Raw genomic sequence first — 68,263 nt, forward strand, 5'->3', positions numbered from 1 at the left:
TCCAACCCACCACCCTCCCAAGCAGCAGACCCTACATCAAGAAGGAAGGAAGGAGGGAGGGAGGGAGGAAGGAAGGAAGGAGGAAGGAAGGAAGGAAGGAAGGAAGGAAGGAAGGAAGGAAGGAAGGAAGGAAGGAAGGAAGGAAAGAGGGAGGAAGGGAGGAAGAAAGGAGGGAGGGAGGAAGGAAAGAAAGGAAAGGAAGGAAGGAAGGAAGGAAGGAAGGAAGGAAGGAAGGAAGGAAGGAAGGAAAGGAAGGAAGGAAGGAAGGAAGGAAGGAAGGATTAACGGATTAACAGAGTTGGAAGGGAGCTTGTAAGTCATCTAGTCCAACCCCCAAACGTCCCAAGCAGCAGACCCTACATCAAGAAGGAAGGAAGGAGGGAGGGAAGGAAGGAAGGAGGGAGGAAGGGAGGGAGGGAGGAAGGAAGGAAGAAAGGAGGGAGGGAGGGAGGAAGGAAAGAAAGAAAGCAAAGCAAAGCAAAGGAAAGGAAAAGAAGGAAGGAAGGAAGGAAGGAAGGAAGGACGGAAGGAAGGACAGATTAACAGAGTTGCAGGGGAACGTGTAGGTCATTTAGTCCAACCCCCCACCCTCCCAAGTAGCAGACCCTACATCAAGAAGGAAGGAAAGAAAGAAGGAAGGAAAGAAAGAAAGAAAGAAATAGGAACGGAGGAAGGAAGGAAGGAAGGAAGGAAGGAAGGAAGGAACAGATTAAGGGAGTTGGGGGGGAACTTGTCGGTCATCTAGTCCAACCCCCCACACACCCAAGCAGCAGACCCTACATCAAGAAGGAAAGAAAGAAAGAAAGAAAGAAAGAAAGAAAGAAAGAAAGAAAGAAAGAAAGAAAGAAAGAAAGAAGAAAGAAAGAAAAAAAGAAAGAAAGAGGAACGGAGGAAGGAAGGAAAGAAGGAAGGAAAGAGGGAGGGAGGGGGGAGGAAGGAAGGAATGAAAGAGGGAGCGGGGAGGAAGGAAAGAATAAATTAACAGAGTTGGAAGGGACCTTGTATGTCATCTAGTCCAACCCCCCGCCCTCAAATACTGGAAGGCTGCTCTTCTGCCTCCCCTGGTCCTTTTGTTCCTTAAAATCAGATTAACAGAGTTGGAAGGGACCTTGGAAGTCATCTAGTCCAACCCCCACCCTCAAATATTGGAAGCCTGCTCCCCTGGTTCTTAAAATCTGATTATGAGTTGGAAGGGGCCTTGTAGGTCATTAGTCCAACCCTCACCGTCAAATTTTGGAAGTCGGCTCTCCTGTCCTGTCCTTTTGTTCCTTAAAATCAGATTTTGAGTTGGAAGGGACCTTCTAGGTCATCTAGTCCAACCCCTCACCTTCAAATATTAGAAGTCAGCTCTCTTGACTCCCCTAATCCTTTTGTTCCTTAAAGTCAGATGAAAGTCAGATGAACAGAGTTGGAAGCGATGTTGGAGGTCATCTAGTCCAACCCCCTTCTGCCTTCAAATATTGGATGTGTTCAGTCTGGTCGGCGGGTCCCATAAAAACGAGGCTTGAGTAGTGAACAAACATCACTTTATTTAACAGGAAGAATTCGGAGAGGAAACCCCAGCCGGGGAAGCTCCTTTCATAGAGCCGGCCGCGGCTAGGCAGCCAATGACAGATTTTTGAGTTTGCCGCGCTTGCTTTTACCCAATCGCGGTCAAGCCCCAAACGAACCGATCACGCGCGTTGTACATCGTCCGATCACGGCCCGATTCGTCCGGACCAAGAGGAAGGCAGGTCTACAAGCCTGCTTAGGATGGATCACCCCTCCCCTCTTGGTCCCCCTCCAAGGGCAGTTGGCGTAGTCGCGCAAGTCGGTGGTCTTCGGACAGCGTATTGTACTTGCGCCCGTTCGTAATGTCTCTGGTCACTTAGTTCTTGGCGGCGTGTGCTTAATATTTAGCGCTTTATGGTCCGTCAGGAGAACCGTGAGAATAGGAACCGGAATCCACTTCCATGGTTGGTTTCGATGCCCGACCTGAATCACGAATCTTCCGCGTCTATGGGTGGCGTGGCCGATGATGACCGCTTGGTGCGTTTCTTCTCTTCAGCGGTGCATCGTTGAGCGTCTAGATTCGGCTGTCTCGGCTCCATCGACTGTCAGTCTGGCGGTCGGTTTTGGTGCGGTGCCATCAAGTCATCTCCGGGCTGTTTCCCAGCGCCGGGGCTGAAATTCCTTTAATGGCGGCATACTTTGCAGCGTGCCTCGCTTCGCACAAGCAACAAGCGGCGTCCAGGAACTCGCATTCGAGCGCGGATGATTCCCTCCGCAGCGGCACGCCGGTACCCGACTTACGACCTCGAGCCGGTCTCGGCGTTCAGCGGAAGTCCGTGGATTTCTTCCTCTCCGCTGTCAGAGAGGATCCGGCGTCGCCACGGTGGGTGGAGGCTGCGAAGTTTCTGCCGGCGGATCAGCGTCGGTTCCGCCGAACGCCGCGTACCGTGCTGCCGATTCGCGGGTCGCCCGGCAGCGGTAGCCAGCGATGGCGTCGGCGAGGAGATGTCACCCTTGGCGATCAACCTGATTTGGAGGGTAGCGGTCTTTGAGGCCGAGGACGAACCGGTCGCGCATAGCCTCGTCCAAATTCAGCGAATCCGCACAACCCGCCGGAGTCCCTCAGCTCGGCGCGAACTCCTGACGCTCTCGCCCTCGCGCTGATCCCGCTGGTAGAAATCGTACCTTCGGATGAGAGTCGGGAGTGCCGGCGGCGTGCAAGCGGTTCCGGAGAATGGGCGCCAGGGTGTCCCAATCCATCGTCTTAGCGTCTGCGCGAGCTTCGCATGAGCGCCTTAGCCACTTTACGAGCGGCGGGTCCGCATCGTCAAAAAGCGCGCTTTTGCTGCAGTTGCGTCTTTAGGCGGTTGGATTCAAAAACTTTTCGAAGCGATCGATGTAGGACTTCCAGTCTCGCTGGCGAGGGTTGAAAAGCGGCGAAGCGCGGCGGTGCTGGACATTGCCCGGTCGTCTCTGCGCTGTGCTGGTCAGCCCCGTTGTCTCAGAATCCCACCCTCGTCGCCAGGGGGGCTCTCCTGTCTGCCCTGGTCCTTTGGTTCCTTCAAATCAGAGGAAAGTCAGATGAGCAGAGTTGGAAAGGACCTTGTAGGTCATCTAGTCCAACCCCCCGCCCACCCGAGCAGCAGACCCTACATCAAGAAGGAAGGAAGGAAAGGAAGGAAGGAAGGAAGGAAGGAATTAAGGAAGGAAGGAAGGAAGGAAGGAAGAAAAGAAGGAAGGAAGGGAGGAAGGCAGAGAGAGACAGAGAGAGGGAAGGAAGGAAAGAGACAGAGAGATGGAAGGAAGGAAAGAGTGAAGAAAGGAAGGAGGAAGGAAGGAAGGCAAAGAGAGGGGGAAGGAAGTAAGGATTGATTAACGAATTAAGAGAGTTGGAAGGGACCTTGTAGGTCATCTAGTCCAACCCACCACCCTCCCAAGTAGCAAAACCTACATCAAGAAAGAAAGAAAAAAAGAAAGAAAGAAAGAAAGAAAGAAAGAAAGGAGGAACGGAGGAATGAAGGAAGGAAAGAGGGAGGGAGGAAGGAGGGAAGGAAGGAAGGACCAGATTAAGGGAGTTGGGGGGCACCTTGTCGATCATCTAGTCCAACCCCCCACCCACCCAAGCAGCAGACCCTACATCAAGAAGGAAGGAAGGAAGGAAGGAAGGACGGAGGGAGGGGAGGGAGGGAGGAAGAAGGAAGAAAGGAGGGAGGGAGGGAGGGAGGAAGGAAAGGAAGGAAAGGAAGGAAGGAAGGAAGGAGGGAGGAGGAGGAAGAGAAGAAGGAAGAAAGGAGGGAGGGAGGGAGGAAGGAAAAGGAAGAACAGAAGGAAGGAAGGAAGGAAGGAAGGAAGGAAGGAAGGAGGGAGGAAGGAGGGAGAGAAGAAGGAAGAAAGGAGGGGGAGGGAGGGAGGAGGGAGGAAAGGAAGGAAAGGAAGGAAGGAAGGAAGGAAGGAAGGAAAGAGGAGGAAGGGAGGGAGGGAGGAAGGAAGGAAGAAAGGAGGGAGGGAGGAAGGAAGGAGGAAGGAGGGAAGGAAGGAAGGAAGGAAGGAAGGAAGGAGGAAGGAAGGAAGGGAGGAAGGAGGAAGGAAGGAAGGAAGGAAGGAAGGAAGGAAGGAAGGAAGGAGGGAGGGGGAGGGAGGGAGGGAGGAGGAGGGAGGAAGGAAGGAAAGAAAGGAAAGGAAAGGAAAGGAAAGAAGGAAGGAAGGAAAGAAGGAAGGACAGATTAACAGAGTTGCAAGGGACCTTGTAGGTCATTTAGTCCAACCCAGCACCCTCCCAAGTAGCAAACCCTACATCAAGAAAGAAAGAAAGAAAGAAAGAAAGAAAGAAAGAAAGAAAGAAAGAAAGAAAGAAAGAGAAGAGACAGCGGAATGAAGGAAGGAAAGAGGAGGGAGGAAGGAAGTAAGGAAGAAAGGAAGGAAGGAAGAGATTAAGGGATTTGGGGGGAACCTGGTTGGTCATCTAGTCCAACCCCCCGCCTCAAATATTGGAACTCGGCTCTCTTGTCTCCCCTGGTCCTTTTCTTCCTTAAAATCAGATGAAAGTCAAATTAAGAGAAGTCGGAAGGGACCTTGTAGGTTATCTAGTCCAACCCCAACCCTCCCCAGCAGCAGACCCTACATCAAGAAGGAAGGAAGGAGGGAAGGAAGGAAGGAAGGAAGGAAGGGAGGGAGGGAGGAGGAAGGAGGAGGAGGGAGGGAGGGAGGGAAGGAAGGAAGGAAAGAAAGAAAGGAAGAGGAAGGAAGGAAGGATTGATTAACGGATTAACAGAGTTGGAAGGGACCTTGTAAGTCATCTAGTCCAACCCCAACCCTCCCAAGCAGCAGAACCTACATCAAGAAGGAAGGAGGGAGGGAGGAAGGAAGGGAAGGAAAGAGCGAGGAAGGGAGGGAGGGAGGAAGAAAGGAGGGAGGGAGGGAGGAAGGAAAGAAAGGAAAGGAAAGGAAGGAAGGAGGGACAGATTAACAGAGTTGCAAGGGACCTTGTAGGTCATTTAGTCAGCCCACCACCCTCCCAAGTAGCAGACCCTATATCAAGAAAGAAAGAAAGAAAGAAAGAAAGAAAGAAAGAAAGAAAGAAAGAAAGAAAGAAAGAAAAGAAAGAAAGAAGGGAGGAGTGATTAACAGGTTGGAAGGTACCTTGCAGGTCATCTGAGTCCAACCTTCTGCCGTCAAGTGATTGGATGTGTTCAGTCTGGTCAGGGGTCCCATAAAAACGAGGCTGGAGTGAGAGAACAAACATCACTTTATAAAGCAGGAAGAATTCGGAAAGGAAACCCGCAGCCGGAGCAGCTCCTTTTATAGAGTGGGCGGCGCCTGGGCAGCCAATGACAGGATTTGATTTTGCCGCCTTTGGTTTTGGCCAATCGCAGGCAAGCCCCAAACAGACCAATCACGAGTGTTATGCATGGTCCAATCACGGCCCGATTCCTCCTGACCAATAGGAAGGCACGTCTACAAGCCTGCTTAGTATGGAACAAGAGGAAGAAAGGATGGAAAAAGTAAAAAAAGAGATTTACAGAGTTTGAAGGGACCTTGTAGGTCATCTAGTCCAAAAACCCCCTTTCCTCAAATATTGGAAGTCGGCTCTCCTGTCTCCCTGAACTTTTTGTTCCTTAAAATCAATTTATCAGTTTGAAGGGACCTTGTGGGTCATCTAGTCCAACCTCCGCCCTCAAATATTGGAAGCGGCTCTGTCTCCACCTGATCCTTTTGTTCCTTAAAAATCAATTTATGAGAAAGAAGGGACCTTGTAGGTCATCTAGTCCAACCTCCCGCCCTCAAATATTGGAAGTCGGCTCTCCTGAACCTTTTGTTCCTTAAAATCAATTTATCAGTTTGAAGGGACCTTGTAGGTCATCTAGTCAACCTCCCGCCCTCAAATATTGGAAGTCGGCTCTCTTGTCTCTCCTGGTACTTTTGTTCCTTAAAACCATATTATGAGTTGAAAGGGACCTTGGCAGGTCATCTAGTCCAACCCCCTCTGCCTCAACTATTGGAAGGCTGCTCTTTTGTCTCCCCTGGTCCTTTTGTTCCTTCAAATCAGTTGAAAGTCAAATTAAGAGAGTTGGAAGGACCTTGTAGGTCATCTAGTCCAACCCCAACCCTCGAAGCAGCAGACCCTACATCAAGAAGGAAGGAAGGAGGGAGGAAGGAAGGAAGGAAGGAAGGAAGGAAGGAAGGAAGGAAGGAAGGGAGGGAGGGAGGGAGGGAGGGAGGAGGGAGGGAGGAAGGAAGGAGGGAGGGAGGGAGGAAGGAAGGAAGGAAAGAAAGGAAAGGAAAGGAAAGGAAAGAAGGAAGGAAGAAAGAAAGGAAGGAGGAGGAGGGAGGGAGGGAGGGAGGAAGGAAGGAAAGAAAGGAAAGGAAAGGAAAGGAAAGGAAAGGAAAGGAAAGGAAGGAAAGAAGGACAGATTAACAGAGTTGCAAGGGACCTTGTAGGTCATTTAATCCAACCCCAACCCTCCCAAGTAGCAAACCCTACATCAAGAAAGAAAGAAAGAAAGAAAGAAAGAAAGAAAGAAAGAAAGAAAGAAAGAAAGGAGGGAGGGAGCGAGGAGGGAGGGAGGGAGGGAGGGTGGGAGGGAGGGAGGAAGGAAGGAAGGAAGGAAGGAAGGAAGGAAGGAAGAGGAAGGAAGGAAGGAAGGAAGGAAGGAAGGAGAGCAGGTGGCAGGAGGAGGAAGAGGAAGAGAGGAAGAGGGGGAGGAAGAGCAGGAGGGGACCTTGGGGGACCTTGTCGGTCCATCTAGTCCAACCCCCACCCACCCAAGCAGCAGACCCTACATCAAGAAGGAAGGAAGGAAGGAAGGAAGGAAGGAAGGAAAAGAAAGAAAAAAAGAAAGAAAGAAAGAAAGAAAGAAAGAAAGAAAAGAAAGAAAGAAAGAAAGAAAGAAAGAAATAGGAACGGAAGAAGGAAGGAAGGAAAGAGGGAGCGGGAGGAAGGAAAGAATAAATTAACAGACTTGGAAGGGACCTTGTAGGTCATCTAGTCCACCCTCCCACCCTCAAATATTGGAAGTCGGCTCTCCTGTCTCCCCGAATCCTTTTGTTCCTTAAAATCAGATGAAAGTCAGATGAGCAGAGTCTCAAGGACCCTCGAGGTCATCTGAGTCCAACCCCCTTCTGCCTTCAAATATTGGATGTGTTCAGTCTGGTCGGTGGGTCCCATAAAAGCGAGGCTTGAGTAGTGAACAAACATCACTTTATTGCTAACAGGAAGAATTCTGAGAGAAACCCCAGCCGGAAGCTCCTTTTATAGAGCCGGCCGGCGCTGAAACGTGCGCAATAATGACAGACTTTTGAGTTTGCGTGCCCAGTTTTCTGTCCAGCGGTCAAGCCCCAAAACGAACCGATCACGCGTTGTACATCGTCCGATCACGGCCCGGTCCGTCCGGACCAAGAGGAAGAGCAGGTCTACAAGCCTGCTTAGGATGAATCACCCTCCTCTTGGTCCCCCTCCAAGGGCGAGTTGACGTAATCAGCGCAAGTCGGCGAGTCTTCGGACATACCTATTGGACTTGCGTTCGTAATGTCTCTGGTCGCTTAGTTCTTGGCGGCGTGTGCTTAATATTTACCGCTTTATGGCCCGTGAGGAGACCGTGGGAGATATAGAACCAGAATCCACTTCCATGGTTGGTTTTCGATACCCGACCTCAATACGAATCTTCGCGCGTCTATGGGTGAAGCGTGGCGATGATGACCGTTTGAGTGCGTTTCTTCTCTTCAGCGGTGCATCGTTGAAGCGTCTAGATTCGCTGTCTACGGCTCCATCGACTGTCAGTCTGGCGGTCCGGTTTTTGATGCGGTGCCATCAAGTCATCTCCGGACTTTTTCCCGGCGCGAGGCTGAAATTCCTTTTCTGGCGGCATACTTTGGCGGCGTGCCCTCGCTTCTCGCACCAACGACAAGCGGCGTCCAGGAACTTCTGCATTCGAGCGGATGATTCCCTCCGCGGCGGCACATCGGTACCCGACTTACGACCTCGACGATCTCGGCGTTCAGCGGAAGTCCGTGGATTTCTTCCTCTCCGCTGTCAGAAGAGGGATCCGGCGTCGCCACGGTGGGTGGAGGCTGCGAGTTTCGCGGCGGATCGGCGATCGGTTCCGCCGAAACGCCGCGTGCCGTGCTGCCGATTAAGCGAATTAAGCTTCGGCGCGGTGGCCGGCGATGGCGTCGGCGAGGAGATGTCACCCTTGGCGATCAACCTGATTTGGAGAAGGCAGCGGTCTTTGAGGCGAGGGCGACCCGGTGCGCATAGCCTCGTCCAAATTCGCGAATCCGCACAACCCGCCGAGGTCCCTCAGCTCGGCGGCGAACTCACCGACGCTCTCGCCCTCGCGCTGATCCCGCTGGTAGAAATCGTACCTTCGGATGAGAGTGGGAGTGCCGGCAGCGTGGCGGTTCCGGAGAATGGGCGCCAGGGTGTCCCAATCCATCGTCTTGGCGTCTGCGGGCCAGCGGCGCCTTAGCCACTTTAAAAGCGGCGGGTCCGCAATCGTCAAAAAGCGCGCTTTTTTGCTGCGATTCGTCTTTGAAGCGGTTGGATTCAAAAACTTTTGAAGCGATCGATGTGAGGACTTCCAGTCCTCGCTGGCGAGGTTGAAGGGGCGGGCGGCGCGGCGGTGCTGGACATTGCGCGGTCGTCTCTGCGCTGTGCTGGTCAGCCCCGTTGTCTCAGAATCCCACCCTCGTCGCCAGGGGGCTCTCCTGTCTGCCCTGGTCCTTTGGTTCCTTAAACTCAGAGGAAAGTCAGATGAGCCGAGTTGGAAGGGACCTTGGAGGTCATCTAGTCCAACCCCCCGCCCACCCAAGCAGCAGACCCTACATCAAGAAGGAAGGAAGGAAAGGAAGGAAGGAAGGAAGGAAGGAAGGGAGGGAGGGAGGAAGGAAGGAAGGAAGGAAGGAAAGGAAAGGAAAGGCAAAGAAAGAAAGGAAGGAAGGAAGGAAGGAAGGAAGGAAGGAAGGAGGGTGGGAGGAAGGAGAAGAAAGGAAGGAGGAAGGAAGGAAGGAAGGAAGGAAGGAAGGACAGATTAACAGAGAGTTGCAAGGGACCTTGTAGGTCATTTAGTCAACCCACCACACCTCCCAAGTAGCAGACCCTACATCAAGAAAGAAAGAAAGAAAGAAAGAAAGAAGAAAGAAAAAAAGCGGAGGAATGAAGGAAGGAAGGAAGTAAGACAGCATCATCTGGTAGCCCCCACCCACCCAAGCAGCAGACCCTACATCAAGAAGGAAGGAAGAAGGAAGGAAAGGCCCGGAAGGAGGGAGGAGAGGAAGAAGGAAGAAAGGAGGGAGGGAAGGAAGAAGGAAGGAAGGAAAGGAAAGGAAGGAAGGAAGGAAGGAGGAAGGGAAGGAAGGAGAGAAGAAGGAAGAAAGGAGGAAAGGAGGAGGGAGGAAGGAAAGGAAGGAAGCGAAAGGAAGGAAGGAAGGAAGGAAGGAAGGAAGGAAAGGAAGGAAGGAGGGAGAGAGAAGAGGAAAGAAAGGAGGAGGAGGGAGGGAGGGAGGGAGGAAAGGAAGGAAAGGAAGGAAGGAAGGAAGGAAGGAAGGAAAGAGGGAGAAGGGAGGAGGGAGGAAGGAAGGAAGGAAGAAGAAAGGAGGGAGGGAGGAAGGAAAGGAGGGAAGGAAGGAAGGAAGGAAGGAAGGAAGGAAGGAAAGAGAAGGGAAGGGAGGGAGGGACTCGGAAGGAAGGAAGGAAGGAAGGAAGAAAGGAAGGAAGGAGGAGGGGAGGGAGGGAGGGAGAAGAGTAGGAAGGAAGGAAAGAAAGGAAAGGAAAGGAAAGGAAAGGAAAAGAAGGAAGGAAGAAAGAAGGAAGGACAGATTAACAGAGTTGCAAGGGACCTTGTAGGTCATTTAGTCCAACCCCAGCACCCTCCCAAGTAGCAAACCCTACATCAAGAAAGAAAGAAAGAAAGAAAGAAAGAAAGAAAGAAAGAAAGAAAGAAAGAAAGAAAGAGGAACAGCGGAATGAAGGAAGGAAAGAGGGAGGGAGGAAGGAAGTAAGGAAGAAAGGAAGGAAGGAAGAAGATTAAGGGATTTGGGGGAACCTGGTTGGTCATCTAGTCCAACCCCCCGCCTCAAATAGTGGAACTCCGGCTCTCTTGTCTCCCCTGGTCCTTTTCTTCCTTAAAATCAGATGAAAGTCAAATTAAGAGAGTCGGAAGGGACCTTGTAGGTTATCTAGTCCAACCCCCAACCCTCCCCAGCAGCAGACCCTACATCAAGAAGGAAGGAAGGAAGGAGGAAGGGAAGGAAGGAAGGAAGGAAGGGAGGGAGGGAGGGAGGAAGGGAGGAGGGAGGGAGGAGGGAAGGAAGGAAGGAAGGAAAGAAGAAAGGAAGGAGGAAGGAAGGAAGGATTGATTAACGGATTAACAGAGTTGGAAGGGACCTTGTAAGTCATCTAGTCCAACCCCCAACCCTCCCAAGCAGCAGAACCTACATCAAGAAGGAAGGAGGGAGGGAGGGAAGGAAGGAAGGAAAGAGCGAGGAAGGGAGGGAGGGAGGAAGAAAGGAGGGAGGGAGGGAGGAAGGAAAGAAAGGAAAGGAAAGGAAGGAAGGAGGGACAGATTAACAGAGTTGCAAGGGACCTTGTAGGTCATTTAGTCCAACCCACCACCCTCCCAAGTAGCAGACCCTATATCAAGAAAGAAAGAAAGAAAGAAAGAAAGAAAGAAAGAAAGAAAGAAAGAAAGAAAGAAAGAAAGAAAGAAGGGAGGGAGGAGTGATTAACAGAGTTGGAAGGTACCTTGCAGGTCATCTAGTCCAACCCCCTTCTGCCGTCAAGTATTGGATGTGTTCAGTCTGGTCGGGGGGTCCCATAAAAACGAGGCTGGAGTAGAGAACAAACATCACTTTATAAAGCAGGAAGAATTCGGAAAGGAAACCCCGCAGCCGGAGCAGCTCCTTTTATAGAGTGGGCGGCGCCTAGGCAGCCAATGACAGGATTTGATTTTGCCGCCTTTGGTTTTAGCCAATCGCAGGCAAGCCCCAAACGAACCAATCACGAGTGTTATACATGGTCCAATCACGGCCCGATTCCTCCTGACCAATAGGAAGGCACGTCTACAAGCCTGCTTAGTATGGAACAAGGAGGAAGAAAGGATGGAAGAAGTAAAAAGAGATTTACAGAGTTTGAAGGGACCTTGTAGGTCATCTAGTCCAACCCCCTTTCCTCAAATATTGGAAGTCGGCTCTCCTGTCTCCCTGAACTTTTTGTTCCTTAAAATCAATTTATCAGTTTGAAGGGACCTTGTGGGTCATCTAGTCCAACCTCCCGCCCTCAAATATTGGAAGGCGGCTCTGTCTCACCTGATCCTTTTGTTCCTTAAAATCAATTTATGAGAAAGAAGGGACCTTGTAGGTCATCTAGTCCAACCTCCCGCCCTCAAATATTGGAAGTCGGCTCTCCTGAACCTTTTGTTCCTTAAAATCAATTTATCAGTTTGAAGGGACCTTGTAGGTCATCTAGTCCAACCTCCCGCCCTCAAATATTGGAAGTCGGCTCTCTTGTCTCTCCTGGTACTTTTGTTCCTTAAAACCATATTATGAGTTGAAAGGGACCTTGTAGGTCATCTAGTCCAACCCCCTCTGCCCTCAACTATTGGAAGGCTGCTCTTTTGTCTCCCCTGGTCCTTTTGTTCCTTCAAATCAGTTGAAAGTCAAATTAAGAGAGTTGGAAGGACCTTGTAGGTCATCTAGTCCAACCCCCAACCCTCCGAAGCAGCAGACCCTACATCAAGAAGGAAGGAAGGAGGGAGGGAAGGAAGGAAGGAAGGAAGGAAGGAAGGAAGGAAGGAAGGGAGGGAGGGAGGGAGGGAGGGAGGGAGGGAGGGAGGAAGGAAGGAGGGAGGGAGGGAGGAAGGAAGGAAGGAAAGAAAGGAAAGGAAAGGAAAGGAAAGAAGGAAGGAAGAAAGGAAGGGAGGAGGGAGGGAGGGAGGGAGGAAGGAAGGAAAGAAAGGAAAGGAAAGGAAAGGAAAGGAAAGGAAAGGAAGGAAAGAAGGACAGATTAACAGAGTTGCAAGGGACCTTGTAGGTCATTTAGTCCAACCCCAACCCTCCCAAGTAGCAAACCCTACATCAAGAAAGAAAGAAAGAAAGAAAGAAAGAAAAGAAAGAAAGAAAGAAAGAAAGAAAGGAGGGAGGGAGCGAGGGAGGGAGGGAGGGAGGGTGGGAGGGAGGGAGGAAGGAAGGAAGGAAGGAAGGAAGGAAGGAAGGAAGGAAGGAAGGAAGGAAGGAAGGAAGGAGAGCAGGTGGCAGGAGGAGGAAGAGGAAGAGGAAGAGGGGGAGGAAGAGAAGGAGGGGACCTTGGGGGGACCTTGTCGGTCATCTAGTCCAACCCCCCACCCACCCAAGCAGCAGACCCTACATCAAGAAGGAAGGAAGGAAGGAAGGAAGGAAGGAAAGAAAGAAAAAAAGAAAGAAAGAAAGAAAGAAAGAAAGAAAGAAAGAAAGAAAGAAAGAAAGAAAGAAAGAAAGAAATAGGAACGGAAGAAGGAAGGAAGGAAAGAGGGAGCGGGGAGGAAGGAAAGAATAAATTAACAGACTTGGAAGGGACCTTGTAGGTCATCTAGTCCACCCTCCCACCCTCAAATATTGGAAGTCGGCTCTCCTGTCTCCCCGAATCCTTTTGTTCCTTAAAATCAGATGAAAGTCAGATGAGCAGAGTCTCAAGGGACCCTCGAGGTCATCTAGTCCAACCCCTTCTGCCTTCAAATATTGGATGTGTTCAGTCTGGTCGGTGGGTCCCATAAAAACGAGGCTTGAGTAGTGAACAAACATCACTTTATTTAACAGGAAGAATTCTGAGAGAAACCCCAGCCGGGAAGCTCCTTTATAGAGCCGGCCGCGCTAGGCAGCCAATGACAGACTTTTGAGTTTGCCGTGCTTGGTTCTACCTAATCGCGGTCAAGCCCCAAGCGAACCGATCACGCGCGTTGTACATCGTCCGATCACGGCCCGATTCGTCCGGACCAAGAGGAAGGCAGGTCTACAAGCCTGCTTAGGATGGATCACCCCTCCCCTCTTGGTCCCCTCCAAGGGGCGGGTTGACGTAGTCGCGCAAGTCGGCGGGTCTTCGGATCATGCCTATTGGACTTGCGCCGTTCGTAATGTCTCTGGTCGCTTAGTTCTTGGCGGCGTGTGCTTAATATTTACCGCTTTATGGCCCGCCAGGAGACCGTAGAGATATAGGAACCAGAATCCACTTCCATGGTTGGTTTTCGATACCGACCTCAATGCGAATCTTCCGCGCGTCTATGGGTGAAGCGTGGCCGATGATGACCGTTTGGTGCGTTTCTTCTCTTCGCGGTGCATCGTTGAACGTCTAGATTCGGCTGTCTCGGCTCCATCGACTGTCAGTCTGGCGGTCCCGGTTTTCGGTGCCGGTGCCATCAAGTCATCTCGGACTTTTTTCCCGACGCCGGGGGCTGAAATTCCTTTTCTGGCGGCATACTTTGGCGACGTGCCCTCGCTTCTCGCACCAACGGCAAACGGCGTCCAGGAAAGTGCATTCCGAACGCGGGTGATTCCCTCCGCAGCCGGCACATCGGTACCCCGACTTACGACCTCGACAGTCTCGACGTTCTGACGGAAGTCCGTGGATTTCTTCCTCTCCGCTGTCAGAGAGGGATCCGACGTCGCCACGGTGGGTGGAGGCTGCGAGTTTCTCGCCGGCGGATCGGCGATCGGTTCCCTTCGAACGCCGCATTCGTGCTGCCGATTCGCGGGTCGCTTCGGCCGCGGTGGCTTCGGCGATGGCGTCGGCGAGGGAGATGTCACCCTTGGCGATCAACCTGATTTGGAGGGCGCGGTCTTTGAGGCCGAGGACGAACCGGTCGCGCATGGCCTCGTCCAAATTCGCGAATCCGCACAACCCGCCGAGGTCCCTCAGCTCGGCGACGAACTCACCGACGCTCTCGCCCTCGCGCTGATCCCGCTGGTAGAAATCGTACCTTCGGATGAGAGTCGGGAGTGCCGGCGCGTAGCGGTTCCGGAGAATGGGCGCCAGGGTGTCCCAATCCATCGTCTTGACGTCTGCGGGCTTCGCGAGCGCCTTGGCCACTTTAAAAACGGCGGAGTCCATGTACGTCAAAAAGCGCGCGCTTTTTGCTGCCGGTTGCGTCTTTGAAGCGGTTGGATTCCAAAAACTTTTCGAAGCGATCGATGTAGGACTTCCAGTCCTCGCTGGCGGGGTTGAAGGGGGCGGGCGGCGCGGCGGTGCTGGACATTGCGCCGGTCGTCTCTGCGCTGTGCTGGTCAGCCCCGTTGTCTCAGAATCCCACCCTCGTCGCCAGAGGGGCTCTCCTGTCTGCCCTGGTCCTTTGGTTCCTTAAACTCAGAGGAAAGTCAGATGAGCCGAGTTGGAAGGGACCTTGGAGGTCATCTAGTCCAACCCCCGCCCACCCAAGCAGCAGACCCTACATCAAGAAGGAAGGAAGGAAAGGAAGGAAGGAAGGAAGGAAGGAAGGGAGGGAGGGAGGGAGGAGGAAGGAAGGAAGGAAAGAAAGGAAAGGAAAGGAAAGAAAAGGAAAGGAAGGAAAGAAGGAAGGAAGGAAGGGAAGGAGGGTGGGAGGAAGGAAAGAAAGGAAAGGAAAGAAGGAAGGAAGGAAGGAAGGAAGGACAGATTAACAGAGTTGCAAGGGACCTTGTAGGTCATTTAGTCCAACCCACCACACTCCCAAGTAGCAGACCCTACATCAAGAAAGAAAGAAAGAAAGAAAGAAAAACGGAGGAATGAAGGAAGGAAAGAGGTAAGCAGCAGACCCTACATCAAGAAGGAAGGAAGGAAGGAAGGAAGGAAGGAAGGAAGGAAGGAAAGAAGGAAGGAAGGAAGGAAGGAAGGAGGGAAGGAAGGAAAGAAAGAAGAAAGGAAGGAAAGAGGAAGGAAGGAAGAAAGGAGGGAGGGAGGGAAGGAAGGAAGGAAGGAAAGAAGAAAGAAAGGAAGGAAGGAAGGAAAGAGGAAGGAAGGGAGGGAGGAAGGAAGGAAAGAAAGGAAAGGAAAGGAAGGAAGGAAGGAAAGGAAAGGAAAGGAAGGAAGGAAGGACAGATTAACAGAGTTGCAATGGACCTTGTAGGTCATTTAGTCCAACCCACCACCCTCCCAAGTAGCAAACCCTACATCAAGAAAGAAAGAAAGAAAGAAAGAAAGAAAGAAAGAAAGAAAGAAAGAAAGAAAGAAAGGAGGGAGGGAGGGAGGAGTGATTAACAGAGTTGGAAGGTACCTTGGAGGTCATCTAGTCCAACCCCCTTCTGCCCTCAAATATTGGATGTCTTCAGTCTGGTCGGTGGGTCCCATAAAAACGAGGCTGGAGTAGAGAACAAACATCACTTTATAAAGCAGGGAGAATTCGGAAAGGAAACACCGCAGCCGGAGCAGCTCCTTTTATAGAGTGGGCGACGCCTAGGCAGCCAATGACAGGATTTGATTTTGCCGCCTTTGGTTTTAGCCAATCGCGGGCAAGCCCCAAAGGAACCAATCACGAGTGTTATACATGGTCCAATCACGGCCCGATTGGTCCGGACCAATAGGAAGGCACGTCTACAAGTCTGCTTATCATGGAACAAGGAGGAACGAAGGATGGAAGAAGTAAAAAGAGATTTACAGAGTTGGAAGGGACCTTGTAGGTCATCTAGTCCAACCCCCACTCTCAAATATTGGAAGTCGGCTCTCCTGTCTCCCCTAATCCTTTTGTTCCTTAAAATCAGATTTTGAGTTGAAAGGGACCTTGTAGGTCATCTAGTCCATCCCCCCACCCTCAAATATTGAAGTCGGCTCTCCTGTCTCCCCTGGTCCTTTTCATCCTTAAAATCAGATTATGAGTTGGAAGGGACCTTGTAGGTCATCTAGTCCATCCCCCCACCCTCAAATATTGGAACTAGGCTCTCCTGTCTCCCCTGGTCCTTTTCATCCTTAAAATCAGATTATGAGTTGGAAGGCACCTTGTAGGTCATCTAGTCCAACCGCCCCACCCTCAAATATTGGAAGTCGGCTCTCCTGTCTCCCTAATCCTTTTGTTCCTTAAAATCAGATTTTGAGTTGAAAGGGACCTTGTAGGTCATCTAGTCACCCCGGTCTCAAATATAGGGAGACTGCTCTCCTGTCTCCCCTGGTCCTTTTGATCCTTAAAATCAGTTTTTGAGTTGTAAGGGACCTTGTAGGTCATCTAGTCCAACCCGGGTCTCAAATATAGGGAGACTGCTCTCCTGTCTCCCCTGGTCCTTTGATCCTTAAAATCAGTTTTTGAGTTGTAAGGGACCTTGTAGGTCATCTAGTCCACCCCGGCCCCTCAAATATAGGGAGACTGCTCTCCTGTCTCCCTTGGTCCTTTGTTCCTTAAAATCAGATTATGAGTTGTAAGGGACCTTGTAGGTCATCTAGTCCAACCCCTTCTGCCCTCAAATATTAGAAGTCGGCTCTCCTGTCTCCCGAATCCTTTTGTTCCTTAAAATGAGATTTTGAGTTGGAAGGGACCTTGTAGTCATCTAGTCCAACCTCCCGCCCTCAAATATTGGAAGTCGGCTCTCCTGTCTCCCCTAATCCTTTGTTCCTTAAAATCAATTTATGAGTTTGAAGGGACCTTGTAGGTCATCTAGTCCAACCTCCCACCCTCAAATATTGGAAGCCGGCTCTCCTGTCTCTCCTGGTCCTTTTGTTCCTTAAAATCAATTTATGAGTTTGAAGGGACCTTGTAGGTCATCTAGTCCAACCCCCGCCCTCAAATATTAGAAGTCGGCTCTCCTGTCTCTCCTGGTCCTTTTGTTCCTTAAAATCAGATTATCAGTTGGAAGGGACCTTGTAGGTCATCTAGTCCAACCCCGCCCTTAAATATTCGAAGTTGGCTCTCCTGTCTCCCCTGATCCTTTTGTTCCTTAAAATCAGATTATGAGTTGGAAGGGACCTTGTAGGTCATCTAGTCCAACCCCACCCACAAATATTGGAAGTCGGCTCTCCTATCTCCCTAATCCTTTTGTTCCTTAAAATCAGATTATTTGTTGGAAGGGACCTTTTAGGTCATCTAGTCCAACCCCGGGTCTCAAATATTGGAAGACTGCTCTCTTGTCTCTCCTGGGTCCTTTTGTTCCTTAAAATCAGATTATGAGTTGAAAGGGACCTTGTAGGTCATCTAGTCCAACCCCCTTTTGCCCTCAACTTTGCAAGGCTGCTCTCTTGCATCCCCTGATCGTTTTGTTCCTTAAAATCAGATTATGAGTTTGAAGGCACCTTGTAGGTCATCTAGTCCAACCCACCCACCCTCAAATATTAGAAGTCGGCTCTCCTGTCTCCCCTGAACCTTTTGTTCCTTAAAATCAATTTATGAGTTTGAAGGGACCTTGTAGGTTATCTAGTCCAACCTCCCGCCCTCAAATATTAGAAGTCGGCTCTCCTGTCTCTCCTGAACCTTTTGTTCCTTAAAATCAATTTATGCGTTTGAAGGGACCTTGTAGGTCATCTAGTCCAACCACCCGCCCTCAAATATTGTTAGGTGGTCTGGCACTTGAAATGAGACACAGGGAAAATGTCTGAGCAAATGCCAGCCCTGAGCTAACTCAGGTAGCAGTATTTATTCAAGGGAAATCGAAAGTACAGAATGCATACAGAAAACAATTACCTCAACAGGATATTACCTCAACAAGATGAAAACATACAGCCACGGAAAGTCCCACGGGAAAGTCTCTGCTGTGTACCTTGAAGTTTTACCTATTTTCCTGTTCCTTCTAAGCCCGCAGATCATAACAGGACGAGACATTCATTGCAAAGGTACTCCTACCCCCGCCAGGAATGCCCACGTATCCCTAGATCTATGCGAAATGGCTGTACAAAGGACTTACAGAAAATGATTAATAAAATATATTACCACATTCCCTCCTTTTTTATTTATTCAAAGATGGGGGGGTGTTTTAGTGGCATAGTACACAGTTCCCTCGCGACCGGGTCCCATACGTTGAAAGGCTGAGGTACACATTTGAAATAGATTAGGAATACATTGAATACAGCAACATAACATATTAAGTATAGCAACAATTACTACAACTGATTGAAGCAATAAACGTAACCATGAGCTGTCAGGAAGCCAATCCCATAGCAAAGCCCAAAATGACTTGTCGAAGCCATCCTCTCCTGCTTCGTGTTCAGCTATGCGGTCTTCCATATCATGAACAGTTCTTGTAATGTTAGGCTCATAATTATGTATAAAAACACAACAATGTGAATGAATTAAGGCACAAACTCCTCCTTTGGCAGCCAACATTATGTCTAAAGCATAACGATTTTGTAAAGTAACTTGGCGAATTTCAGGCACTTCTTCATTCAACATCTTAATGCTTCTGATAGTATCATTAAACATAGCAACGGTAAAATTATTTAAAATATGAATATCTTCATAATTCATAGGTACATGCATACAAAGCCAACAATTAGTAACATTTAAACCCTTTGCCGCAATCCGGACGTCCTTGATATAGGAATTTTCCTTCCATAAATTATCACCAAGGTCTCTAGTTTCTGAGATAATAACAGCTCTTCGCCTCCGTATTAGAGTCCGTGGAGGCATAAGACGAATGGAAAGAGAGTCTGTATAAGGTAACTTAGGCAACTCCAATTGACACCGATATTGTCCATAGTCTGAAACAGAAACATTAAACAGGATCAGAGTTGTTGCACAGGCTGAAGATATAATATCCTTATCAGGTCCCGAGTAAAGAATGTCTTGATCCTTATGCCAGGACCAATATGCTGGAAAAATCAAAGGATGCCGCTGTTTGCGGATTAATTTAGTCCGCTTCCCCAGAGGAACCTGCCGCAGACAAGTTGGTAACCTCAGAGAAGCAGTCATCTTTTCCCAGTCTTCACAGCGCCGCGCCCGGACTGCCGGCATCAAGAGAATCAGGAACCACAGGTATGCCATCCTGCTCCTCCGAAACCTCCTTCACCGGCGCCTGCGAATGATCAGGCCGAACGCACCGACCAGGAACCCAACGAATTTGACCAAGATGTTCGACTGCCGCATAACCACGTCCCCACGTAATCAGCTCAGCGGGAACCCATGCCGGATCCGGAAGGAACCGCACCAACACCCGAGGCCTCCCCGCATCTGTGGAAGGAGAAGAAAAATGCCTGCTGGCCGCACTCGCAGGGGGGGTTACCAGACAAATTTAAAAAATGTAAAGTATATAAAGCTAGATTTAATTGATCTTGAATTGCGGAAGCCCCAGGAGCTTCCCTCCTTTTTATTTAATTTAGCTAACGTGTCCTTGAGCGTGCCATTATGACGCTCCACAATAGCCTGTCCTGTGGAATTGTATGGAATCCCAAATTTATGTTCCACGGACCACTGTTTGCAAAACTGATCAAAGACTGTGCTCCGATAAGCCGCACCATTATCTGTTTTTAAAGTTTGAGGCGTACCAGCAACTGAAAATGTCTTAATGCAATGGTTGATGACATGTTTAACCGCCTCACCTCTCTCTGGTGGCTCCAACCCTTCGGACATTACTTCACTCTTCAGAGTAGGGAGAATGCCCTCATCCCTGCTTCCTAGTTTTTTTCCCTCCGAATGAAGTCTGCACTGATTTGCCCAATGGTATCCTTTCTTACATTTCGGGCACACGGATATAGGTCGAGCACCCTGTCCCATTGATCTCTTCTTTTGCCGACTTTGACCCCCTCCAGGAGCCCGACATCGTGCCTTAAAATGTCCAGGCTTCCCACAATTGAAACAATTTCCCTTTCGAGCATGTCCTGCTTGCAAAGCCAAAGCTAAAGTCTCCATGTTAAAAGACTGACTCCCAACCTTCCTACAAGCATTAATCAAATCTGCGATTTCTCGCTCTCCGTTTGCTACAAGTGGATTTAAGATCTTTCTGCAATCTGTGTTAGCTTGTTCTACTGCTAACTTCAAAAGCAATTCGTTCCGGGCGAATTGATTGTCAATTTGTCTTTCAATAGCCAATTTTAGTCTGCTAATGAAATTTTCGTAGGGTTCGCTGTTCCCTTGTTTGATGTTAGTGAAGGTCTTCTCGCCACCTTCGCCGTCAGGGAGAGCCCGTATGGCTTGAAAAATTAATTGTGGGAGAAGAACAAACCCCTCCTCAGGCATACCATCTCTCTGTTGTTCCACTGTTGTATAATTACCAGCTCCGTAAAGCTGATCTGGGGTAACATTTGCTGTTCCCCTCTGGACTGCCAGCTGTCTCCATCTCTGATCTAACACCAAATATTGAGCTGGAGTTAAAATCATATTCAACAGAGCTTTCCAGTCAGCCGGAATCATTTTATATCCATAACCAACTGCTTCTAACAACGCCTGAGTATATGGCGATCTAACACCATATTCCTTTGCTGCTTGCTTAACTTCCTTTAAAACCCTGAGAGGTAAAGGCTTCCACTCCCGCTGCGGATTCAACGCAACGTCCATGACAATTTCTACTGGATTACGTTGAACCTCTACTCCAAATTCCACCAAATCATCTCCTGATAATTCCCCTCTATTTGTTGCTTCTTGAATAGCTGCAGTAACTGCATCTACTTGAACTCTTAAAGGCAAACTCTTATCCTCTGATAAAGTATTTCCAGCGCCTGACAGTCCTCTGGATTTATCCGGAGGTGCCGTCGGCGGCAACAAACGTACCGCATGGTAAGGCGGCAGACCTTCTTCGGGGGGTGCTAGGAGCGGTTGTTCATGAGTAGCTAACGCATCCATAAGCACCCTCCAGGTTAACAAAATTGAAGAAGGGGCACGAGGTTCCTCGTGCAAAAATTTCCCTATCTTTTTCCAGGACTCTACTTTAATACTACCTCCCTCTGGATATGACTGAACATGTTTCCAAACATACTGTAGTAAGTCCTCAATTTCTTTCTTCCCCACCGCATGTCCTCTACTACGAACTCCAAACCCAAAACTATTCCCAGTGATCCCTCTCAATTCCCTGATGTGCCCTTTCTGAGCCTTCGAGAGACCTCCCCCCATACTCACGAAAAGAATCGATCTCCGTCCCGCGAAGAAGATGAGGGCCCAGTCGACGTCCGCGACGAGGAGTATAGGATGCGGGAAACGTATAGCCTTTCCAAGCTATCACGTCGGAACGTATAGTTCTTCCAAGCTATCCCGTCGGGGTCACCACTTGTGGCGGTCTGGCACTTGAAATGAGACGCAGGGAAAACGTCTGAGCAAATGCCAGCCCCGAGTAAACCCAGGTAGCAGCCTTTATTGAGAATAAAAATGCATATACAGAAAACAAGTGACCTCAACAGGATGTTATCTCCACAGGATATACAGGATGAGAGTATACAGCTGCGGAAATTCCCATGGGAATGGCTCGGCTATGTACTATGACCTTTCACCGATATATCTGGTCCTCTAAGATTCGCAGGTCCTAACAGGACAAAAACACCCATAGCAGGCAGAAATGCCCCCCCCACCAGGGACATTTTTTAGTCCCTAGATCTATGCAAAGCTATACAAGGACTTGCAGAATAAAACATATTACCACACCTTAAAATCAGATGAGTCGGAAGGGACCTAGTAGGTCATCTAGTCCAACCCCCACCATCAAATTTTGGAAGACTCCTCTCTTTTCTCCCCTGGTCCTTTTGTTTCTTAAAATCAGATTATGAGTTGGAAGGGCCCTTTTAGGACATGTAGTCCAACCCCCCACCCTCAAATATTGGAAGTCGGCTCTCTTGTCTCCCCTGGTCCTTTTGCTCCTTAAAATCAGATTATGAGTCGGAAGGGACCTAGTAGGTCATCTAGTCCAACCCCCACCCTCAAATTTTGGAAGTCGGCTCTCCTGTCTCCCCTGGTCCTTTTCTTCCTTAAAATCAGATGAAAGTCAAATTAAGAGAGTTGGAAGGTACCTTGTAGGTCATCTAGTCCAACCCCCAACCCTCCCAAGCAGCAGACCCTACATCAAGAAGGAAGGAAGGAGCGAGGGAAGGAAGGAAGGAAGGAAGGAAGGGGGGAGGGAGGGAGGGAGGAAGGAAAGAAAGGAAAGGAAAGGAAAGGAAAGGAAAGGAAAGGAAAGAAGGAAGGAAGGAAGGAAAGGAGGAAGGACAGATTAACAGAGTTGCAAGGGACCTTGTAGGTCATCTAGTCCAACTCCCCCACCCTAAAATATTGGAAATCGGCTCTCCTGTTTCCCCTGGTCCCTTTCTTCCTTAAAATCAGATGAAAGTCAAATTATGAGAGTTGGAAGGGACCTTGTAGGTCATTTAGTCCAACCCACCACCCTCCCAAGTAGCAAACCCTACATCAAGAAAGAAAGAAAGAAAGAAAGAAAGAAAGAAAGAAAGAAAGAAAGAAAGAAAGAAAGAAAGAAAGAGAAAGAAAGAAATAGGAACAGAGGAATGAAGGAAGGAAAGACGGAGGGAGGAAGGAGGGAAGGAAGAAAGGAAGGAAGGAAGAGATTAAGGGATTTGGGGGGAACCTGGTTGGTCATCTAGTCCAAACCCGCACCTCAAATATTGGAAGTCGGCTCTCTTGTCTCCCCTGGTCCTTTTGTTCCTTAAAGTCAGATGAAAGTCAAATTAAGAGAGTTGGAAGGGACCTTGTAGGTCATCTAGTCCAACCCCCAACCCTCCCAAGCAGCAGACCCTACATCAAGGAAGGAAGGAAGGGAAGGAAGGAAGGAAGGAAGGAAGGAAGGAAGGAAGGAAGGAAAGAAAGAAAGAAAGAAAGAAAGAAAGAAAGAAAGAAAGAAAGAAAGAAAGAAAGAAAGAAAGGAGGGAGGGAGGAGTGATTAACAGAGTTGGAAGGTACCTTGTAGGTCATCTAGTCCAACCCCCTTCTGCCCTCAAATATTGGATGTCTTCAGTCTGGTCGGTGGGTCCCATAAAAACGAGGCTTGAGTAGAGAACAAACATCACTTTATAAAGCAGGAAGAATTCGGAAAGGAAACACCGCAGCCGGAGCAGCTCCTTTTATAGAGTGGGCGGCGCCTAGGCAGCCAATGACAGGATTTGATTTTGCCGCCTTTGGTTTTAGCCAATCGCGGGCAAGCCCCAAAGGAACCAATCACGAGGGTTATACATCGTCCAATCACGGCCCGATTGGTCCGGACCAATAGGAAGGCACGTCTACAAGTCTGCTTAGCATGGAACAAGGAGGAAGGAAGGATGGAAGAAGTAAAGAAGAGATTTACAGAGTTGGAAGGGACCTTGTAGGTCATCTAGTCCAACCTCCCACCCTCAAATATTGGAAGTCGGCTCTCCTGTCTCTCCTGGTCCTTTTGTTCCTTAAAATCAATTTATGAGTTTGAAGGGACCTTGTAGGTCATCTAGTCCAACCCCCCGCCCTCAAATATTGGAAGTCGGCTCTCCTGTCTCCCCTAATCCTTTTGTTCCTTAAAATCAGATTATGAGTTGAAAGGGACCTTGTAGGTCATCTAGTCCAACCCCCACCCTCAAATATTGGAAGTCGGCTCTCCTGTCTCCCCTGAACCTTTTGTTCCTTAAAATCAGATTATGAGTTGGAAGGGACCTTGTAGGTCATCTAGTCCAACCCCCCAACCTCAAATATTGGAAGTCGGCTCTCCTGTCTCTCCTGTCTCTCATGGTCCTTTTGATCCTTAAAATCAGATTATGAGTTGAAAGGGACCTTGTAGGTCATCTAGTCCAACCCCCCGCCCTCAAATATTAGAAGTCGGCTCTCCTGTCTCTCCTGGTCCTTTTGTTCCTTAAAATCAATTTATGAGTTTGAAGGGACCTTGTAGGTCATCTAGTCCAACCCCCCGCCCTCAAATATTGGAAGTCGGCTCTCCTGTCTCCCCGAATCCTTTTGTTCCTTAAAATCAGATTATGAGTTGTAAGGGACCTTGTAGGTCATCTAGTCCAACCCCCCGCCCTCAAATATTGGAAGTCGGCTCTCCTGTCTCTCCTGTCTCTCCTGGTCCTTTTGATCCTTAAAATCAGATTATGAGTTTGAAGGGACCTTGTAGGTCATCTAGTCCAACCTCCCGCCCTCAAATATTGGAAGTCGGCTCTCCTGTCTCTCCTGGTCCTTTTGTTCCTTAAAATCAGATTATGAGTTTGAAGGGACCTTGTAGGTCATCTAGTCCAACCCCCGCCCTCAAATATTGGAAGTCGGCTCTCCTGTCTCCCTGGTCCTTTTGTTCCTTAAAATCAGATTATGAGTTGGAAAGGACCTTGTAGGTCATCTAGTCCAACCCCCGCCCTCAAATATTGGAAGTCGGCTCTCCTGTCTCTCCTGGTCCTTTTGTTCCTTAAAATCAATTTATGAGTTGAGAGGGACCTTGTAGGTCATCTAGTCCAACCTCCCGCCCTCAAATATTGGAAGTCGGCTCTCCTGTCTCCCTGGTCCTTTTGCTCCTTAAAATCAGATTATGAGTTGAAAGGGACCTTGTAGGTCATCTAGTCCAACCCCCACCCTCAAATATTGGAAGTCGGCTCTCCTGTCTCTTCTTGTCCTTTTGTTCCTTAAAATCAATTTATGAGTTGAGAGGGACCTTGTAGGTCATCTAGACCAACCCCCCACCCTCAAATATTGGAAGTCGGCTCTCCTGTCTCCCTGGTCCTTTTGTTCCTTAAAATCAGATTATGAGTTGAAAGGGACCTTGTAGGTCATCTAGTCCAACCCCCAACCTCAAATATTGGAAGTCGGCTCTCCTGTCTCTCTCCATGGTCCTTTTGTTCCTTAAAATCAGATTATGAGTTGAAAGGGACCTTGTGGAGGTCATCTAGTCCAACCCCCGCCCTCAAATATTGAAGTCAGCTCTCCTGTCTCTCCTGGTCCTTTTGTTCCTTAAAATCAATTTATGAGTTTGAAGGGACCTTGTGGGTCATCTAGTCCAACCCCCGCCCTCAAATATTGGAAGTCGGCTCTCCTGTCTCCCTAATCCTTTTGTTCCTTAAAATCAGATTATGAGTTTGAAGGGACCTTGTAGGTCATCTAGTCCAACCCCCGCCCTCAAATATTGGAAGTCGGCTCTCCTGTCTCTCCTGTCTCTCCTGGTCCTTTTGTTCCTTAAAATCAGATTATGAGTTTGAAGGGACCTTGTAGGTCATCTAGTCCAACCCCCGCCCTCAAATATTAGAAGTCGGCTCTCCTGTCTCTCCTGGTCCTTTTGTTCCTTAAAATCAGATTTATGAGTTTGAAGGGACCTTGTAGGTCATCTAGTCCAACCCCCGCCCTCAAATATTGGAAGTCGGCTCTCCTGTCTCCCCTGGTCCTTTTGTTCCTTAAAATCAGATTATGAGTTGGAAAGGACCTTGTAGGTCATCTAGTCCAACCCCCCACCCTCAAATATTGGAAGTCGGCTCTCCTGTCTCTTCTTGTCCTTTTGTTCCTTAAAATCAATTTATGAGTTGAAGGGACCTTGTAGGTCATCTAGTCCAACCTCCCGCCCTCAAATATTGGAAGTCGGCTCTCCTGTCTCCCCTGGTCCTTTTGTTCCTTAAAATCAGATTATGAGTTGGAAGGGACCTTGTAGGTCATCTAGTCCAACCCCCGCACCTCAAATATTGGAAGTCGGCTCTCCTGTCTCCCTGGTCCTTTTGTTCCTTAAAATCAGATTATGAGTTGGAAGGAACCTTGTAGGTCATCTAGTCCAACCCCCACCCTAAAATATTGGAAGTCGGCTCTCCTGTCTCCCTGGTCCTTTTGTTCCTTAAAATCAATTTATGAGTTGAGAGGGACCTTGTAGGTCATCTAGTCCAACCTCCCGCCCTCAAATATTGGAATTCGGCTCTCCTGTCTCCCCTGGTCCTTTTGTTCCTTAAAATCAGATTATGAGTTGGAAGGGACCTTGTAGGTCATCTAGTCCAACCCCCCGCCCTCAAATATTGGAAGTCGGCTCTCCTGTCTCTTCTTGTCCTTTTGTTCCTTAAAATCAATTTATGAGTTGGAGAGGGACCTTGTAGGTCATCTAGTCCAACCTCCCGCCCTCAAATATTGGAAGTCGGCTCTCCTGTCTCCCTGGTCCTTTTGTTCCTTAAAATCAGATTATGAGTTGGAAGGAACCTTGTAGGTCATCTAGTCCAACCCCCAGCCCTAAAATATTGGAAGTCGGCTCTCCTGTCTCTCCTGGTCCTTTTGTTCCTTAAAATCAGATGAAAGTCAAATTAAGAGAGTTGGAAGAGACCTTGTAGGTCATCTAGTCCAACCCCCGCCCTCAAATTTGGAAGTCGGCTCTCCTGTCTCCCCTGGTCCTTTTGTTCCTTAAAATCAGATTATGAGTTGGAAGGGGCCTTGTAGGTCATCTAGTCCAACCCCCCGCCCTCAAATATCGGAAGTCGGCTCTCCTGTCTCACCTAATCCTTTTGTTCCTTAAATTAGATCATGAGTTGGAAGGGAGCTTGTAGGTCATCTAGTCCAACCCCGCCTCAAATTTTGGAAGTCGGCTCTCCTGTCTCACCTAATCCTTTTGTTCCTTAAATTAGATCATGAGTTGGAAGGGACCTTGGAGGTCATCTAGTCCAACCCCCCGCCCTCAAATATTGGAAGGCCGGTTTCTTGTCTCCCCTAATCTTTTGTTCCTTAAAATCAGATTATGAGTTGGAAGGGACCTTGGAGGTCATCTAGTCCAACCCCCCGCCCTCAAATATTGGAAGTCGGCTCTCCTGTCTCTCCTGGTCCTTTTGTTCCTTAAAATCAGATAAAACTCAAATTAAGACAGTTGGAAGGGACCTTGTAGGTCATCTAGTCCAACCCCGCCCTCAAATATTGGAAGTCGGCTCTCCTGTCTCTCCTGGTCCTTTTGTTCCTTAAAAGAAGATTATGAGTTGGAAGGGACCTTGTAGGTCATCTAGTCCAACCCCTCGCCCCCAAATATTGGAAGTCGGCTCTCCTGTCTCCCCTGGTCATTTTGTTCCTTAAAATCAGATTATGAGTTGGAAGGGACCTTGTAGGTCATCTAGTCCAACCCCCCGCACCCTCAAATATTGGAAGTCGGCTCTCCTGTCTCCCCTGGTCCTTTTGTTCCTTAAAATCAGATGAAAGTCAAATTAAGAGAGTTGGAAGGGACCTTGTAGGTCATCTAGTCCAACCCCCGCCCTCAAATATTGGAAGTCGGCTCTCCTGTCTCCCCTAATCCTTTCGTTCCTTAAAGTCATATTATGAGTTGGAAGGGACCTTGTAGGTCATCTAGTCCAACCCCTGACCTCAAATATTGGAAGTCGACTCTCCTGCCTCTCCTGGTCCTTTTGTTCCTTAAAATCAGATGAAAGTTAAATTAAGAGAGTTGGACGGGACCTTGTAGGTCATCTAGTCCAACCCCAACCCTCCCAAGCAGCAGACCCTACATCAAGAAGGAAGGAAGGAGCGAGGAAGGAAGGAAGGAAGGAAGGAAGGGAAGGAAGGAAGGAAGGAAGGGGGAGGGAGGGAGGGAGGAAGGAAAGAAAGGAAAGGAAAGGAAAGGAAAGAAGGAAGGAAGGAAGGAAAGAAGGAAGGACAGATTAACAGAGTTGCAAGGGACCTTGTAGGTCATCTAGTCCAACACCCCCACCCTAAAATATTGGAAATCGGCTCTCCTGTCTCCCCTGGTCCCTTTCTTCCTTAAAATCAGATGAAAGTCAAATTATGAGAGTTGGAAGGGACCTTGTAGGTCATTTAGTCCAACCCACCACCCTCCCAAGTAGCAAACCCTACATCAAGAAAGAAAGAAAGAAAGAAAGAAAGAAAGAAAGAAAGAAAGAAAGAAAGAAAGAGAAAGAAAGAAATAGGAACAGAGGAATGAAGGAAGGAAAGACGGAGGGAGGAAGGAGGGAAGGAAGAAAGGAAGGAAGGAAGAGATTAAGGGATTTGGGGGGAACCTGGTTGGTCATCTAGTCCAAACCCGCGCCTCAAATATTGGAAGTCGGCTCTCTTGTCTCCCCTGGTCCCTTTGTTCCTTAAAGTCAGATGAAAGTCAAATTAAGAGAGTTGGAAGGGACCTTGTAGGTCATCTAGTCCAACCCCCAACCCTCCCAAGCAGCAGACCCTACATCAAGGAAGGAAGGAAGGAAGGAAGGAAGGAAGGAAGGAAGGAAAGAAAGAAAGAAAGGAAGGAAGGAAGGAAGGAAGGAAGGAAGGAAGAAAGAAAGAAAGAAAGAAAGAAAGAAAGAAAGAAAGAAAGAAAGAAAGAAAGAAAGAAAGGAGGGAGGGAGGAATGATTAACAGAGTTGGAAGGTACCTTGTAGGTCATCTAGTCCAACCCCCTTCTGCCCTCAAATATTGGATGTCTTCAGTCTGGTCGGTGGGTCCCATAAAAACGAGGCTTGAGTAGAGAACAAACATCACTTTATAAAGCAGGAAGAATTCTGAAAGGAAACACCGCAGCCGGAGCAGCTCCTTTTATAGAGTGGGCGGCGCCTAGGCAGCCAATGACAGGATTTGATTTTGCCGCCTTTGGTTTTAGCCAATCGCGGGCAAGCCCCAAACGAACCAATCACGAGTGTTATACATGGTCCAACCACGGCCCGATTGGTCCGGACCAATAGGAAGGCACGTCTACAAGCCTGCTTAGCATGGAACAAGGAGGAAGGAAGGATGGAAGAAGTAAAGAAGAGATTTACAGAGTTGGAAGGGACCTTGTAGGTCATCTAGTCCAACCCCCGCCCTCAAATTTTGGAAGGCTGGTCCCTTGTCTCCCTAATCCTTTTGTTCCTCAAAATCAGATTATGAGTTGAAAGGGTCCTTGTGGGTCATCTACTCCAACCCCCACCCTCAAATTTTGGAAGATTGCCCTCCTGTCTCCCCTAGTGCTTTTCTTCCTTAATATCAGATTATGAGTTGGAAGGGGACTTGTAGGTCATCTAGTCCAACCCCCACCCTCAAATATTGGAAGTCGTCTCTCCTGTCTCCCGAATCCTTTTGTTCCTTAAAATCAGATTTTGAGTTTGAAGGGACCTTGTAGGTCATCTAGTCCAACCCCCCGCCCTCAAATATTGGAAGTCGGCTCTCCTGTCTCCCCGAATCCTTTTGTTCCTTAAAATCAGATTTTGAGTTGAAAGGGACCTTGTAGGTCATCTAGTCCAACCCCCCTCAAATATTGGAAGTCGGCTCTCCTGTCTCCCCGAATCCTTTTGTTCCTTAAAATCAGATTTTGAGTTGGAAGGGACCTTGTAGGTCATCTAGTCCAACCTCTCCCGCCCTCAAATATTGGAAGTCGGCTCTCCTCTCTCCCGAATCCTTTTGTTCCTTAAAATCAGATTTTGAGTTTGAAGGGACCTTGTAGGTCATCTAGTCCAACCCCCTGCCCTCAAATATTGGAAGTCGGCTCTCCTGTCTCCCGAATCCTTTTGTTCCTTAAAATCAGATTTTGAGTTGAAAGGGACCTTGTAGGTCATCTAGTCAAAGCCCCCGCGCTCAAATATTGGAAGTCGTCTCTCCTGTCTCCCCGAATCCTTTTGTTCCTTAAAATCAGATTTTGAGTTCGAAGGAACCTTGTAGGTCATCTAGTCCAACCTCCCGCCCTCAAATATTAGAAGTCGGCTCTCCTGTCTCTCCTGGTCCTTTTGCTCCTTAAAATCAATTTATGAGTTTGAAGGGACCTTGTAGGTCATCTAGTCCAACCTCCCGCCCTCAAATATTAGAAGTCGGCTCTCCTGTCTCTCCTGGTCCTTTTGTTCCTTAAAATCAGATTTTGAGTTGGAAGGGACCTTGTAGGTCATCTAGTCCAACCTCCCGCCCTCAAATATTGGAAGTCGGCTCTCCTCTCTCCCCGAATCCTTTTTGTTCCTTAAAATCAGATTTTGAGTTTGAAGGGACCTTGTAGGTCATCTAGTCCAACCTCCCGCCTCAAATATTGGAAGTCGGCTCTCCTCTCTCCCCGAATCCTTTTGTTCCTTAAAATCAGATTTTGAGTTCGAAGGGACCTTGTAGGTCATCTAGTCCAACCTCCCGCCATAAAATATTAGAAGTCGGCTCTCCTGTCTCTCCTGGTCCTTTTGTTCCTTAAAATCAGTTTATGCGTTTGAACGGACCTTATAGGTCATCTAGTCCAACCCCCCGCCCTCAAATATTGGAAGTCGGCTCTCCTGTCTCCCCTAATCCTTTTGTTCCTTAACATCAGATTGTATGAGTTGAAAGGGACCTTGTAGGTCATCTAGTCCAACCCCGCCCTCAAATATTGGAAGTCGGCTCTCCTGTCTCCCCTAATCATTTTGTTCCTCAAAAATCAGATTATGAGTTGAAAGGGACCTTGTAGGTCATCTAGTCCAACCTCCCGCCCTCAAATATTGGAAGTCGGCTCTCCTGTCTCCCCGAATCCTTTTGTTCCTTAAAATCAGATTTTGAGTTGGAAGGGACCTTGTAGGTCATCTAGTCCAACCCCGGCTCTCAAATATTGGAAGGCTGCTCTCTTGTCTCCCTTAATCCTTTTTTTTCTTAAAATCAGATTATCAGTTGGAAGGGACCTTGTAGGTCATCTAGTCCAACCCCCCACCCTCAAATTTTGGAAGATTGCCCTCCTGTCTCCCCTAATTCTTTTGTTCCTTAAAATCAGTTTATGAGTTTGAAGGGACCTTGTAGGTCATCTAGTCCAACCTCCCGCCCTCAAATATTGGAAGTCGGCTCTCCTGTCTCTCCTGGTCCTTTTGTTCCTTAAAATCAATTTATGAGTTTGAAGGGACCTTGTAGGTCATCTAGTCCAACCCCCCACCCTCAAATTTTGGAAGATTGCCCTCCTGTCTCTCCTGGTCCTTTTGTTCCTTAAAATCAGATTATGAGTTGAAAGGGACCTTGTAGGTCATCTAGTCCAACCTCCCGCCCTCAAATATTGGAAGTCGGCTCTCCTGTCTCTCCTGGTCCTTTTGTTCCTTAAAATCAATTTATGAGTTTGAAGGGACCTTGTAGGTCATCTAGTCCAACCTCCCGCCCTAAAATATTGGAGGTCGGCTCTCCCTTCTCTCCTGGTCCTTTTTTCCTTAAAATCAATTTATGAGTTGGAAGGGACCTTGTAGGTCATCTAGTCCAACCTCCCACCCTCAAATATTAGAAGTCGGCTCTCCTGTCTCCCCTGAACCTTTTGTTCCTTAAAATCAATTTATGAGTTTGAAGGGACCTTGTAGGTCATCTAGTCCAACCTCCCGCCCTCAAATATTGGAACTTGGCTCTCCTGTCTCCCTGAATCCTTTCGTTCCTTAAAATCAGATTTTGAGTTGGAAGGGACCTTGTAGGTCATCTAGTCCAACCCCACCCTAAAATATCGGAAGATTGTTCTCCCGTCACCCCTAGTGCTTTTCTTCCTTAAAATCAGATTATGAGTTTGAAGGGACCTTGTAGGTCATCTAGTCCAACCTCCCGCCCTCAAATATTGGAAGTCGGCTCTCCTGTCTCCCCGAATCCTTTTGTTCCTTAAAATCATATTATGAGTTGGAAGGGACCTTGTAGGTCATCTAGTCCAACCCCCACCCTCAAATATTGGAAGACGGCTCTACTGTTTCCCTAAACCTTTTGTTCCTTAAAATCAATTTATGAGTTGAAAGGGACCTTGTAGGTCATCTAGTCCAACCTCCGGCGCTCAAATATTGGAAGTCGTCTCTCCTCTCTTCCCGAATCCTTTTGTTCCTTAAAATCAATTTATGAGTTTGAAGGGACCTTGTAGGTCATCTAGTCCAACCTCCCGCCCTCAAATATTGGAAGTCGTCTCTCCTCTCTTCCCGAATCCTTTTGTTCCTTAAAATCAGATTATGAGTTGGAAGGACCTTGTAGGTCATCTAGTCCAACCCCCGCCCTCAAATATTGGAAGTCGTCTCTCCTCTCTTCCCGAATCCTTTTGTTCCTTAAAATCAGATTATGAGTTGAAAGGGACCTTGTAGGTCATCTAGTCCAACCTCCGCCCTCAAATATTGGAAGTCGTCTCTCCTCTCTTCCCGAATCCTTTTGTTCCTTAAAATCAGATTTTGAGTTGGAAGGGACCTTGTAGGTCATCTAGTCCAACCCCCGCCCTCAAATATTGGAAGTCGTCTCTCCTCTCTTCCCGAATCCTTTTGTTCCTTAAAATCAGATTATGAGTTGAAAGGGACCTTGTAGGTCATCTAGTCCAACCTCCCGCCCTCAAATATTGGAAGTCGTCTCTCCTCTCTTCCCGAATCCTTTTGTTCCTTAAAATCAGATTTTGAGTTGGAAGGGACCTTGTAGGTCATCTAGTCCAACCTCCCGCCCTCAAATATTGGAAGTCGGCTCTCCTGTCTCTCCTGGTCCTTTTGTTCCTTAAAATCAGATTTTGAGTTGGAAGGACCTTGTAGGTCATCTAGTCCAACCTCCCGCCCTCAAATATTGGAAGTCGGCTCTCCTGTCTCCCCTAATCCTTTTGTTCCTTAACATCAGATAATGAGTTGGAAGGGACCTTGTAGGTCATCTAGTCCAACCCCCGACCTCAAATATTGGAAGTTGGCTCTCCTGTCTCTCCTGGTCCTTTTGTTCCTTAAAATCAATTTATGAGTTTGAAGGGACCTTGTAGGTCATCTAGTCCAACCCCCGCCCTCAAATATTGGAAGTCGGCTCTCCTGTCTCTCCTGGTCCTTTTGTTCCTTAAAATCAATTTATGAGTTTGAAGGGACCTTGTAGGTCATCTAGTCCAACCTCCCACCCTCAAATATTGGAAGTCGGCTCTCCTGTCTCTGCTGGTCCTTTTCTTCCTTAAAATCAATTTATGAGTTTGGAAGGGACCTTGTAGGTCATCTAGTCCAACCCCCGCCCTCAAATATTTGGAAGTCGGCTCTCCTGTCTCCCTGGTCCTTTTGTTCCTTAAAATCAGATTATGAGTTGGAAGGGACCTTGTAGGTCATCTAGTCCAACCCCCGCCCTCAAATATTGGAAGTCGGCTCTCCTGTCTCTCCTGGTCCTTTTGTTCCTTAAAATCAGATTTATGAGTTGGAAGGGACCTTGTAGGTCATCTAGTCCAACCTCCCGCCCTCAAATATTGGAAGTCGGCTCTCCTGTCTCCCTGGTCCTTTTGTTCCTTAAAATCAATTTATGAGTTGGAAGGGACCTTGTAGGTCATCTAGTCCAACCTCCCGCCCTCAAATATTGGAAGTCGGCTCTCCTGTCTCTCCTGGTCCTTTTGTTCCTTAAAATCAGATTATGAGTTGAAGGGACCTTGTAGGTCATCTAGTCCAACCCCCGCCCTCAAATATTGGAAGTCGGCTCTCCTGTCTCTCCTGGTCCTTTGTTCCTTAAAATCAGATTATGAGTTGGAAGGGACCTTGTAGGTCATCTAGTCCAACCCCCGCCCTCAAATATTGGAAGTCGGCTCTCCTGTCTCTCCTGGTCCTTTTGTTCCTTAAAATCAGATTATGAGTTGGAAGGGACCTTGTAGGTCATCTAGTCCAACCCCAGCTCTCAAATATTGGAAGTCGGCTCTCCTGTCTCTCCTGGTCCTTTTGTTCCTTAAAATCAGATTATGAGTTGGAAGGGACCTTGTAGGTCATCTAGTCCAACCCCGCCCTCAAATTTTGGAAGTCAGCTCTCCTGTCTCACCTAATCCTTTTGTTCCTTAAATCAGATCATGAGTTGGAAGGGAGCTTGTAGGTCATCTAGTCCAACCCCGGCTCTCAAATATTGGAAGACTGCTCTCCTGTCTCCCCTGGTCCTTTTGTTCCTTAAAATCAGATTATGAGTTGGAAGGGACCTTGTAGGTCATCTAGTCCAACCCCCCGGCCCTCAAATATTGGAAGTCGGCTCTCCTGTCTCCCCTGGTCCTTTTGTTCCTTAAAATCAGATTATGAGTTGAAGGGACCTTGTAGGTCATCTAGTCCAACCCCCGCCTCAAATATTGGAAGTCGGCTCTCCTGTCTCCCTAATCCTTTTGTTCCTTAAAATCAGATTATGAGTTGGAAGGGACCTTGTAGGTCATCTAGTCCAACCCCCGCCTCAAATATTGGAAGTCGGCTCTCCTGTCTCTCCTGGTCCTTTTGTTCCTTAAAATCAGATTATGAGTTGGAAGGGACCTTGTAGGTCATCTAGTCCAACCCCGACCCTCAAATATTGGAAGTCGGCTCTCCTGTCTCCCCTGGTCCTTTTGTTCCTTAAAATCAGATTATGAGTTGGAAGGGACCTTGTAGGTCATCTAGTCCAACCCCCCGCCCTCAAATATTGGAAGTCGGCTCTCCTGTCTCCCCTGGTCCTTTTGTTCCTTAAAATCAGATTATGAGTTGGAAGGGACCTTGTAGGTCATCTAGTCCAACCCCGGGTCTCAAATATTGGAAGTCGGCTCTCCTGTCTCTCCTGGTCCTTTTGTTCCTTAAAATCAGATTATGAGTTGGAAGGGACCTTGTAGGTCATCTAGTCCAACCCCCGCCCTCAAATATTGGAAGTCGGCTCTCCTGTCTCCCTGGTCCTTTTGTTCCTTAAAATCAGATTTATGAGTTGGAAGGGACCTTGTAGGTCATCTAGTCCAACCCCCGCCCTCAAATATTGAAGTCGGCTCTCCTGTCTCTCCTGGTCCTTTTGTTCCTTAAAATCAGATTTATGAGTTTGAAGGGACCTTGTAGGTCATCTAGTCCAACCCCGCCTCAAATATTGGAAGTCGGCTCTCCTGTCTCTCCTGGTCCTTTTGTTCCTTAAAATCAGATTATGAGTTGGAAGGGACCTTGTAGGTCATCTAGTCCAACCCCCCGCCCTCAAATATTGGAAGTCGGCTCTCCTGTCTCTCCTGGTCCTTTTGTTCCTTAAAATCAGATTTATGAGTTGGAAGGGACCTTGTAGGTCATCTAGTCCAACCCCGCCCTCAAATATTGGAAGTCGGCTCTCCTGTCTCTCCTGGTCCTTTTGTTCCTTAAAATCAGATTTTGAGTTGGAAGGGACCTTGTAGGTCATCTAGTCCAACCTCCCGCCCTCAAATATTGGAAGTCGGCTCTCCTGTCTCTCCTAATCCTTTTGTTCCTTAAAATCAATTTATGAGTTTGAAGGGACCTTGTAGGTCATCTAGTCCAACCCCCGCCCTCAAATATTGGAAGTCGGCTCTCCTGTCTCTCCTGGTCCTTTTGTTCCTTAAAATCAGATTATGAGTTGGAAGGGACCTTGTAGGTCATCTAGTCCAACCCCCGCCCTCAAATATTGGAAGTCGGCTCTCCTGTCTCTCCTGGTCCTTTTGTTCCTTAAAATCAGATTTATGAGTTTGAAGGGACCTTGTAGGTCATCTAGTCCAACCCCCGCCCTCAAATATTAGGAAGTCGGCTCTCCTGTCTCTCCTGGTCCTTTTGTTCCTTAAAATCAATTTATGAGTTTGAAGGGACCTTGTAGGTCATCTAGTCCAACCCCCGCCCTCAAATATTGGAAGTCGGCTCTCCTGTCTCTCCTGGTCCTTTTGTTCCTTAAAATCAATTTATGAGTTTGAAGGGACCTTGTAGGTCATCTAGTCCAACCCCCGCCCTCAAATATTGGAAGTCGGCTCTCCTGTCTCTCCTGGTCCTTTTGTTCCTTAAAATCAATTTATGAGTTTGAAGGGACCTTGTAGGTCATCTAGTCCAACCTCCCGCCCTCAAATATTGGAAGTCGGCTCTCCTGTCTCTCCTGGTCCTTTTGTTCCTTAAAATCAATTTATGAGTTTGAAGGGACCTTGTAGGTCATCTAGTCCAACCCCCGCCCTCAAATATTGGAAGTCGGCTCTCCTGTCTCTCCTGGTCCTTTTGTTCCTTAAAATCAGATTTATGAGTTGAAGGGACCTTGTAGGTCATCTAGTCCAACCTCCCACCCTCAAATATTGAAGTCGGCTCTCCTGTCTCCTGGTCCTTTTGTTCCTTAAAATCAATTTATGAGTTTGAAGGGACCTTGTAGGTCATCTAGTCCAACCTCCCGCCCTCAAATATTGAAGTCGGCTCTCCTGTCTCTCCTGGTCCTTTTGTTCCTTAAAATCAGATTTATGAGTTTGAAGGGACCTTGTAGGTCATCTAGTCCAACCCCGCCCTCAAATATTGGAAGTCGGCTCTCCTGTCTCTCCTGGTCCTTTTGTTCCTTAAAATCAGATTATGAGTTTGAAGGGACCTTGTAGGTCATCTAGTCCAACCCCCGCCCTCAAATATTGGAAGTCGGCTCTCCTGTCTCTCCTGGTCCTTTTGTTCCTTAAAATCAGATTTTGAGTTGGAAGGGACCTTGTAGGTCATCTAGTCCAACCTCCCACCCTCAAATATTAGAAGTCGGCTCTCCTGTCTCTCCTGGTCCTTTTGTTCCTTAAAATCAATTTATGAGTTTGAATGGACCTTGTAGGTCATCTAGTCCAACCCCCGCCCTCAAATATTGGAAGTCGGCTCTCCTGTCTCTCCTGGTCCTTTTGTTCCTTAAAATCAGATTTTGAGTTGGAAGGGACCTTGTAGGTCATCTAGTCCAACCTCCCACCCTCAAATATTAGAAGTTGGCTCTCCTGTCTCTCCTGGTCCTTTTGTTCCTTAAAATCAATTTATGAGTTTGAACGGACCTTATAGGTCATCTAGTCCAACCCCCCGCCCTCAAATATTGGAAGTCGGCTCTCCTGTCTCTCCTGGTCCTTTTGTTCCTTAAAATCAATTTATGAGTTTGAAGGGACCTTGTAGGTCATCTAGTCCAACCTCCCGCCCTCAAATATTAGAAGTCGGCTCTCCTGTCTCTCCTGGTCCTTTTGTTCCTTAAAATCAGTTTATGAGTTTGAAGGGACCTTGTAGGTCATCTAGTCCAACCTCCCGCCCTCAAATATTGGAAGTCGGCTCTCCTGTCTCTCCTGGTCCTTTTGTTCCTTAAAATCAGATTTTGAGTTGGAAGGGACCTTGTAGGTCATCTAGTCCAACCTCCCGCCCTCAAATATTGGAAGTTGGCTCTCCTGTCTCTCCTGGTCCTTTTGTTCCTTAAAATCAATTTATGAGTTTGAAGGGACCTTGTAGGTCATCTAGTCCAACCCCCCGCCCTCAAATATTGGAAGTCGGCTCTCCTGTCTCTCCTGGTCCTTTTGTTCCTTAAAATCAGATTTTGAGTTGGAAGGGACCTTGTAGGTCATCTAGTCCAACCTCCCGCCCTCAAATATTAGAAGTCGGCTCTCCTGTCTCTCCTGGTCCTTTTGTTCCTTAAAATCAATTTATGAGTTTGAAGGGACCTTGTAGGTCATCTAGTCCAACCCCCCGCCCTCAAATATTGGAAGTCGGCTCTCCTGTCTCTCCTGGTCCTTTTGTTCCTTAAAATCAGATTTTGAGTTGGAAGGGACCTTGTAGGTCATCTAGTCCAACCTCCCACCCTCAAATATTAGAAGTTGGCTCTCCTGTCTCTCCTGGTCCTTTTGTTCCTCAAAATCAATTTATGAGTTTGAAGGGACCTTGTAGGTCATCTAGTCCAACCCCCCGTCCTCAAATATTAGAAGTCGGTTCTCCTGTCTCTCCTGGTCCTTTTGTTCCTTAAAATCAGTTTATGAGTTTGAAGGGACCTTGTAGGTCATCTAGTCCAACCTCCCGCCCTCAAATATTAGAAGTCGGCTCTCCTGTCTCTCCTGGTCCTTTTGTTCCTTAAAATCAATTTATGAGTTGAAAGGGACCTTGTAGGTCATCTAGTCCAACCCCCCGCCCTCAAATATTGGAAGTCGGCTCTCCTGTCTCTCCTGGTCCTTTTGTTCCTTAAAATCAATTTATGAGTTGAAAGGGACCTTGTAGGTCATCTAGTCCAACCTCCCGCCCTCAAATATTGGAAGTCGGCTCTCCTGTCTCTCCTGGTCCTTTTGTTCCTTAAAATCAGTTTATGAGTTTAAAGGGACCTTGTAGGTCATCTAGTCCAACCCCGCCCTCAAATATTAGAAGTCGGCTCTCCTGTCTCTCCTGGTCCTTTTGTTCCTTAAAATCAATTTATGAGTCTGAAGGGACCTTGTAGGTCATCTAGTCCAACCTCCCGCCATAAAATATTAGAAGTCGGCTCTCCTGTCTCTCCTGGTCCTTTTGTTCCTTAAAATCAATTTATGAGTTTGAAGGGACCTTGTAGGTCATCTAGTCCAACCTCCCGCCCTCAAATATTAGAAGTCGGCTCTCCTGTCTCTCCTGGTCCTTTTGTTCCTTAAAATCAATTTATGAGTTTGAACGGACCTTATAGGTCATCTAGTCCAACCTCCCGCCCTCAAATATTGGATGTCGGCTCTCCTGTCTCTCCTGGTCCTTTTGTTCCTTAAAATCAATTTATGAGTTTGAAGGGACCTTGCAGGTCATCTAGTCCAACCTCCCGCCCTCAAATATTGGAAGTCGGCTCTCCTGTCTCTCCTGGTCCTTTTGTTCCTTAAAATCAATTTATGAGCTGAAAGGGACCTTGTAGGTCATCTAGTCCAACCTCCCGCCTCAAATATTAGAAGTCGTCTATCCTGTCTCCCCTGGTCCTTTTGTTCCTTAAAATCAATTTATGAGTTGAAAGGGACCTTGTAGGTCATCTAGTCCAACCCCCGCCCTCAAATATTGGAAGTCGGCTCTCCTGTCTCTCCTGGTCCTTTTGTTCCTTAAAATCAATTTATGAGTTGAAAGGGACCTTGTAGGTCATCTAGTCCAACCCCGCCCTCAAATATTGGAAGTCGTCTCTCCTATCTCCCGAATCCTTTTGTTCCTTAAAATCAGATTTTGAGTTTGAAGGGACCTTGTAGGTCATCTAGTCCAACCTCCCGCCCTCAAATATTAGAAGTCGGCTGCCCTGTCTCCCCTGAACCTTTTGTTCCTTAAAATCAATTTATGAGTTTGAAGGGACCTTATAGGTCATCTAGTCCAACCTCCCGCCCTCAAATATTAGAAGTCGGCTCTCCTGTCTCTCCTGAACCTTTTGTTCCTCAAAATCAGATTATGTGTTGGAAGGGACCTTGTAGGTCATCTAGTCCAACCTCCCGCCCTCAAATATTAGAAGTCGGCTCTCCTGTCTCTCCTGAACCTTTTGTTCCTCAAAATCAGATTATGAGTTGGAAGGGACCTTGTAGGTCATCTAGTCCAACCCCCACCCTAAAATATCGGAAGATTGTTCTCCCGTCACCCCTAGTGCTTTTCTTCCTTAAAATCAGATTAAGAGTTGAAAGGAACCTTGTAGGTCATCTAGTCCAACCCCCCACCCTCAATATTGGAAGTCGGCTCTCCTATCTCCCCGAATCCTTTTGTTCCTTAAAATCAGATTATGAGTTGGAAGGGCCCTTGTAGGTCATCTAGTCCAACCCCCCCACCCTCAAATATTGGAAGTCGGCTCTCCTGTCTCCCCTGGTCCTTTTGTTCCTTAAAATCAGATTTTGAGTTGGAAGGGACCTTGTAGGTCATCTAGTCCAACCTCCCGCCCTCAAATTTTCGAAGTCGGTTCTCCTGTCTCCCCTAATCCTTTTGTTCCTTAAAATCAGATTTTGAGTTTGAAGGGACCTTGTAGGTCATCTAGTCCAACCTCCCACCCTCAAATATTAGAATTGCCTCCTGTCTCCCTGGTCCTTTTGTTCCTTAAAATCAATTTATGAGTTTGAAGGGACCTTGTAGGTCATCTAGTCCAACCTCCCGCCCTCAAATATTGGAAGTCGGCTCTCCTGTCTCCCCTGAACCTTTTGTTCCTGAAAATCAGATTTTGAGTTGGAAGGGACCTTGTAGGTCATCTAGTCCAACCCCCGTCCTCAAATATTGGAAGTCGGCTCTCCTGTCTCCCTGAACCTTTTGTTCCTTAAAATCATTTTATGAGTTGAAAGGGACCTGGTAGGTCATCTAGTCCAACCTCCCGCCCTCAAATATTGGAAGTCGGCTCTCCTGTCTCCCCTGAACCTTTTGTTCCTCAAAATCAGATTTTTGAGTTGGAAGGGACATTGTAGGTCATCTAGTCCAACCCCGCCGTCCTCAAATATTAGAAGTCGGCTCTCCTGTCTCCCCTGAACCTTTTGTTCCTTAAAATCATTTTTTGAGTTGAAAGGGGCCTGGTAGGTCATCTAGTCCAACCTCCCGCCCTCAAATATTGGAAGTCGGCTCTCCTGTTTCTCCTGGTCCTTTTGTTCCTCAAAATCAGATTATGAGTTGGAAGAGACCTTGTAGGTCATCTAGTCCAACCTCCCGCCTCAAATATTGGAAGTCGGCTCTCCTGTCTCTCCTGGTCCTTTTGTTCCTTAAAATCAGATTTTGAGTTGGAAGGGACCTTGTAGGTCATCTAGTCCAACCCCCACCCTCAAATATTCGAAGTCGGCTCTCCTGTCTCCCCTAATCCTTTTGTTCCTCAAAATCAGATTTTGAGTTTGAAGGGACCTTTAGGTCATCTAGTCCAACCTCCCACCCTCAAATATTCAAGTCGGTTCTCCTGTCTCCCCTAATCCTTTTGTTCCTTAAAATCAGATTTTGAGTTTGAAGGGACCTTGTAGGTCATCTAGTCCAACCCCCCACCCTCAAATATTCAAGTCGGCTCTCCTGTCTCCCCTAATCCTTTTGTTCCTCAAAATCAGATTTTGAGTTTGAAGGGACCTTGTAGGTCATCTAGTCCAACCTCCCGCCTCAAATATTAGAATTGGCTCTCCTGTCTCCCCTGAACCTTTTGTTCCTTAAAATCAGTTTATGAGTTTGAAGGGACCTTGTAGGTCATCTAGTCCAACCCCGCCTCAAATATTGGAAGTCGGCTCTCCTGTCTCCCCTAATCCTTTTGTTCCTTAAAATCAGATTTTGAGTTGGAAGGATCTTGTAGGTCATCTAGTCCAACCCCCGCCCTCAAATATTGGAAGTCGGCTCTCCTGTCTCCCTAATCCTTTTGTTCCTCAAAATCAGATTTTGAGTTGGAAGGGATCTTGTAGGTCATCTAGTCCAACCTCCCACCCTCAAATATTCGAAGTCGGTTCTCCTGTCTCCTAATCCTTTTGTTCCTTAAAATCAGATTTTGAGTTTGAAGGGACCTTGTAGGTCATCTAGTCCAACCCCCACCCTCAAATATTCAAGTCGGCTCTCCTGTCTCCCCTAATCCTTTTGTTCCTCAAAATCAGATTTTGAGTTTGAAGGGACCTTGTAGGTCATCTAGTCCAACCTCCCACCCTCAAATATTCGAAGTCGGTTCTCCTGTCTCCCCTAATCCTTTTGTTCCTTAAAATCAGATTTTGAGTTTGAAGGGACCTTGTAGGTCATCTAGTCCAACCCCCCACCCTCAAATATTCGAAGTCGGCTCTCCTGTCTCCCCTAATCCTTTTGTTCCTCAAAATCAGATTTTGAGTTTGAAGGGACCTTGTAGGTCATCTAGTCCAACCTCCCGCCCTCAAATATTAGAATTCGGCTCTCCTGTCTCCCCTGAACCTTTTGTTCCTTAAAATCAGTTTATGAGTTTGAAGGGACCTTGTAGGTCATCTAGTCCAACCCCCGCCTCAAATATTGGAAGTCGGCTCTCCTGTCTCCCTAATCCTTTTGTTCCTTAAAATCAGATTTTTGAGTTGGAAGGGATCTTGTAGGTCATCTAGTCCAACCCCCGCCCTCAAATATTGGAAGTCGGCTCTCCTGTCTCCCCTAACTTTTGTTCCTTAAAATCAGATTTTGAGTTGGAAGGGATCTTGTAGGTCATCTAGTCCAACCCCGCCCTGAAATATTGGAAGTCGGCTCTCCTGTCTCCCCTAATCCTTTTGTTCCTTAAAATCAGATTTTGAGTTGGAAGGGACCTTGTAGGTCATCTAGTCCAACCCCCCACCCTCAAATATTGGAAGTCGGCTCTCCTGTCTCCCCCTAATCCTTTTGTTCCTTAAAAATCAGTTTATGAGTTGAAAGGGACCTTGTAGGTCATCTAGTCCAACCTCCCGCCCTCAAAAATTGGAGGTCGGCTCTCCCTTCTCTCCTGGTCCTTTTTTCCTTAAAATCAATTTATGAGTTTGAAGGGACCTTGTAGGTCATCTAGTCCAACCTCCCGCCCTCAAATATTGGAAGTCAGCTCTCCTATCTCTCCTGGTCCTTTTGTTCCTTAAAATCAGTTTATGAGTTTGAAGGGACCTTGTAGGTCATCTAGTCCAACCCCCGCCCTCAAATATTAGAAGTCGGCTCTCCTGTCTCTCCTGGTCCTTTTGTTCCTTAAAATCAGTTTATGAGTTTGAAGGGACCTTGTAGGTCATCTAGTCCAACCCCCACCCTCAAATATTGGAAGTCAGCTCTCCTATCTCTCCTGGTCCTTTTGTTCCTTAAAATCAGTTTATGAGTTGAAAGGGACCTTGTAGGTCATCTAGTCCAACCCCCCGCCCTCAAATATTGGAAGTCGGCTCTCCTGTCTCTCCTGGTCCTTTTGTTCCTTAAAATCAATTTATGAGTTTGAAGGGACCTTGTAGGTCATCTAGTCCAACCTCCCGCCCTCAAATATTGGAAGTCGGCTCTCCTGTCTCCCTGAACCTTTTGTTCCTCAAAATCAGATTATGAGTTGAAAGGGACCTTGTAGGTCATCTAGTCCAACCCCGCCCTCAAATATTGGAAGTCGGCTCTCCTGTCTCTCCTGGTCCTTTTGTTCCTTAAAATCAATTTATGAGTTTGAAGGGACCTTGTAGGTCATCTAGTCCAACCTCCCGCCCTCAAATATTGGAAGTCGGCTCTCCTGTCTCCCTGAACCTTTTGTTCCTCAAAATCATTTTATGAGTTGAAAGGGACCTGGTAGGTCATCTAGTCCAACCCCCGTCCTCAAATATTAGAAGTCGGCTCTCCTGTCTCCCCTGAACCTTTTGTTCCTTAAAATCATTTTATGAGTTGAAAGGGACCTGGTAGGTCATCTAGTCCAACCTCCCGCCCTCAAATATTGGAAGTCGGCTCTCCTGTTTCTCCTGGTCCTTTTGTTCTCAAAATCAGATTATGAGTTGAAAGGGACCTTGTAGGTCATCTAGTCCAACCTCCCGCCCTCAAATATTGGAAGTCGGCTCTCCTGTCTCTCCTGGTCCTTTTGTTCCTTAAAATCAATTTATGAGTTTGAAGGAACCTTGTAGGTCATCTAGTCCAACCTCCCGCCCTCAAATATTGGAAGTCGGCTCTCCTGTCTCTCCTGGTCCTTTTGTTCCTTAAAATCAATTTATGAGTTTGAAGGGACCTTGTAGGTCATCTAGTCCAACCTCCCGCCCTCAAATATTGGAAGTCGGCTCTCCTGTCTCCCCTGGTCCTTTTGTTCCTTAAAATCAATTTATGAGTTTGAAGGGACCTTGTAGGTCATCTAGTCCAACCTCCCGCCCTCAAATATTGGAAGTCGGCTCTCCTGTCTCTCCTGGTCCTTTTGTTCCTTAAAATCAGTTTATGAGTTTGAAGGGACCTTGTAGGTCATCTAGTCCAACCTCCCGCCCTCAAATATTGGAAGTCAGCTCTCCTGTCTCTCCTTGTCCTTTTGTTCCTTAAAATCAATTTATGAGTTTGAAGGGACCTTGTAGGTCATCTAGTCCAACCTCCCGCCCTCAAATATTGGAAGTCGGCTCTCCTGTCTCTCCTGGTCCTTTTGTTCCTTAAAATCAATTTATGAGTTTGAAGGGACCTTGTAGGTCATCTAGTCCAACCTCCCGCCCTCAAATATTGGAAGTCGGCTCTCCTGTCTCTCCTGGTCCTTTTGTTCCTTAAAATCAGTTCATAAGTTTGAAGGGACCTTGTAGGTCATCTAGTCCAACCTCCCGCCTCAAATATTGGAAGTCGGCTCTCCTGTCTCTCCTGGTCCTTTTGTTCCTTAAAATCAATTTATGAGTTTGAAGGGACCTTGTAGGTCATCTAGTCCAACCTCCCGCCCTCAAAAATTGGAAGTCGGCTCTCCTGTCTCTCCTGGTCCTTTTGTTCCTTAAAATCAGTTCATAAGTTTGAAGGGACCTTGTAGGTCATCTAGTCCAACCTCCCGCCTCAAATATTGGAAGTCGGCTCTCCTGTCTCTCCTGGTCCTTTTGTTCCTTAAAATCAATTTATGAGTTTGAAGGGACCTTGTAGGTCATCTAGTCCAACCTCCCGCCCTCAAATATTGGAAGTCGGCTCTCCTGTCTCTCCTGGTCCTTTTGTTCCTTAAAATCAGTTGATGAGTTTGAAGGGACCTTGTAGGTCATCTAGTCCAACCTCCCTCTCTCAAATATTAGAAGTTGGCTCTCCTGTCTCCCCGAATCCTTTTGTTCCTTAAAATCAGATTATGAGTTGGAAGGGACCTTGTAGGTCATCTAGTCCAACCCCCACCTAAAATATCGGAAGATTGTTCTCCTGTCTCTCCTGGTCCTTTTGTTCCTTAAAATCAATTTATGAGTTTGAAGGGACCTTGTAGGTCATCTAGTCCAACCTCCCGCCCTCAAAAATTGGAAGTCGGCTCTCCTGTCTCTCCTGGTCCTTTTGTTCCTTAAAATCAATTTATGAGTTTGAAGGGACCTTGTAGGTCATCCAGTCCAACCTCCCGCCCTCAAATATTGGAAGTGCTCTCCTGTCTCCCCGAATCCTTTTGTTCCTTAAAATCAGATTTTCAGTTCAAGGGACCTTGTAGGTCATCTAGTCCAAACCCGGCTCAAATATTGGAAGTCGGCTCTCCTGTCTCCCTGAACCTTTTGTTCCTGAAAATCAGATTTTGAGTTGGAAGGAAACTTGTAGGTCATCTAGTCCAACCTCCCGCCCTCAAATATTGGAAGTCGGCTCTCCTGTCTCCCCTGAACCTTTTGTTCCTGAAAATCAGATTTTGAGTTGGAAGGAACCTTGTAGGTCATCTAGTCCAACCCCCCTGCCCTCAAATATTGGAAGTCGGCTCTCCTGTCTCTCCTGGTCCTTTTGTTCCTTAAAATCAATTTATGAGTTTGAAGGGACCTTGTAGGTCATCTAGTCCAACCTCCCGCCTCAAATATTGGAAGTCGGCTCTCCTGTCTCCCTGAACCTTTTGTTCTCAAAATCAGATTTTGAGTTGGAAGGGACGTTGTAGGTCATCTAGTCCAACCCCCGTCCTCAAATATTAGAAGTCGGCTCTCCTGTCTCCCTGAACCTTTTGTTCCTTAAAATCATTTTATGAGTTGAAAGGGACCTGGTAGGTCATCTAGTCCAACCTCCCGCCTCAAATATTGGAAGTCGGCTCTCCTGTTTCTCCTGGTCCTTTTGTTCCTCAAAATCAGATTATGAGTTGAAAGGGACCTTGTAGGTCATCTAGTCCAACCTCCCGCCCTCAAATATTGGAAGTCGGCTCTCCTGTCTCTCCTGGTCCTTTTGTTCCTTAAAATCAATTTATGAGTTTGAAGGAACCTTGTAGGTCATCTAGTCCAACCTCCCGCCCTCAAATATTGGAAGTCGGCTCTCCTGTCTCTCCTGGTCCTTTTGTTCCTTAAAATCAATTTATGAGTTTGAAGGGACCTTGTAGGTCATCTAGTCCAACCTCCCACCCTCAAATATTAGAAGTTGGCTCTCCTGTCTCCCCGAATCCTTTTGTTCCTTAAAATCAGATTATGAGTTGGAAGGGACCTTGTAGGTCATCTAGTCCAACCTCCCGCCTCAAATATTAGAACTCGGCTCTCCTGTCTCCCTGAACCTTTTGTTCCTTAAAATCAATTTATGAGTTTGAAGGGACCTTGTAGGTCATCTAGTCCAACCTCCCGCCCTCAAATATTAGAAGTCGGCTCTCCTGTCTCTCCTGGTCCTTTTGTTCCTTAAAATCAATTTATGAGTTGAAAGGCACCTTGTAGGTCATCTAGTCCAACCTCCCGCCCTCAAATATTAGAAGTCGTCTATCCTGTCTCTCCTGGTCCTTTTGTTCCTTAAAATCAATTTATGAGTTTGAAGGGACCTTGTAGGTCATCTAGTCCAACCCCCCGCCCTCAAATATTGGAAGTCGTCTCTCCTATCTCCCCGAATCCTTTTGTTCCTTAAAATCAGATTTTGAGTTTGAAGGGACCTTGTAGGTCATCTAGTCCAACCTCCCGCCCTCAAATATTAGAAGTCGGCTGCCCTGTCTCCCCTGAACCTTTTGTTCCTTAAAATCAATTTATGAGTTTGAAGGGACCTTATAGGTCATCTAGTCCAACCTCCCGCCCTCAAATATTAGAAGTCGGCTCTCTGTCTCTCCTGAACCTTTTTGTTCCTCAAAATCAGATTATGTGTTGGAAGGGACCTTGTAGGTCATCTAGTCCAACCTCCCGCCCTCAAATATTAGAAGTCGGCTCTCCTGTCTCTCCTGAACCTTTTGTTCCTCAAAATCAGATTATGAGTTGGAAGGGACCTTGTAGGTCATCTAGTCCAACCCCACCCTAAAATATCGGAAGATTGTTCTCCCGTCACCCCTAGTGCTTTTCTTCCTTAAAATCAGATTAAGAGTTGAAAGGAACCTTGTAGGTCATCTAGTCCAACCCCCACCCTCAATATTGGAAGTTGTCTCTCCTATCTCCCCCGAATCCTTTTGTTCCTTAAAATCAGATTATGAGTTGGAAGGGTCCTTGTAGGTCATCTAGTCCAACCCCCCACCCTCAAATATTGGAAGTCGGCTCTCCTGTCTCCCTGGTCCTTTTCATCCTTAAAATCAGATTTTGAGTTGTAAGGTACCTTGTAGGTCATCTAGTCCAACCCGGGTCTCAAATCATTGGAAGTCGGCTATCCTGTCTCCCCTAATCCTTTTGTTCCTTAAAATCAGATTTTGAGTTGGAAGGGACCTTGTAGGTCATCTAGTCCAACCCTGCCCTCAAATATTGGAAGTCGGCTATCCTGTCTCCCCCTAATCCTTTTGTTACTTAAAATCAGATTTTGAGTTGGAAGGGATCTTGTAGGTCATCTAGTCCAACCCCCCACCCTCAAATATTGGAAGTCGGCTCTCCTGTCTCCCTGGTCCTTTTCTTCCTTAAAATCAGATTTTGAGTTGGAAGGACCTTGTAGGTCATCTAGTCCAACCCCGCCCTCAAATATTGGAAGGCTGCCCTCCTGTCTCCCCTAATTCTTTTGTTCCTTAAAATCAGATTTTGAGTTGGAAGGTACCTTGTAGGTCATCTAGTCCACCCCGGGTCTCAAATATAGGGAGACTGTTCTCCTGTCTCCCCTGGTCCTTTTGATCCTTAAAATCAGATTTTGAGTTGGAAGGGACCTTGTAGGTCATCTAGTCCAACCCCCCGACCCTCAAATATTGGAAGTCGGCTCTCCTGTCTCCCCTAATTCTTTTGTTCCTTAAAATCAGATTTTGAGTTTGAAGGGACCTTGTAGGTCATCTAGTCCAACCTCCGCCCTCAAATGTTGGAAGTCGTCTCTCCTGTCTCTCCTGAACCTTTTGTTCCTCAAAATCAGATTGTGAGTTGAAGGGACCTTGTAGGTCATCTAGTCCAACCTCCCGCCCTCAAATATTAGAAGTCGGCTCTCCTGTCTCTCCTGAACCTTTTGTTCCTCAAAATCAGATTGTGAGTTGAAAGGAACCTTGTAGGTCATCTAGTCCAACCCCCTGCTCTCAAATATTGGAAGTCGGCTCTCCTGTCTCCCTAATCCTTTTGTTCCTTAAAGTCAGATTTTGAGTGGGAAGGGACCTTGTAGGTCATCTAGTCCAACCTCCCGCCTCAAATATTGGAAGTCGTTTCTCTCCTCTCTCCCCGAATCCTTTTGTTCCTTAAAATCAGATTATGAGTTGGAAGGGACCTTGTAGGTCATCTAGTCCAACCTCCCGCCCTCAAATATTGGAAGTCGTCTCTCCTGTCTCTCCTGAACCTTTTGTTCCTCAAAATCAGATTATGAGTTGGAAGGGACCTTGTAGGTCATCTAGTCCAACCTCCCGCCCTCAAATATTAGAAGTCGGCTCTCCTGTCTCTCCTGAACCTTTTGTTCCTCAAAATCAGATTGTGAGTTGAAAGGAACCTTGTAGGTCATCTAGTCCAACCCCCTGCTCTCAAATATTGGAAGTCGGCTCTCCTGTCTCCCCTAATCCTTTTGTTCCTTAAAGTCAGATTTTGAGTTGGAAGGGACCTTGTAGGTCATCTAGTCCAACCTCCCGCCCTCAAATATTGGAAGTCGGCTCTCCTGTCTCCCCGAATCCTTTTGTTCCTTAAAATCAGATTTTGAGTTGGAAGGGACCTTGTAGGTCATCTAGTCCAACCCCCGCCTCAAATATTGGAAGTCGCCTCTCCTGTCTCCCCCAATCCTTTTGTTCCTTAAAATCAGATTTTCAGTTGGAAGGGACCTTGTAGGTCATCTAGTCCAACCCCGATCTCAAATATTGGAAGGCTGCTCTCTTGTCTCCCTTAATCCTTTTTTTCTTAAAATCAGTTTATGAGTTTGAAGGGTCCTTGTAGGTCATCTAGTCCAACCCCCACCCTCAAATTTTGGAAGATTGCCTCCTGTCTCCCCTAATTCTTTTGTTCCTTAAAATCAGATTTTGAGTTGGAAGGGACCATGTAGGTCATCTAGTCCAACCCCCGCCCTCAAATATTGGAAGTCGGCTCTCTGTCTCCCCTAATCGGTTTTTTCCTTAAAATCAGATTATGAATTGGAAGGGAACTTGTAGGTCATCTAGTCCAACCCCGGCTCTCAAGTATTAGAAGTCGGCTCTCCTGTCTCTCCTGAACCTTTTGTTCCTCAAAATCAGATTATGAGTTGGAAGGGACCTTGTAGGTCATCTAGTCCAACCTCCCGCCCTCAAATATTAGAAGTCGGCTCTCCTGTCTCTCCTGAACCTTTTGTTCCTCAAAATCAGATTGTGAGTTGAAAGGAACCTTGTAGGTCATCTAGTCCAACCCCCTGCTCTCAAATATTGGAAGTCGGCTCTCCTGTCTCCCCTAATCCTTTTTGTTCCTTAAAGTCAGATTTTGAGTTGGAAGGGACCTTGTAGGTCATCTAGTCCAACCTCCCGCCCTCAAATATTGGAAGTCGGCTCTCCTGTCTCCCAGAATCCTTTTGTTCCTTAAAATCAGATTTTGAGTTGGAAGGGACCTTGTAGGTCATCTAGTCCAACCCCGCCCTCAAATATTGGAAGTCGCCTCTCCTGTCTCCCGAATCCTTTTGTTCCTTAAAATCAGATTTTCAGTTGGAAGGGACCTTGTAGGTCATCTAGTCCAACCCCGATCTCAAATATTGGAAGGCTGCTCTCTTGTCTCCCTTAATCCTTTTTTTTCTTAAAATCAGTTTATGAGTTTGAAGGGACCTTGTAGGTCATCTAGTCCAACCCCCACCCTCAAATTTTGGAAGATTGCCCTCCTGTCTCCCCTAATTCTTTTGTTCCTTAAAATCAGATTTTGAGTTGGAAGGGACCATGTAGGTCATCTAGTCCAACCCCCGCCTCAAATATTGGAAGTCGGCTCTCCTGTCTCCCCTAATCGGTTTTTTCCTTAAAATCAGATTATGAATTGGAAGGGAACTTGTAGGTCATCTAGTCCAACCCCGGCTCTCAAGTATTAGAAGTCGGCTCTCCTGTCTCACCTGAACCTTTTGTTCCTGAAAATCAATTTATGAGTTGAAAGGAACCTTGTAGGTCATCTAGTCCAACCCCTGCTCTCAAATATTGGAAGGCTGCTCTCCTGTCTCTCCTGGTCCTTTTGTTCCTTAAAATCAGATTTTGAGTTGGAAGGGACCTTGTAGGTCATCTAGTCCAACCCCCAACCCTGAAATATTGGAAGTCTGCTCTCCTGTCTCTCCTGGTCCTTTGTTCCTTAAAATCAGATTTTGAGTTGGAAGGGACCTTGTAGGTCATCTAGTCCAACCCCCCAACCCTGAAATATTGGAAGGCTGCTCTCCTGTCTCTCCTGGTCCTTTTGTTCCTTAAAATCAGATTTTGAGTTGGAAGGGACCTTGTAGGTCATCTAGTCCAACCGGCTCTCAAATATAGGGAGACTGCTCTCGTGTCTCCCTGGTCCTTTTGATCCTTAAAATCAGATTTTGTGTTTAAAGGGACCTTGTAGGTCATCTAGTCCAACCTCCCGCCTCAAATATTAGAAGTCGGCTCTCCCGTCTCCCTAATCCTTTTGTTCCTTAAAATCAGATTTTGAGTTGAGAGGGACCTTGTAGGTCATCTAGTCCAACCCCCGCCCTCAAATATTGGAAGTCGTCTCTCCTGTCTCCCGGAAACCTTTTGTTCCTTAAAATCAGATTTTGAGTTGAAAGGGACCTTGTAGGTCATCTAGTCCAACCCCCGCCCTCAAATATTGGAAGTCGGCTCTCCTGTCTCCCTGGTCCTTTTGTTCCTCAAAATCAGATTATGAGTTGGAAGGGACCTTGTAGGTCATCTAGTCCAACCTCCCGCCCTCAAATATTAGAAGTCGGCTCTCCTGTCTCTCCTGAACCTTTTGTTCCTCAAAATCAGATTATGAGTTGGAAGGGACCTTGTAGGTTATCTAGTCCAACCCCCACCCTAAAATATCGGAAGATAGTTCTCCCGTCATACCCCTAGTGCTTTTCTTCCTCAAAATCATATTGTGAGTTGAAAGGAACCTTGTAGGTCATCTAGTCCACCTCCCGCCCTCAAATATTGGAAGTCGGCTCTCCTGTCTCCCCGAATCCTTTTGTTCGTTAAAATCAGATTTTGAGTTGGAAGGGACCTTGTAGGTCATCTAGTCCAACCCCGGATCTCAAATATTGGAAGGCTGCTCTCTTGTCTCCCTTAATCCTTTTTTTTCTTAAAATCAGATTATCAGTTGGAAGGGACCATGTAGGTCATCTAGTCCAACCCCCCACCCTCAAATTTTGGAAGATTGCCCTCCTGTCTCCCCTAATTCTTTTGTTCCTTAAAATCAGATTTTGAGTTGGAAGGGACCATGTAGGTCATCTAGTCCAACCCCCCGCCCTCAAATATTGGAAGTCGGCTCTCCTGTCTCCCCTAATCGGTTTTTTCCTTAAAATCAGATTATGAATTGGAAGGGAACTTGTAGGTCATCTAGTCCAACCCCGGCTCTCAAGTATTAGAAGTCGGCTCTCCTGTCTCACCTGAACCTTTTGTTCCTGAAAATCAATTTATGAGTTGAAAGGAACCTTGTAGGTCATCTAGTCCAACCCCTGCTCTCAAATATTGGAAGGCTGCTCTCCTGTCTCTCCTGGTCCTTTTTGTTCCTTAAAATCAGATTTTGAGTTGGAAGGGACCTTGTAGGTCATCTAGTCCAACCCTCCACCCTCAAATATTGGAAGTCGGCTCTGCTGTCTCCCGAATCCTTTTGTTCCTTAAAATCAGATTTTGAGTTGGAAGGGACCTTGTAGGTCATCTAGTCCAACCCCCACCCTCAAATATTGGAAGTCGGCTCTCCTGTCTCCCCTAATCCTTTTGTTCCTTAAAGTCAGATTATGAGTTGGAAGGGACCTTGTAGGTCATCTAGTCCAACCCCCCGCCCTCAAATATTGGAAGTCGTCTCTCCTCTCTTCCCGAATCCTTTTGTTCCTTAACATCAGATTATGAGTTGAAAGGGACCTTGTAGGTCATCTAGTCCAACCCCCCGCCCTCAAATATTGGAAGTCGGCTCTCCTGTCTCTCCTGAACCTTTTGTTCCTTAAAATCAGTTTATGAGTTTGAAGGGACCTTGTAGGTCATCTAGTCCAACCTCCCACCCTCAAATTTTGGAAGTCGGCTCTCCTGTCTCCCCTGGTGCTTTTCTTCCTTAAAATCAGATTATGAGTTGAAAGGGACCTTGTAGGTCATCTAGTCCAACTCCGGGTCTCAAATATAGGGAGACTGCTCTCCTGTCTCCCCTGGTCCTTTTGTTCCTTAAAATCAGATTATGGGTTGGAAGGGACCATGTAGGTCATCTAGTCCAACCCCCCGCTCTCAAATATCGGAAGGCTGCTCTCTTGTGTCCCCTAATCATTTTGTTCCTTAAAATCAGATTATGAGTTGGAAGGGACCTTGTAGGTCATCTAGTCCAACCCCCCGCCCTCAAATATTGGAAGTCGGCTCTCCTGTCTCTCCTGGTCCTTTTGTTCCTTAAAATCAGATTTTGAGTTGGAAGGGACCTTCTAGGTCATCTAGTCCAATCCGCGGTCTCAAATTTTGAAAGTCTGCTCCCTTGTCTCCCCTGGTGCTTTTCTTCCTTAAAATCAGATTATGAGTTGAAAGGGACCTTGTAGGTCATCTAGTCCAACCTCCACCCTCAAATATTGGAAGTCGGCTCTCCTGCCTCTCCTGGTCCTTTTGTTCCTTAAAATCAGATTATGAGTTGAAAGGGACCTTGTAGGTCATCTAGTCCAACTCCCCGCCCTCAAATATTGGAAGTCGGCTCTCCTGGTCCTTTTGTTCCTTAAATCAGATTATGAGTTGGAAGGGGCCTTGTAGGTCATCTAGTCCAACCCCCGCCCTCAAATATTGGAAGTCGTCTCTCCTGTCTCCCCTAATCCTTTTGTTCCTTAAAATCAGATTTTGAGTTGGAAGGGACCTTGTGGTCATGTAGTCCAACCTCCCGCCCTCAAATATTGGAAGTCGTCTCTCCTTTCTCCCCTAATTCTTTTGTTCCATGAAATCAGATTATGCGTTGGAAGGGACCTTGGAGGTCATCTAGTCCAACGCCCCCCCCAAGCAAGAGATCCTACCCCATTTCTGACAAATGGCAGTTTCGGACTCTTCTTGAAAGCCTCCAGGGAATGAAGCTCCTCCAATTTCTGAAGAACAAAATAATACAAGAGAGCTGGAAGGGCACCCTGGAGGTCATGTAGTCCCACCCACCGCCCAAGCAGGACCCCGTACCCCATTCCTGACAAGAGGGCAACCCAGTCTCTTCTTCAAAGCTTCCAGGGGATGAAGCTCCCCCCAATTTCGGAAGAACAAAAGGACAAGGGACCCCTGGAGGTCATCTAGTCCAACCGCCCTCCCCCGTGCCCCAAGCCCAGGAGACCTGACACCCTTTTGTGACAAGAGGGGCACTCTCGGGGGCTTCTTGAAAGCCTCCAGGGAATGAAGCTCCCCGAATTTCTGAAGAACAAAAAAATCATACAAGAGAGCTGGAAGGAGGAACCCTGAGAGGTCATCTAGTCCAACCCTGCACCCAAGTGGGGAGAGCTTACACCAGTCTAGAAGCTGCCCAGCCGCCCCAAGAAAGGTGCCCCCTCAGGCTGAGCATCTCCTCTGATGCCGCCTCCCCCAAATCCCCATTCTCCAGCCTGGCCTAGCCTCTGAGCACGTCCCGAAGTGCGGCACGCGCGATCCTGCCCGGGGCCCTGGCTGACAAAGAGAGACACCCCCTCCACCCTGCCCAGCCCACGCAGCTGGTCCCCCCTACCCGCACGCCTGAGATAATCATACCAGAGAGCTGGAAGGGTACCCTGGAGGTCATCTAGTCCACCCTCTGCTCCCGCCCAAGCAGGACGCCTGCCAGCCTGCATGGGGTGGGTGTAACCCCCAAAATAAAAGGGAATTGGATTATTTTTTTAAAAAAAAGCAAATTTCAGGAATAGGTTCTTTTTTTTCTTTGTTGATAATTTATAGTTATAAATTATAATTATATTGATTTATAATGTATTTATATTTATTCATATAATTTATTAATAATTAATATTCATTTTTATTTATTTATTTATTTATTATTTATATTTATTTATTTATATTTATATTTATATTATTATCTATCATTTCGCCCTGATTTCCTTTTGGGAGGGTTAACCTTTAAGCCTTTGGGGTTAACCTTCCGGGGTTACCTGCCAGGGCCAAACGCCCCCCTCCCCCATTTCATACAGGGTGGGAAGAAACCCCCACACCTTTGTCAAAGGGTGGGGGTAAAGGGATGGAAGACACTAGTCTCATAGGAGGGTCCCATAGGATTCCTGTCCCTCCCTCCTTCCTTCCCTCCCTCCTTCCTTTCCTCCCTTCCCTCTCCCCTTCCTTCCTTCCCTTCTTCCTTCCTTCCATCCTCCTTCCTTCTCTCCTCCTTCCTTCCTTCCCCTTCCTTCCTTCCTTCCTCCTTCCTTCCTTCCTTCCTCCGTCCTTCCTTCCTTCCTCTCTCCCTCCTTCCTTCCCTTCCTCCTCTCTCCTTCCTTCCTTCCTCCTCCTTCTTCCTTCCTTCCATCCCTCCTTCCTTCCTTCCCTCCTCCTTCTCTCCTCCTTCCTTCCTTCCTTCCTCCCTCCTCCTTCCTTCCCCTCCATCCTTCCTTTCCTCCCTTCCCTCTCCTTCCTTCCTTCCTTCCTTCTTCCTTCCTTCCCTCTCCCCTTCCTTCCTTCTCCTCTCCCTCCTTCCTTCCCTCCTTCCTCCCTCCTTCCTCCGTCCTTCCTTCCCTCTCCTCCTTCCTTCCTTCCTTCTCTCCTCCTTCCTTCCTCCTTCCCACTCCTTCCTTCCTTCCCACTTCCTTCCTTCCTTTCCCCTTCCTTCCTTCTCTCCCTCCTTCCTTCCTTCCTCTCCCTTCTTCCCCTCCTCCTTCCTTCCTTCCTTCTCTTCCTTCCTTCCTTCTCCTTCCTTCCTTCCTTCCTTCCTTCCTTCCTTCTTCCTTCCTCCTCCTTCCTTCTCTCCTCCTTCCTTCTTCCCTCCTTCCTTCCTTCTCTTCTTCCTTCCTACTCTCCCTCCTTTCCTTCCTCCCTCCTTCTTCCTTCTTCCTTCCTTCCTTCCTCCCTCCTTCCTTCTCTCTCCTCCTCCTTCCTCCTCTCCTTCCTTTCCTTCCTTCCTTCCTTCCTTCCTTCCCTCCTCCCTCCCAGCACGATCCCCTGCCCTCATTTACTGCGGGGGGCGGGGAGGCTCCACCCAGAGAGCTCGCTGCTCCCCCCGCACGGCCCCAAGTGCCCCCTTTCCTCCCCAGGAGTGCTGGGTCCGAGGCCTTCCCAGCCAGGAAGAGAGACCCCCCACCCCCTTGCAGAGGCTCCTGCCCCCTCACCCCATTCCTAGGAGAGAAGGGGGTTAGCAGCCCTCAAATAATGGGTGGGGGGTGCCTGGCCAACGTGCCCCCTCCAGATTCAAGGGGGTGTCTGCTGGCAGGATTTGCTCCCTTTGGCTAAATTTGGGGGTCTCTCCGGTGCTACATGGGGCACCTGCTTTTTGGGGGGACACAACACCGACGGTGGGAGGGGTGGGTGGGAAAACGGACACAGCCCTGTCTGCTTCCGAAAGGGGGTCCTCTCCCCGGTCCTCCCCACCCACCCCCAAAAGAGGCTGGAGGCCACAGCGAGGGAGGGGGATGATATTCCGCCATCTTTATTGATTCGGGAACAAGGGTGCCGTCCCCACACCTGAGCCCCCAACCCCCTCCCCACCCCCACCAGAGCGCGGGCAGCAACCCCCCCCCTCTCCAAACTTTGGGGGTGTGTGTGTGGTTTGGAGGCCTGCTTCCCCCCCGAAGCACCGAATTTGGGGTGTCTGGATGATTTGGGGGTGATAAAAGTCCTCGTGGAAGAGGGCCCCTCCTCTGGATCTCTCCCCTCCCCGGTGGCAGAGGGGGCTAAAAGTGCAATGGGGGCTCCCTGAGGCTTATAGGATCAGACCCCCACACCCCAAAGAGGAACTGGGGGGTCTTGTAGTGTTTTGTAACCGTTGTTGGTGGGAAGGAAAGGAAGGAGGGACCGGCGGCCATCTTGGAAAGTCCCGCCTTGATTTTAGACCCCCCAAAAAGGACAGGTCCGCCTCTGCGCACCCCACCCCCCTCCTCCCTTTACCCCCAAGACCATCCTCCCCAGCCCACCTACCGCCCCAAGCGAGGGGAATTACCCCATGGCCCCTCACCCCCCAAAAAAACCACTCCAGGGTGGGGTGCGGAGGGGGGCTGAAAGATATCCCTGCGGCTGCACCCCGGCAACGTCCCCCCCTCGCCCCGGGGGAGGCCCTACGGCGACTACGCCCCAAAATCTGGCGCGGCCTTCCCCCAAGGGCCCGGCAGACGATGCCTGACCACCGGGCGCTGTGCCGAGCCCGTGCCCCCCCTTCCCGCGAGACGCGTGCGGTCTCTCCTCCGCGCTGCCCGTCCCCGTTGGAAAAGCAGGCGCGGCGGAGAAAAGCGGGGTTCGGGGTCCGCCAGGAGCTGAATCACTGAGCCCCGGCGTTCTCCCGCTGCAGGTTGGGCGCCGATCGTTGCCGGCGCATGCGGGGAGGGGTGTAGCCTTCGGGGCCTCCCGAACGGCGCGGCGGGGACGGCGGATGCTGGCACGGGTAGTAGTTCTGCTTGCGCGGGAAGGCGGGCTGCTGTTCCGGTGCCCGGGCCTTGTGGCGCTTACCCCGGGGCCCCCCTTCTAAGGAGTGGCGCCGGGCGGGCGGCTTGGCGGGGCTGGGGGTCTGCGTCGCCGGCGCCTCCTCCTCCTCCTCCTCCGCCGCGGGGGCGCCACCCTTCTCCTCGCCCACCATGAAGGCGGTGGTGGGTCCCCAAGAATAGCGGTGCTGCGGGTTGCACTTGAAGGGGAAGCGCAGCTTGCAGTCCTGCGGCGGGATGAAGCGGCCGGGGCCGCGGCGTTGCGGCGGCGGCGGCTGCTGCCGCAGCTGCTCTTGTCGAAGCCAACGGAGGCGCCCCCGGCGGAAAGCCGGGTCCTTCTTCATCAGGCGGGCTACGCGGTCGCGAGGCAAGGAGCCCTCTTCTTCCCGGGGTGGCGCCCCGCCGGGTTCCCCGTCGGCGGCGAACGCTTGGCCCTCCTGCGCCGACAGCAGCGACTGCCACTCCCGCTCCAGCTCGTCATCTTCCTGGGGATGGGGCAGAGAAATGGGGGAGGGAGAAAGGGGGTTACTTCTTCCCAGAGTGGGGTCAGGCCGCGCACAAAGGTGGGGAGGAGGAGCTATGCGGGAAGCGAGGGAGGCTTGTCCGACGCAACTTCTGACCGGTTTCAAGTCTTTGACAGCAGACAACTATCAAACCATAATACAACAGATCAACTTCGGTATCAACAGAAGATCCAAATAAACGGAGTTAGTGAGTCAGTATCGGTCCGTAGTCAGTCAGTATCGGTATCGAGAGAGATCGTCGGTGAAAAAGAGAAAAGTCAGTATCGGTATCAAGAGAGATCGTCAGCGAAAAAGAGAAAAGTCAGTATCGGTCTCAAGAGAGATCGTCAGTGAAAAAGAGAAAAGTCAGTATCGGTCTCAAGAGAGATCAGCAGTGAAGAAGAGAAAAGTCAGTATCGTATCAAGAGAGGCCAGTGAAAAAGAAAAGTCAGTATCGGGTCCCAAGAGAGATCATCGCCAGTGAAAAAGAGAAAAGTCAGTATCAGTCTCAAGAGAGTATCGTGAAAAAGAGAAAAGTCAGTATTGGTCTCGAGAGATGCCGGTGATAAAGAGAAAAGTCAGTATCAGTATTAGAGAGATCATCAGTGAAAAAGAGAAAAGTCAGTATCGTATCGAGAGATCATCGGTGAAAAAGAGAAAAGTCAGTATCGGTCTCAAGAGAGATCGCCAGTGAAAAAGAGAAAAGTCAGTATCGGTCTCAAGAGAGATCGTCGGTGATAAAGAGAAAAGTCAGTATCGGGTATTGAGAGAGATCAGTGAAAAAGAGAAAAGTCAGTATCGGTCTCAAGAGAGATCATCAGTGAAAAAGAGAAAAGTCAGTATCGGTCTCAAGAGAGATCATCGGTGAAAAAGAGAAAAGTCAGTATCGGTATCAAGAGAGATCATCGGTGAAGAAGAGAAAAGTCAGTATCGGTATCGAGAGAGATCATCGGTGAAAAAGAGAAAAGTCAGTATCGGTCTCAAAAGAGATCGTCGGTGAAGAAGAGAAAAGTCCGTACCGGTATCGAGAGAGATCATCAGTGAAAAAGAGACAACGAACGGTGCTCATCCATCATCCACGCAAAGTCTTTTTTGATTGGTTCGTCAGGCATCCTGATCAACTCCCATTTAGGACGAGGTTCTTCTTCATGTCCAATCCTTTGCAGATCGGAATTGTGCGGTGGAAAGAGAATAAACTCTCATCCCCGTGATGATAATTGAAGCAACTATGTTACGTATATGGGTGGACTATATATAAACTATAAATATATCTGTTTGTAGCTTTAAGGAAACATACGGTAATGTATTATGCTGTGTTCGGATTGGTTAATTATGCTACAAGTTGGCACAAGAGGGAGCTACAGATCATGGTTTAATTCTCTTTCTTTTTCTCTTCTTCACTGATGATCTTTCTTGATACCGATACTGACTTTTCTCTTTTTCACTGATGATCTCTCTTGATACCGATACTGACTGACTACGGACCGATACTGACTCACTAACTCTGTTTATTTGGATATTCTGTTGTTATCGAAGTTTATCTGTTGTATTATGGTTTGATAGTGGTCTGCTGTAGAAGACTTGAAACCGGTTAAGAAGACAAGTGGCCACAAGAGGGAGCTACAGATCATGGTTTAATTCTCTTTCTTTTTCTCTTTTTCACTGATGATCTCTCTTGAGACCGATACTGACTGACTACGGACCGATACTACTAACTCTTTATTTTGATATTCTGTTGATACCGAAGTTGATCTGTTGTATTATGGTTTGATGGTTGTCTGCTGTAGAAGACTTGAAACCGGTTAAGAAGACTTGAAACCGGTTAAGACGACTTTATAACGGGATATTTCTGGACCGTTAAAAACGTGCATGACGTGGACGGTTTATTGGACTGCGCTATTTCTTCAAGTAAACATGAAGACAACTCGGTCAACTCTGTGACTGTGTATTTATTTCTTCCTAACTCTTCTGATAAACCGTTTTCCGTGAGCATATATCCTTTTTACTCAAAGGTTACTCTGCACGTATCCTAACAAACTACATGGATAAAGGATTCAGGGTATGATGAGCAGGTGCGTAGTAACAGCTTCAGGCAACAGCGAGGGAGCCTTCCCTGACCACCAAGGGTCAATTCAGTGACCAATCAGGATGACAGATGTGACCACATGACAGGGACGACACTTCCCTGGATAACTACATTTCCCATGATGCACTCCCTTAAAGGGACAGCTCTCAACTCCTAACTAACTACCCCAAATCCCATGAACTCTTAACCTGTCTGGACATCACAGTGCTGCTCAGAAAGTATATAGTTACTCGGGAATTGGGAGCTGTCCCCTTAAGGGAAATGCAGTTAGTGCCTCATGGGAGATGTAGTCCGTGTCATGTGGTCGCATCTGTCATCCTGATTGGTCGCTGAATTGACCTCTACTTGGGTTGTAGGAGGTGGGAGGAAGACTTTGTCCAATCCTGCCTGGAGCCAGCATCGTGCAGGATCGTTACGGGGCGTATTTTCACACTACGACGACGCCCTACGCAAAGATCGGACATTAGATGAATCTCAACGTAACCGTTACACCTCGAGGATGCCTACTAACAATCCGATCGAGAAACTTTGTCGCGTCGAACGGACTGTCTCGATATTCCGCCAGAAAATTGAGACAGCAGCGCCGGGACGATCAGGTGTTGCGGCGTGACGCCAAGGGTGTCTCTTCCATTTCTTTACGGCCGGGGTTGTGTGTGCGAATCCAGCGCAGACAAGTTATTATGCGCCCTCGCTCCGGGAATTTGCTCACCTGAGTCGAGAACGGGATGACCTGTTCCATCTTTACCACGCGGTCCCTCAGCGCCCGGATCTCCTCGTCCTTCACGTTGTTCTGGATCTTCACTTCCTGCAAGATGTCCGTCAGCTTGTCGATGTGCGCCCGGAGGTCGACCACTTCCACCCCCGGCGGGCTGGCTCGGCTGAGCGCCGGGCTGACTCCCGGCGCGGGGCTCTCCGCCTCGCCCACGCCCACCGTATCCCAGACGTCCCTGGCGACGGCGCGCCAGCTCTCCCGCTCGCTGGGATCGCGCCGTCCGCAGAGGCGGCAGAGTTCTTTCATCTTGACGATGCTCAGGGCCTCGATCTCCTGGCGGGAGTGCCGGAAGTCGTTGAGGGCCACCTCGTAGCAGATCTCCTTGACCGCCTGCATCTTCAGGTCCGCCAGGGTCAGCCAACGGGGATCCTTGGCGGCCCGGCGCCGCTGAGGGATCTGGTAGACCCGTAGCGGCTCCCTCTTCTTGCCCGAGCTGGGTAGGCCGCAACGGCGCACAATCGTTTGCACTTTAGTGGCCGGCAGCTTCTCCCGCAACGAGGAAATAAGGCGCCAGCTCTCCTCGCACGAGCGCTTGTCCGAATCGTCGCCACTGTCCGAATCCGCGTACTGGGGGGGGGAGGAAGACAGGTTTCAAGGACAAAATGGCAGAAGCAGACACGAAGCCCAAACACGCCTTCACTTAAGGACCACGACGGAGCACCAACTTCCTCCACTTCAACATTTCTCTTAACTGCGACGGCTGCTAAGTAGGTTTGGTCTCCCGTTTACGGTATTTCTGGGCCACCGTTCTTAAGCGAATCACTGCGAATCAACGAGCAACCTGGCTGTAGCACGGCTTTGGCCGTGTTCCCCTCCCCGCAGGACCGTCGTAACTAGGAGACAAGTTGACCAAGCTTGTCTGAATTCTGGTTACACCCGGGGCATGCTGACACGGTTGCGTGGAAAATGGTCAATAAAGTCCCCTTTTTGCAGGGGGAGCGCTGTCGCTAACTTGGAACAGCTGCTAAAGGAAAGACGCCAGCACTCCCTTGTAATGCGTGGTACAGATAGTCCTCAACTTATGACCCCAACCGATGCTGTCCTTAAGTGAGTCGTGGCCAATGTGATGCCCTTTGGGGTTGTTCCTGCAAGCCGGTCTAGCTTCACCCCACCCCGTACCGCTGCGTGGAGGAAGCCAACGTCCGCCGGCGGGTCTCGCGAACGTTCACCTACCAGCCTCTGCTGTTCCAGGATCAAGTCCGCTTCCTCTTTCTCGCGACGGTACTGCGTCTCCAGGTCCTGCAACCTGACCGGAAAGCCGGACGTTGAAACGAGGACACGGAGCGGGTTCTGCCACCCACCGGGACAGGGGACACGACGGGAAATAGGGAGGAATGGCTGCTTAAAAACCGCGAAGCTCGGAAGCCATTGGCGCCAGCAGCCAAGGAAGAGACTTCCGGTTTGAAGGGCTCCGCACGAGACCGGAATCCGCGATCGTGCACGCGGTTTCTGCCCGGGCTCGAGGCCGGAACGCCCCGAGCCGGGCTGGTTTCGGGGCTAAGGGACCCCGTAGAGTTGGCGAAGAGGAAGGGGGGGGAGACCGCCAGCCGGGTCGAGGAGAGCCGCCTCTCTCCTCCTCAGCTGTCCAAAATCCCCTTTCCCGAAAGCGGTAGGAGCGGTGGTCCGAAATGGCGCTCTTGAGGAAGAACGGGGAATACCCGCAAACACCTCGGCGTTCTCAAATCACCGAGGCGGATTTTCATTGGTTGAAGAATGGACAGGCCGGGGGTGGGGAGAGAGAGGGGAAGCATTTTTTTGTATCTTAGTTCACGCGGGAAACTCAGTTCTCGTCGGACATTTTTTTTAACGGCAACCGCCATCTTGTCGTCCGAGAACCTATCGCTTCCCTTCCGCGGAGTCGAGGGTCTTTCTTCCCTAAGGGATCAGGCTGGGGAAGGACTGACACTGACAATCCAACGGACCCCCATCCTCCCGGGATTGTATCTTATTTCACGCGGGAAACTCAGTTCTCGCCGGACATTTTTTTTAACGGCAACCGCCATCTTGTCGGCAGTTCCGAGAACCTATCGCTTCCTTCCTTCCGGAGTCGAGGGTCTTTCTTCCCTAAGGGATCAGGCTGGGGAAGGACTGACACTGACAATCCAACGGACCCCCATCCTCCCGGGGATTGTATCTTATTTCACGCGGGAAACTCAGTTCTCGTCGGACATTTTCTCGTCGGCAAAGAAAACGGCTCCCGTTTCGGTTGAGGAATATCAAGCAGAGACTCCAACGTCCCCCCCGGCACCCTTCCGGGAGGCGAGAAAGCCCGGCGCGGAGACCGGGCGAGATGGCGCACCTGTTGCCCCTTTCCCGCCCGCCCCGCCCCTTCCCGCCAGGCTGCCTACCTCTTCTCCATCTCCAATTTGATGTCGATCCCCTGTTTCTCCAGCAACTCCCTCTGGGCGAAGTTCCAGTCCACGGGCTCCGGCTGGCCGTCAGGAGCCAGGCTGCGCTCGCGCTCCATCCGGGCTTGCTCGGGGTGGTTGAAGCGGAAGACGTGGTTCTTACCCATCACCACGCGGTTGCCTGATCGGGGAACAAGGGCCGGGGCGGATGGAGACGTCAGTGCGACCGCCATCTTGCCGCCAACGGAGAACCTATCGCTTCCCTTCCGCGGAGTCGAGGGTCTTTCTTCCATCCTCCCAGGGAAGAAAACCGCTCCCATTTCGGTTGAGGAATCTCTAGCCGAACCCGATACCGAGCAGATCCCCGGGACCGTGGAGGGAAGCAGGCGGGCAGCTGCTTAGGGTCCCTAGGACAGGGACCCCCTCACCAAGACTGCCCTGGCGGCGAAGCCAACGGACACCTCCAGAGAAGCCCCCCCTTTTCCCGACGGAAAGGACCCCCTAGTTAATGGGAATTGGGATAGTTTGTAAGGAATTGGGAGCTGTCCCCTTAAGGGAATGCACCATGGGAAATGTAGTTAAGGTATCTTGAGAAATGTAGCTGCCGTCGTGCGGTCACATCTGTCATCCTGATTGGTCACTGAATTGACCCTCGTTGGGTCGGGGGTGGTTTTCTTCGCTCAGCTTCGCGCTAGCATCTCTACCCTCTGCCTCTACGACCATGGCATAAAATAGGGGCTAGAAAGATTACTATCAGTTTACGCGACGGTTTCAACTGGTCAAAGAATTGGACATTCGAGGCACCTCGACATAACGGCGAGTTACCTCTACCCTCTGCCTCTACGACTATGGGATGAAATACGGGATAGAAAGATAATACTATCCTTTGACACGACGGTTTCAACTGGGCAAAGAATTGGACATTCGAGGCACCTCGACATAACGGCGAGTTACCTCTACCCTCTGCCTCTACAACTATGGGATGAAATATGGGATAGAAAGATAATACTATCCTTTGACGCGACGGTTTTAACTGGGCAAAGAATTGGACGTTCGATGCACCTCGACATAACGGCGAGTTACCTTGAGGATGCCTAATATAATCCTATAAAAGAAACTTTGTACGGGAGCTCTTCTACCTGTCTTTACCTGCAGCCGCCTTCGCTTCAGGCCGTTCCCCCCCCCCACCCCACCCCCTGCTGAAGGTGCAGCCCTTCCCCTTCCCACTGGGCAGGACGCCCCTCCTCCCCAACCCTACCTGATCGCAGCACCTGAGGCGCCATCACCTGCTTTCCGTTGATGTACGTCTCAGCGCCCGGGCACGGCTCCAAGGTGACGACGACTGCGGAGGAGAAAGACAGGTGAGGAGGCCGAGGGCCCGGGGTCCTTGGGAGTCAGCCCACCCACCTCGTGGGGCTGAGGAAGAGCTGCCCCCCTCTGAGTAGCCCCGGCCGAAGGTCCACTTCGGACGGAGAAGGCGGTAGCTGGACCTTAGGGTGAGCAGGATGCGTAACGGGGGATACCTCCCTGCCCCGCCCGGTCGAGTACGACCCCTGAAGACGACAATACCTGCGGCTGGGTGCTGTCCCGTAGCCGGGACCCCCTGCTCCGGGCAAGCACAAAGAAAGGGGGAGAGGAGATTCGGTTATCCTGACCGCCTCCGGGCCGCGGCGCCCTCCGAGGGAGGTGCCGCGCGCCTGACCCCGAGCGTGAGCTCACCTTCTCCCGCCTCGGAGGCGACGCAGCGGAAGACGCAGTGCTGCTCCTCGATGAACTGACCGCTCAGCCGGATGTCGGCGTTCTGACCGCCGACTCTAGGTGGGAGAGAAGCGGGAGGCGGTCAAAGGCCCGCCCGGGAAAAGGGAAGGCGGGCTCTCCGCCCGGCCCGGAGGGCGCAAACCCCCTCACCTGGTGACGCCGTCTTTCAGGTGGTAGAGGAGGCACTCCGACATCAGGGGGTCTTCGTTTAGGTTCACCAAGTGGGGCGTCTGCGGAGGGCAGGCGTGGGCGTCAACGGGGGGGAAGGCTTCCCGCGTGCCCAAGTTTCAGGGTGGGAGGTTGTCTTTGCGGGTGCACAACGCAACGCCTCTGGGGCAGGTAGGGAGGACTCCCGGGGAGTCACATCAAAGCAGACGCGCCCTTCGCACCCGGCGCTTTTACCTTCTTGGGCGAAAAGACCCCAACGGTGCCCCCGTCCTCTCGGAGAGCCACGCCCATCTCCGCCAGGAGAGCCTCTCTGCAACGAAGACCAGAGACCGCCGCCGCTCAGAACGCCCGCAACAAGACCGTCCGCCTGGCGCGCCACGGTACTCACGGCTCGCGGTCCGGTTGCACGAGCACCGAAACCCATCGCCGGGGACGCGACAACCCCCACCCCTCAGGTGTCGCGTCCCAGGAGCGCCACAACTCGTCGGAGCCCGGCGACCGGCAGCTTCTCCCACAAGCGGGGGGGACACACGACCAGCCGACTCTCCGAGGCATCGCCAACGACACCCAGCCGGACGATGGCGGCTCCGGTCCCTCCCGAGGGCTCCCCTTTCGGCCGTTATCCTCACCCCCCCTCCCCAGAAAGAAGCCGCAAACAAACACGGAGCCCGCTTGAGGAGACCCTCCGGGGGCACCAGGGATGGTGGCGGGAGGGGGACCCCTGGCCTCACCTCTCCATCCGCATGGCCTCCGTTTTCCGCAGTTTTTCCTCCCAAGTTTCATTCAGCTCCGCAATGATCCTCTCAGTCTCCTACGAGAGGAAGGGAGGGAGGAAGCTGTTATGTATCTGTAAATAACGTCGTTTGGGTCGACTATAGATAAACTACAAATATATACGTAGCTTTACGGAAAAATATTATGCAGTGTTCTGGTTGGTTAATGATCAAGTGGCTACAAGAGGGAACTATTGATCGTGGTTTAATTCTCTTTTTCTCTTTTTCACTGATGATCTCTCTTGATACCGATACTGACTGACTACAGACCGATACTGACTCACTAACTCTATTTATTTGGACATTCTGTTGATATCGAAGTTGATCTGTTGTATTATGGTTCTTTTTCTCACTGATGATCTCTCTTGATACTGATACTGACTGACGACTGACCGATTCTGACTAACTCTGTTTATTTGGACATTCTGTTGATATCAAAGTTTATCTGTTGTATTATGGTTTGATATTTGTCTGCTGTAAAAGACTTCAAACCAGTTAAGAAGACAAGTTGCCACAAGGGGGAACTATAGATCATGGTTTAATTCTCTTTTCTTTTTCTCACTGATGATCTCTCTTGATACTGATACTGACTGCGGACCGATTCTGACTAACTAACTCTGTTTATTTGGATCTTCTGTTGATATCGATCTGTTGTATTATGGTTTGATAGTGGTCTGCTGTAGAAGACTTGAAACTGGTTAAGAAGACAAGTTGCCACAAGAGGGAACTATAGATCATGGTTTAATTCTCTTTTCTTTTTCTCACTGATGATCTCTCTTGATACTGATACTGACTGCGGACCGATTCTGACTAACTAACTCTGTTTATTTTGATCTTCTGTTGATATCGATCTGTTGTATTATGGTTTGATATTGGTCTGCTGTAAAAGACTTGAAACCGGTTAAGAAGACAAGTTGCCACAAGAGAGAACTACAGATCATGGTTTAATTCTCTTTTTCTTTTTCTCTTTTTCACTGATGATCTCTCTTGAGACCGATACTGACTGACTACGGACCGATTCTGACTAACTCTCTTTATTTTGATCTTCCGTTGACGTCGAAGATTTTTCGTTGTATTGTGATAAGAAGACTTTATAACTAGATGTAAGAAGACTTTATAACTGGATATTTCGGGACTGTTAAAACTGTGTCGGACACGGACTGTTGATTGGACTGTGCTATTTCTTCAAGCAAACATGAAGACAACTCGTTCAACGCTGTGCGGCTGTATATTTCTTCTGTTCTCGTAAACTGTTGTCCGCGTGCATAGCCTATTTATACTCCGCACATATCCTAACAGAGGCCACTCAGGGGCCTGTGAAGCGACCCTCTGCCCAAGCTGCCCTGGAGAAGGGGACTGGTTGTGCTCTGATCGGAGCCGCGGCGGCTGCCATTATCGCCCGGGAGGATGAGAGGGAACCCCGTGCTGCGGCTGTGGAGGCCGGGGTGATCTTTGGATGCCAGGAAGCCCGGGGGTGGCCCCCGCAGAGTCCGTCTGCTGGGAAAGGGCCCCTAAGGAGGACGGGGACCAGAGGGTGCCAGGCGCCCTTCCTGTCAGGGTGGATGCGCCCGAGAGGGAAATCGTCGCTTCCTCCTCTCACCTGCAGCCTCTCCATGGCTTCCTCTGTCCCTAGAAGTTGCTCCTCTGAGGCCGGCAGGTTGAGCTCCCGCTCTCCGTTGAGGGCCACGGGCTCCAGCAGGAGAGAGGAAGGGGCCATCGAGGCAAAGGGGGTGCCGGCCGTTCTCTGCCCACCGCCGGGATCGGCTGGCTCGGATCCTGCGAAGACACAAGACGAGCGCTGGGATGCGGCCTCCTGCCCAAACACTCGCGTGGCTCCCGCCCCGCCCCCAGATTTCCACCGGGCAGGTCCCTGGATCGCCCCCTACCCGAGAAACAGGCGCCTGAGAGCCCCTGGGCGGACAGCAAGTCCCGCAACCTGGCCACCTCCTCCTTCAGCTCCCGGATGAGCCGGGCGTTGGGGTCCTCGTTGATGATGGCGTTGCAGCGGATCTGCTTGGCGCGGTCGGCGTAACTGGGGGAGGAGACGACGAGCCCTGAGATGGGAGGGTAGGGCTGGGGGGAAGGGCCCAACCTTGGCTACGAGGGGAGACCCTCTCCCCTTCTCCTGGCTCCTCCTTCCCGCTCACCGGAGGGTGCTGAGCGTCTCCTCGTAGTTGATGTCGGCTGGGCTGAGGGCGGCGATCATGGCCGTGCGGGAATTTCCCCCTGCGGAAGGGAGAAAGCGGAGAGGAAGTGACCCCGTTGACTTCCCCCCCTCTCTCACTCCCCACCCCCAGAAGACCCTCTGCCCGTCAACCCTTCACAAGCACGCTTGGCGCTTCTCGCTGAAGCCTTTGGAGCGCGGAGAATCCGGAGCCGAGAGAGAGAGAGGGAGGGTCGGTTTACGGATGGTCTAGGGCGGGGGTCGCCAACCATTTTGGACCTCGGGGACGGCCCAACTCATCGTTTTAAATCCCGCAGTCCTGAGACCCTGGGAAAATCCCCCACCCCCAAAAATAAACTCTGCAGGAAAATGTCCCACACTTATCTTCCTACTTATCGACCGTTCTTGCTTGGAGAGAGACGGAGAGACTTTGGCTGCTGCCGCGAGGAAAGCGGCAAAGTCTTCTTTTCTCTTCCCCCTCCCCGCAAACGCCGCCAGAAAGGCGCCTTTGTGAGACTCGTCACGCCGGCGTAGCCTCTCGGAGCGGGAGGCCTCGCCGGGTTGCAAAGACTCGACTTCTGGCCGAGTTTGGGGGGGCAAGGAAGACTTTCGCCGCTTTCCTTGCGCGCAGACAAAATAAGCCGAAAGGAGCAGCCCGACGGCCATGACAGGCGCGTCGGATGCATGAGACGAGTTCCCCTCCCTACCTCGCGTTGTCTGCGACGCAAGTGACGCCGCCTTATCTTCCCGCGCAGAGCCTGGATTAATTGCTTTTGGGGGACGGGGTGTGAGACATTTCTCCGCGGACCCCCCCAAATTTTCTCACGGACCACCAGCGGTCGCCGAGCCCAACCACTCACCCAAATTCTCCTTCAACAGCCAGGTGAGCACCGAATCCCGGTAAGGGATGAATTCGGACTTCCTCTTCTTGTGGTTGCTTTGCTGGGAAGGCGGGAGGGGAAGTGAGCCGGCGGTAGGGGGAGGGGAGAAGGAAATGGGGGACGCCCTCCCAGAACCCCAATGTGTCCCGCCGAGCATCCAAAGGCCTCGTCCCGCCTCTGGTTCCCGCATCCTCTGCCCCCGCGATCTCTGCATCCCCCCCCCCGGATTGGACGCTCACCATCTCAGCCAACGCGGAGATGACCTTGCCCAAGGTGGTCAAGGACTTGTTGATGTTGGCTCCTTCCTAGGAGGAGGAGGAGGAAGAAGAGGAGATTACTCCGCACTTAAGCTCTGCGGGAGGTGACAAAGCTACAGGGCTCGCGCTCGCCACTCTCTCCCCCCCCCCGCCCGAGGCCCAACTCCGCCGTCTTGCCTTGAGCCTCGTGCCCTTGGCGCCCGACGAGTCCGCTCGCTCACTGCCCGCCAGGTCCACCAAGCTGATCTTGCTCACCTGGAGGAGGGGAGGGGAGGGCACGGGATGAGGAGGGGTGCCTCTCTACAGGGCCCCCAAACTTGACGCAGCCAGAGGTCCGGCCCGGGCGTTCCCTGAACCCAGGACACAGGTCCCTCCTTCCTCCCAGAACCCTCGCGAGGGACGGCCGCAAGGCTTGGGCCTCGTACTCTTCCTACCTTCTCGGCGTCCAAGTCGGTGAGTTCGTCGTGCCGGCGCTGGGTGAAGACGATGGTGAAGACGGCGTGGGAGCGGCTGCTGGTTTCGTTCATGTTGGTTGCGGCCACCGTCCTGGGAGGGCAGGTCAGTGTGTGTGTTTGTGCGCGCGTGCGTGAGGGGTGCGCGTTGAGTTTCTTTCCCGCAACCGCCACCGATTGGGGAATCCCCGTCGCCTGGTTCCCGATCCGGGACTCTCACCCGCTCAGCCCTCCCCTTCCCGTACAGGCCTGGGTGTACAACTCGTCAAAATAGGTCTCTGGCCTTTTTAAGAG

At 49.4% G+C, this 68,263-nt stretch overlaps 2 protein-coding genes across 5 annotated transcripts in view; both read right to left on the reverse strand.

Moving 5' to 3' along the window:
- Positions 1-12,836: 12,836 nt before the first annotated feature.
- Positions 12,837-28,466, reverse strand: LOC148123701 (uncharacterized). Of its 4 annotated transcripts, XR_015740578.1 has the most exons (6): positions 28,105-28,466; positions 22,737-22,915; positions 20,955-21,118; positions 18,955-19,073; positions 18,799-18,894; positions 17,502-18,604 (listed from the first exon to the last, which is right to left on the reverse strand). XR_015740578.1 is itself a non-coding variant. In XM_087919053.1 (4 exons), exon 4 carries the CDS (start codon positions 14,063-14,065, stop codon positions 13,379-13,381), a length of 687 nt encoding a protein of 228 aa, XP_087775179.1. In that variant the 5' UTR covers positions 14,066-14,310; positions 15,204-15,382; positions 22,737-22,915; positions 28,105-28,238; the 3' UTR covers positions 12,837-13,378. The 4 variants fall into 4 exon arrangements, 2 of the variants coding, with proteins under 2 accessions (XP_087775179.1, XP_087775180.1); XR_015740577.1 differs by having other exon boundaries at positions 18,799-19,073; positions 28,105-28,465; XM_087919053.1 differs by lacking the exons at positions 17,502-18,604; positions 18,799-18,894; positions 18,955-19,073; positions 20,955-21,118 and adding exons at positions 12,837-14,310; positions 15,204-15,382 and having other exon boundaries at positions 28,105-28,238.
- Positions 28,467-54,905: 26,439 nt separating this feature from the next.
- Positions 54,906-68,263, reverse strand: part of KIF1C (kinesin family member 1C) — a 26,517-nt gene continuing 13,159 nt past the window's right edge. Inside the window, exons 7-22 of the mRNA XM_087919027.1 lie at positions 67,952-68,063; positions 67,695-67,772; positions 67,500-67,565; positions 67,240-67,321; positions 66,363-66,441; positions 66,102-66,247; positions 65,816-65,991; positions 64,174-64,253; positions 63,677-63,752; positions 63,425-63,504; positions 63,236-63,330; positions 62,775-62,858; positions 61,517-61,697; positions 60,342-60,414; positions 59,106-59,735; positions 54,906-56,292 (exon numbers count right to left, since the gene is read on the reverse strand). Coding sequence (XP_087775153.1) covers positions 55,648-56,292; positions 59,106-59,735; positions 60,342-60,414; positions 61,517-61,697; positions 62,775-62,858; positions 63,236-63,330; positions 63,425-63,504; positions 63,677-63,752; positions 64,174-64,253; positions 65,816-65,991; positions 66,102-66,247; positions 66,363-66,441; positions 67,240-67,321; positions 67,500-67,565; positions 67,695-67,772; positions 67,952-68,063 — 2,683 coding nt within the window. The 3' untranslated portion in view covers positions 54,906-55,647. The remainder of the gene's footprint in view (positions 56,293-59,105; positions 59,736-60,341; positions 60,415-61,516; positions 61,698-62,774; positions 62,859-63,235; positions 63,331-63,424; positions 63,505-63,676; positions 63,753-64,173; positions 64,254-65,815; positions 65,992-66,101; positions 66,248-66,362; positions 66,442-67,239; positions 67,322-67,499; positions 67,566-67,694; positions 67,773-67,951; positions 68,064-68,263) is intronic.

Source organism: Pseudonaja textilis, unplaced genomic scaffold, assembly GCF_049901715.1.
Source record: "Pseudonaja textilis isolate UNSWEBS1 unplaced genomic scaffold, rPseTex1.2 PTEXSCF23, whole genome shotgun sequence".
Classification (NCBI taxonomy): domain Eukaryota; kingdom Metazoa; phylum Chordata; class Lepidosauria; order Squamata; family Elapidae; genus Pseudonaja; species Pseudonaja textilis.

Coding starts and splice junctions, on each gene's coding strand:
- LOC148123701 (XM_087919054.1), bottom strand. CDS start 14,065: ATGGACTCCGCCGTTTTTAAAGTGGCCAAGGCGCTCGCGAAGCCCGCA.